This window comes from Camellia sinensis, chromosome 10 (genome assembly GCF_055761805.1).
Source record: "Camellia sinensis isolate YWXY chromosome 10, ASM5576180v1, whole genome shotgun sequence".
NCBI classification, from domain to species: domain Eukaryota; kingdom Viridiplantae; phylum Streptophyta; class Magnoliopsida; order Ericales; family Theaceae; genus Camellia; species Camellia sinensis.
Genome location: NC_138970.1, coordinates 181,106,146 through 181,178,234, shown reverse-complemented (window position 1 = coordinate 181,178,234; position 72,089 = coordinate 181,106,146). Strand labels below are relative to the sequence as shown.

General features: G+C 36.4%; 2 protein-coding genes and 1 pseudogene across 4 annotated transcripts in view; 2 read left to right on the top strand and 1 right to left on the bottom strand.

The window, feature by feature from the left end:
• LOC114278784 (photosynthetic NDH subunit of lumenal location 5, chloroplastic) overlaps positions 1–314 on the top strand; it is a 5,653-nt gene extending 5,339 nt beyond the window's left edge. The window contains exon 7 of the mRNA XM_028220915.2: positions 1–314. This exon is cut by the window's left edge and continues 86 nt beyond it. Coding sequence (XP_028076716.2) covers positions 1–67 — 67 coding nt within the window. The 3' untranslated portion in view covers positions 68–314.
• A 40,790-nt stretch (positions 315–41,104) lies between these two features.
• LOC114278783 (ACT domain-containing protein ACR4) lies at positions 41,105–45,177 on the bottom strand. 3 transcript variants are annotated; one of them, XM_028220912.2, is made up of 8 exons: positions 44,542–44,996; positions 44,306–44,351; positions 44,153–44,223; positions 43,906–44,020; positions 43,742–43,809; positions 42,340–42,939; positions 41,741–41,845; positions 41,105–41,651 (listed from the first exon to the last, which is right to left on the bottom strand). In XM_028220912.2, exons 4-8 carry the CDS (start codon positions 43,961–43,963, stop codon positions 41,307–41,309), a joined length of 1,176 nt encoding a protein of 391 aa, XP_028076713.2. In that variant the 5' UTR covers positions 43,964–44,020; positions 44,153–44,223; positions 44,306–44,351; positions 44,542–44,996; the 3' UTR covers positions 41,105–41,306. The 3 variants fall into 3 exon arrangements, with proteins under 3 accessions (XP_028076713.2, XP_082749186.1, XP_028076712.2); XM_082893060.1 differs by having other exon boundaries at positions 44,153–44,204; positions 44,542–44,928; XM_028220911.2 differs by lacking the exon at positions 44,153–44,223 and having other exon boundaries at positions 44,542–45,177.
• Positions 45,178–56,218: 11,041 nt separating this feature from the next.
• Positions 56,219–61,921, top strand: LOC114278769 (uncharacterized; annotated as a pseudogene).
• Positions 61,922–72,089: the final 10,168 nt, after the last annotated feature.

Here is a 72,089-nt window from a genome sequence, read left to right as displayed (position 1 = left end):
TGATAGAGGTGATCGGCCCAGAAAGAAGGTGATCATCAGCGAATGTGGTGAGCTTCCTGTGGTCTGAGGTGGAATCTCATCAGTTCTCGGTTTTCATTATTCCCCTTCTTTTATCTGGGGCCGGTTCTCCCAATTTAGAGAGCTTTTTATGAGGCTTTATTGAACCCCCAACAGTTTCTTGTTTGATTTTTGTATTAGTTTTGAGGTTAGAGAAATTGAGAAGTTTGAACCGTGTTGGTGTGTTGAACAATGAACAATTCTATACCAGAGGGATGAAAGGATGTATTTTTAATAAAATGAAAGTTCCATGAAAAGATGGCATTACTAGAATTTTTTGAAGTCATTGTTGGTTATTAATAAGTGATCCATTCTGTATGGTTAAATATGAGAGTAATGAGTGCATTGTGAAATGGATGTACTTATTTGAGCTTGAGCTGTGTTTGGGATGAGGCTTTACTTGGCCTGCAATAGGAGAGGAAATGAAATTACAGGTGCCACGTACATGGATTTGTTGTTGAGGGGAAGGAAAAGGAAATGGAAATGAAATTACTTGTCCATTTATTTTCTTAGTGCAACCGAACAAAAGTGAATATTTTTAGCTTTTCTTGTATTTTTTTATTTTCATCAACAAATGTAGATCCACACAACGGGTAAGAGTTGTAGCTGCACGATTAGAGGCCAAAATTTTGTCCTTGTCCTTCTCTTTATTTGAGCTTGTGTTTTGAGAATTCTTTCCTATTGCAAGATTAAGGTGTATTAGGAATAGCGATTTTAGAGACTGAAAATCCTAAATGCTTTGAGCTGGATCTCCCTGGCTTCCTATACTAATTTTGTTGTTAATGCCAGGTTACCAGCCCATCTTGTGGTCTAGAGTGAGAATGAGCTCAATTAATATGATGATAACAAAATTATCTTGTGGTCTAGATCAAGGATGGGCTCAACTAAAATGATGATATTAGAAAATTACAGAATTGAACGCAATTCTCTAACATAGTTGGTGTAACTTGAGTGAGGTCTAAAGTGAAACCTTGAATGATAGATTTTTTTATTTTTAAATATAAATTCAAATAATATTATTAGTATTGGAGTTCATTTAAAGTTTTTTAACAAGGGTTATTAAATTACAAAATGAAAATTGTCACAAACTATTCAATAAGTGGAGCTTACAAATTTAAAGTGAAAAGTATGCTAGATTAACAAATAAATAAAAATAAAGACTCAATCTATATAAACCTATTCTAAATAGGTGAAATGCTTCTTCAAACCAAGTTATACTACAATATCGAATTAGATATTTTTTTAAAATACATAGAGCTCTTTTGTAATATAAACCTTTTAAGATAGAAAAAGTGTCTTCGATAAATGTAAAGACAAGAAAATAGTAAATAAATTATAAAATATCATTCAAAAACACTCAAATCGGGATGCTCGTTTTAATCTGATTTACGGGCTCGCCTATGCTCACCTGAATGTAACGTATTTTAGTTGACCTAATACTTGTGTAGGGTGGGGGTAGATTATATTTTGGTCACCCACAATGGAGGTGCGGTGCGAGTATCATCTTTCCCAATCCAAACCTAACCCGACATAATTAATAATATAAATAAATAATATATATGTATATATAAAATATAAAATATAATTAGATATAAAAAAAGAAATACTAAAAGTCTGTGGTGCTGTTTAAATATAAATAAATAATAATATTAAAAGTCTTACTGTTTATATATATAGAAATAAAAAAAAATTGTTTAGTATATTAAAGATTTAAATAGTTTTTAATTTTTTTGATAATTTAAAATGTGGTTAGGTATCTGTGGATACCGAGTATCTACGGGGGCAGAGATGAGGTTAAATATTTTTACCCATAGCAGGGTTGAGGCAGGGGCGGGAGTGGAATTTAAAAGCGAAGGCAGGGACGGAAAAAGGCATACCCGCTCTGTGTGGCCATCTATACACTCAGACCTGTAATGTTTTGTAGCTACTAAATAATTTCTAATGTTAATTAGAGAGTGAATAAAGGGGTAGGGGTCCCCACATGATACAAACTCAAAATGTGGTCCAATATGAGACAACGCCACATTGATGGGGAGATGTGTGTCTCTTCTTCTTATGTGACTGTTTTAATTCAGCCCAAACTATATGATATGGGGTTGGATTATTTCAAATTGGTCATTTAACTTGAAAGAATATTTAGATTTAGTATATCAATTTTGAGGTAATCTCGATAATCTGAACTATTCATTTTTTAGAATTTATTGTATAGAATATTCATGAAAAATAGGATGATTGAACATCAATCACTAAAGATGTTTGAATCACATTTATATTATAAATAATGAATGATTATTCTTAAAATTACAGTTATCGTTTATTTTTTTAAAACAAATATGATTTAAACATCTAGTGACCGATATTCAATCCTATTAATTTTTTACAAAAATGTTTTACTTAACAAATATTAAAAAGTAAACAATTTAAATTTTCGAAATCAGCCGATCAAACCCAAATAATCAATTTGAGAGATTCAAAATATGATAAGACTAAGTTATTTTAGGGCTTGGCCCAAACTTTTTTTTGCACGTGCTTCAAGGAGGATTCTTCTGATTTAGTTAGGGTTGAGCAAGAAATCCTTATAATCTATAATTCGATCCGGTCCAGTCTAATCAGGTAAGTTTAGATTGGTTTTTTGAATTTGTGTTTCGGTTTCGGATTGAAAATTTAAAAATTTGTAGGTAACGGATCAGTTCCGGATTGAACCCCACAGTTCCGGATTGGAATCGATCCGGATCATATACAAATAGTTTATATTTATACTATAGTCTATATTTCTTGCACTTCTTCTAATAAACTTGAATCCCCATAGATTTCTCACATTTTCTCGTTTAGATTTTTAGTTTTCTTGATGTGTTTTTTTTTTTTTGCCCCGCACCATGATGCTTGGCCATGTATCAAGTTGCTCATTAGGTTGTTTCTCGAACTTGAATCCCCATAGTTTTCAGTAAAGGGAGTTTTCTGGCCATGGAGCTTTCAGCCATGGGAGGTGTGTTGGTGTTGTCTCAGAAATGAAGAGTGCAACATTGGGTGCAGTTGTTTTGGAAGTGCAGCACTTGGGAATTTGTTTTGATTAGTGTAGATTGTTTTGTGGGTTTGTTGGCTATATATTTTGTATGGGCCAGTCACAGTTCGATGCGTGGCAAAATAAGGGCAATACGGGAAGACAATTTAAACATTCGATCGTGATCGTACACGTGGCAGTTAGTATTGGTTTTCATGAGATCTGCGTAGTACTGGATCAGTAAGGAGATGCAAAGTGATGTGGCCTCAACGGTTACTCACATTTAAATTCAAAATCAAGAGGGAAGCCTAACTGTAGGTATTGGCATAATGGAGCTAATTATAAGGCAACATGATCAGCGATCATGAGGAGCAGTTTGACGGTTAGAAGTGCAGTTCGACGGCTATCCTTGAGAAGTATAAATAGCAGAGAAGGCCCTAGAAAAAGGCCCAGACTCAGATCCAAAAAACTAGTTTTATCTACTTTATTTCATTTCCAGTTTTACATTTCCTGTTCTTTGTATTTCTGTACTTTAAAATTCTTGCACTGCACTTCGTTCATAGGAATAGTTCCAAGTAAATTGTTGCTGTAAACCTCTACGAGGCTGAATTGGATCATTATAAGTCTTTCGTTTTACTTAATGAAGTACTACAATTGTTCTTCATTTAATCATTGTTAGTTTATTCCTCTTAAGTAAAGCCACCAGTAAAGGTCCTCTTTATTGAGGCTGAAAGAACTAAAACGCAATCGTCTGATGATTGGTTGGCAATTAAATTTCTGTAAGGACTGATTGATCCTTGCCGGAACGCTCATAATTACAAAAATAACTTTCGAAAGCCAAAAAGCCAACATATATTGGCACGCCCAGTGGGACTAATTGAAATGGCTAGACGTAGGAGACAAGGAGAAAATGAACGCTTGGAAGAAGGCGTGGAAGGAGAGGTAAAAATACCTAATCCAGAGGATAATGTGATAACATATCCTGTGGAAACACCCATTTTGTTAGAATATATGGTCGAATAGACCAGCACTTCGGAACAAATACCACATGTTCATAATATTGGACGAGGCCAAGGAATTGGACCATTCACTGTTCCGTCTACTCAGCCAATGAATCTATGGGGTGGCCTAGTAGATGCCATGAGACAGCAGTTAATGAACACATTGGAAAGGTGAGCAACATCATTTTTGGATCGAATGAATACCCACCAACCAACAAACACAAGACACATGGAGGAAATTCCAAATGTCCCTCAGCCAAAGATTGGCTAGAGATAAACAGCCTATGCAAATTAATGGACATTCTAATGGTCAAACTAGTAATCAAAACTATGAAAGACCATCACATCAGTCTTGGTATGAACCTATTTCGAGGCCTATGGCAAGTCAAAATGCCTCATTACTTAACAGTGAAGCCATGCAAATTGGTAGATCTAGTCCAGTACAAGAAAATGGCATAAGGATAATTCCGAATCCCATATTCGAAGCCATACCTAGCACAAGGGGCTTCATTAACCCTTTATTCGAATTTGTACCCGAGGGGTTGGAAGGTTTTCCTACAAACGGAAGAGACACAACATCTGTTCCAGCACCTTTCGCAAGTCCTTTTGCAGGACAGGCTCAGAGAGGTCATCCATACCCTCAACAGCAGCCAACACCACAGGGACAACCAGTCCCAAACATACCACCCTATGGACCATAAGGACCCCAGGCATAAGGTTGTCCACCAAATCCTATGTTTGTTCCTCCGGTAGTGGTTCAACAAGCACAAAATATGGTCCATAGGGATCAAATTGTTGATATTATTAGAGAAATGTGTGGACCAATGGCTCAGGGGGTTCAAACTCCTGTGTACATGAAGCCATATCCAGAATGGGTAGATAGGGTACATGAATACCCAATGGGGTTTAGAATACCCGACTTCGCTCTTTTTTATGGGAATGGAAACCAGTCAACGGTTGAACATATTGCTAGGTTCGCTGCTCAGTGTGGTGAATTTACTAACAATGACTATATGAAGTTAAGATTGTTCCCAAATTCTCTAACTGAGGCAGCCTGTGTATGGCATATTAACCTTACACCTGGCTCCATCCAAACTTGGCAACAAATGGAAGAGGCATTTCATGCCCAATTCTTCCAAACAGAGCTAGAGGTTTCCATGGCAGACTTGACAAGATTGAGTCAAAGGCCTGATGAGAAGGCTACTCAGTTTATCGCCAGATTTAAAAGAGCACGAAATAAATGTAGGATCATCTTACCAGAGCCTAAATTCGTGAGATGGGCTCAGAATGGTTTAGAGTTTAGGCTTCGAAAGAAGTTTGACTCAACTGAGTTTAGAGACTTAGTGGAATTAACCTATAAGGTGTCTAGGTATGAAGCATTACTAAAAGAAGAACAAGATACAAGACGTATTATAGAGATCCTAATTATGAGATTGATGCAGCAGAGATTGTAGGAAAAGAACCTGTGATCTGTGAAACATTAATTCATAAAGACACAATAATTGACCAACAGTTTAAAAAGAAAGACGTTCATAGGAAATACTCTTTCGATTTAACAAAGGCAGATGACATTTTTGATCGTTTGCTTGTTGCGAATTTTCTGAAGTTACCAAAATGAGTTAAAATTCCATCTCCAGAGGAACTTAAAGGAAAAGTGTATTATAAATGGCATAATTCTTGGTCTCACTCAACTAAAAACTGCACTGTTTTTCGAGACAAGATTCAAGAGCAGATTCGAAAAGGGAGTTTAAAATTCTCAACTAAAGCAGAAATTACCATGGGGATTAATACTAATCCACTCCTAGAAATTGGAGAGGTGGCAGCCAATGTTATTATGCCAGACTTCCAGAACTTGTCCTTGAAAGAATTGAAAGAAGTCAATGTATAGATGCATGTTGTCAGCCAGACAACTGCCAAGAAAGACACTGGAAATCTACCAGCTATTGGACAAGATTTCTCAAACCAGAGGGAAGACTCTGATGAAGAAACACTGGATGACGATTCTTTAGAAGCAGCTGTCATGCAAAGAATGTGTCCCAGATGCAGGTTGAGTTATAAGTGGTTGAAAGGGCTTCCAATTGATGGGAAGCAATATTACAAGGATGTGCAGAAGCGCCCTAAACCAACCAGTGCTTATAACAAAAGGCCATATCCAATTGGTACGAAGCAGTAGCCATTAATGGTTGAGCCAACAGTCACTAGGATGCACTTCAAAGGCAAGAGACCTTTGCATGAATCTAGGCCACCTAACTATTACAGAATGGAGGGCAATCATCTTGAAAGAAGATCTGAAAGGGGTTCGGTTTATGGGATCAAAGCCAGAGATTGGCCTCTTAGACCAGCCTCACGCAGGACGGAAAGTGGCCACCCTCATCAAAGGCCTGAGTTAGGCCCAAAACAAGGAGTCAGGGCCAAGCAGTGGCCTTCACAGCCAGCTTCGAAGATGGCTTCGAAGGAAGAAAGAAATAGTTCAACAGCTGGGTCAGTAGGTTCGTGGGTACCTGGAGTTCCAGATTGGTTTGTCATGCAGAACAAACCTAAGGAGATGTCTATCCAAAGAAATGTTGTTAGAAACCTAGGTAGGATGGTCAAACCTCCTTTGGTGGCTCCAAACAATTGGGTATTGCTTAAGCACCCGAAAATAAAAGAACCAAATATGGTCCCAGTGATTTCTAGGTCCCAAAGAAGGAAGATCCAACGAAGGTAAACTCAGTACCAGAAGGATCTGAAAGAAGGTGGAGAAAGTTCTTCATTGGTTCAGCTAAAGAGCCAGGCAGAAGGAGAAGAAGATTCAAAGTTAGACCATAGTTTGAAATCGGCTCTTCCAGACAAAAAGTGTTGTAGCAGGGAGCAGTTGGCCAAAGTTCATTCCGAACTAAAGGCCAAGGAAAGATCCAGCTTGGTGGGATTGGAAAAAGCTTTGATGGAAAGTGATAGTGAGATAGAAGATGAAATCACCCTAGGCCAAAAGAAGGGAATGGTTGAGGAAGAAATGTTTGAAGCCTTCATTGCTGAACAGACATTTTTGGTCAGAAAACTACTAGAAACAGACCATTCGAAGGGAGTTACTAATATAGAAGTGCCATAATGCATCATGGAGGACGCTTCTGAAGTAATTGAACAAGTTGACTAAGAGGGAAAGCAGGCACAACCAGTCGTTCAATTTGGCTCGTTTCCTCCGGTGCCAGTGAATATGGTGCTTATATTGCCACAGGAGTTTCAAGATGAAGATGAAAACCAAGGTCAGGAGGTTAACCCAATTCCAGTCTCCAGTGAAGACTCACAAGTAAGTATGGTGCAAGACGAGTCCGAAGTAGCCACACCAATGGAAACTGAAGACGAGAGTGAGGAAGAGATAAGTATTAACCTCTCATACCCTTTTGAGTATCCCACGACGTCCATGACACAACATGTCAAACCCTTGTATATCAAGGCTTTCTTCGATGGAATACAGATGAATCGGGTGCTGGTGGATAACGGGGCAGTAGTAAACCTGCTTCCAAAATCTTCGTTGAAGAAACTAGGAAAGAAGAACCCCAGGCTAATCCTAACCAGTACAACCATTGCTGGTTTCGTTGGAGACAAACAGAAGGCCCAAGGTATTTTGCCTATCAACCTGAGTGTGGGAACCAGGGACTGCATGACAGCATTTTTCATTATCGACAGCAATGCTAAGTATAATGCTTTACTTGGAAGAGATTGGATTCACACTAACAAATGTATGCCTTCTTCTTTACATCAGAAAATCATGATGGCTTTGTGCAATGGAGAGATGGAGGAGATCAATGCAGATCCTCAACCCTTCGTAGCTTGTGCAGATTTCACAGAGGCCAAATTATATACTGAAGGAGTGGCACCACTCAGTATACTCAGGAAACCTGATGGATCAGCCGATATGACGGCTGATGAAGAATTTGCGCACCTAAAGCACTTGGTCCAATAGAGTGCTGATGAAGAGTTTGTCGTTAAGAATGACAATGATGCCTGGTTGTAGGCAAAGAGATGAAACTCAAGAAGCTAGGTCTTTGGATTTAATTAAGTTCTCAGTATTGGATGTAAAATCAATAATCCAAAAAGTGCAAGAACAAGAGAAAGAAGCCAAAACGATTAGTTGTAAGAAGAAACAGCAGCAGGTCAGATTTTTGGCCTTAGATAAACATTGTGCTTTGGATATTGAAACAAAAGTCCAGGAGATACAGGAGGAAGAAGCCTTGTGGACAGACTTTGTCTATGAGGAGGAGGGTACAAATGTTGAATCAAAGAAGCTAGGAACAGAACGAAGCTAGGAACAGAACAAAGCAAGAAGATTGCTTCGAAGTCAGAAGGAATCAAAGAAGGAGCATCAGTAAGTTCTCAGATATAAGACCCCTTGGAAGAAGTAAATTTATGGGAAGGTTCTATACAATAGCCCACCTATATAAGTGCTTGGTTGAATGCTTTTGATAGGGACCAATTGTTGGTTATTTTGAAAAAATATAAAGATTGTTTTGCATGGTCTTATAATGAACTACCAGGATTGGATAGGTCATTAGTGGAACATAGGCTCCCTATGAAGCCTAATTTCAAGCCATACAAGCAAAAACCAAGAAGAATGAGTCCAGAAGTGATTCAGAAAGTTAAGGAAAAAATTCTTAGACTTCTCAAGGCAAGCTTTATTAGGACAGCCAGGTATGTTGAATGGCTATCTAATATTGTGTCTGTAGTTAAGAAGAATGGTAAAATGAGGGTATGCATCGATTTCAGAAACTTGAATCTAGCAACTCCAAAAGATGGGTATCCTATGCCTATAGTAGATTTGTTGGTAGATAGTTCAGCAGGGCATCAAATTTTATCAATGATGGATAGGCACTCTGGTTATAACCAAATCTGCATTGCAGAGGAGGATGTCCATAAGACAACATTCAGATGTCCTGGGAATATTGGCACATTCGAATGGGTTAAAATACCATTTGGCCTGAAGGATGCTGGGGCTACATATCAAAGGGCTATGAACACTATCTTTCATGACCTCATTGGAGGGTATTTAGAATGTTATATTGATGACATTGTAGTGAAATTCCAATCCATGGAGGAACATTTGTTTCACTTAGAAGCAGCCTTTGAAAAAATGAGAAAGTTTAAGTTGAAACTCAATCCTCTTAAGTGTGTTTTTGGCGTATCATCTGGAAACTTCTTGGGCTATGTAGTACATAAGAAAGGAATACAGATTGACCAGAATAAAGTCAAAGCCATCATTGAAGCCAGACCTCCATCAAGTAAGAAAGAATTACAAAAGTTCCTTGGGTAGGTTAATTTTCTTCGAAGATTCATTTCTAATATTGTAGGGAAAACTAAAGTATTTTTTTCCTTGTTAAGGCTAAAAGATAAAGAGGAGTTTGTGTGGACAGCAGAGCATCAAACTGCTTTCGAAGGAATCAAAGCGTACTTGGCTAATCCTCTAGTGCTGATGCCACCAAAGGGTGATAAGCCCTTGAAGTTGTACATAGCTGCAACAGAGGATTCATTGGGAGTTTTCTTAGCCCAAGACAATGAGGAAGGCAAGGAGCAAACTGTTTATTACCTTAATAGGTTTTTAAATTCTTGTGAATGTAAATATTCAGCTGTAGAAAAGCTGTGCCTTGCATTGTATTTTGCTGCAATGAAATCAATATACTATCTTTTGCCTACAACTGTCTTGGTAATTGCAACTACAGATTTGGTCAAGTATATGTTATCTAGACCTATGTTGAGAGGAAGAATTGGCAAATGGATACTAGCCTTATCAGAATTTCATTTGGAATATGTTCCCCAAAAGGCAGTAAAAGGGCAAGTTTTAGCTAATTTTTTGGCAGGCCATCCATCTCAAACAAAAAGCCAAGAGATAATGGAACTTGGTATGACTACTGTTGAACCATGGCAAATGTGGTTCGATGGATCAAAAGCCACTGGTTTAACTGGAATTAGTATAATAATTAAGTCACCACAAGGAGTAGAAACCACACATGGTTTCAGAGTGGATGAAATTACTTGTTCCAATAATTAAGCTGAATATGAAGCCTTAATAATGAGACTGGAAATACTCATTGGATTACAAGCTCATGCAGTTGATATATTTGGGGATTCTCAATTGGTAGTTAACCAGGTGAAAGGGGTTTTCAAATGTCAAAGTATAAGCATGTTCCCATACTATATTGTTGCATTACATCTGCTTTCTCAATTTCAGATAGCAAATGTAACTCATGTTCCAAGATTCTTGAATAATAAAGCTAATGATGTGGCTCAGAAAGTTTCGAATTTCAAGAGAAGGGATAATACTCAAGGGAACATAAATCAAACAACATATCAGAAAGTAATACCACCCTTGAATAAAAAGAATGTGGTCCTGGAAGTCAATCATAATGACTTACGAGAAAAAGATTGGAGGCATCCAATAATGCAGTATCTGGCTGGCCCATCTTCGAAAGCCAGCAGAAAGATTAAATTACAGTCCATACAATACATAGTGTATGGTAATGCTCTCTACAAAAAGGGGGAGGAGGAGTGTCATGACCCAAACCCGCCCCTATAGGTTTAGCATCGTAACCGGCCAGTAATCCTTGGATCACTGAAGGCCTCTGAACAGATTAGCAAATAATAGGGGCTAGCGGAAGCAAATATATAAATATAGTTGTCCAATGAGCTGTGCTGACTTATATGAAACAGAATATTTAAAACTTTATATACAATAACCAAAAGTCATCCATGCATTATACCCACACACATTACAGTATTTTAAGTACAGCTAGCAGAATTAAATCAAGTCATACATATACATAAAACCAACAGAACTTGAACACAAGACACTTCGGGAACCTCCACGTGAGGCACATCGGTTGGCTGACAACGGATCACAAATCCAGACAAAAGCCTTCGGGCTTGAACTCCAGAATGCTCACCTATACATATATATATATATATATATATAAACAGTGAGTTAAAGCCCAGTGAATAACATTAAGGTAAAGAGGTTAGTGAACAAAATCCAAACATATCATAAGCGGAAAACAGATCATAACATGATCATCCTCATATCAGAACATAATAATGGTACATCCCATAGAACACATCACAGAACGTCTTCCGACTAGAGTAACCGGTTCCGGATACCGATTAAACACATATCACCACAATGAAGTGGCTAACGAGATCTCTCATGGACCCGCATTTTCATGCCGTCCCCCATGACTTGGGATTATCTAAGGATGCCATAATAGATTTCAAACTTGGAATGTTCGTTCAAGTAAACAGATAACATTTCAGAAATCATAGCTTATCATATTTCATTTCGAACATAATTGCATATAAACGCATCTTTACGATAACGTTACTCACAGTGGTTCCAGTAAGCTGTCAATCAATTCTCAAGTCTGACCTACAATCACAAAATACATAACACAAACATGTCTTATCATTACACATTCATGTGGCCAACACGGCTTAGCTTACTTTACATAGGTTTCTTGCTTAACACATTGCTCAAAACACACTCTTGAATCTTATAACTTAGTACATTCTTTACTTAGTGTGTTTCTAATCCATAACCTCATTATCAAAGCTTAATTAGGTCTTAGGAATGCCTAAGATGCAATGAGGATGTCAAAACATGAGTTGGAACACTTAGGCAAAATTTCTGAAAATAATGTCCCCGCTCGAGCGTAGCTTTCCTCGCTCTAGCGGACATGCAAAATGAGAGGGGTCGCTCAAGCGAGACTTCCTTCGCTCGAGCGATCTGCAAACTTGGAAAAAAGTACTGGTTGGTCTCAATCTACGCTGGAGCTACAACTTCCACGCTCGGGCGGACATGCAAAATCAGAATGGTCGCTCGAGCGCACATTCCTTCGCTCGAGCGATCTGTAAACGACATGAAACTTTTGGGAGCTTGCAATTCACGCTCGAGCGGACTTTTGATCGCTCGAGTGGAGTGCACGCACTCAAAGTGGTCGCTCGAGCTTGAACTCCCACGCTCGAGCGTGGATGCAAATTCTGGAATTTCCAGATTTGATCACCAAGCTCAAAACTCGAATTCAACCATCCAAAACACATCTCTTGGGCCCCAAAACTTGAGATAACATAGCAAACTTGCAAAACATGAAGAATTTAGGATCATTTCATAAAACCATGGCCCAAGGTTTTGCCAAAAACTCACATTCCATCTTGAAATTTAAGAAACAAAGCATGCATGTAAAATCTTTCAAACTCTTTTCTTCCAACTTCACGAAACTAGTAAATTGAGCTCAAAGGCTCCATGCATGAGGGAAATCCTTTTCAAAACATGGATTTAAGCTTTAAAGTATGATGAATTACACATGCATGTGCCAAATAACTCATGATAACAACATAGATATCCAATATCAAGTACTTGTCGGGGTCGTAGATTCACACTGTTTCCATTTTCATAAGTAATTTCCCCTGTTTAGTTACAGATATTTGATTATTCATCCCGAGTCATTCTTCCGGTCTTTGTTCAACTTGGTTTTCAATTCGGTAATCCATTACAGTTAGTCCAAGTCACCCAAAGTATAGCAGAAATACAAGGTAATTTTGTACATTAACCCCATAGCAGTAAACGAAATTCTGAGGCAATCATTCATACACTATTCATTGGCCTCAGTTTCTACAGACTCAATCGTATTATGTGTCAACACAGAAGCAGCCATATTGATTACATATACCCCAGGTAGTCAGAGTTTATAATCAACCAGTCTATTGCCACAAATCCCATCAGTTTGAAGTGCAGTATCACCAAAACAATCATGCTCTAGTCAACCAAGTTCATGGTAGTAACGGTAATACCGGAGTAACTAACCACGTGTCATGTATACAGTATTCCCATATTCCCCAAGCACAAGTTACCAAATCTCGTAATCTCATTCACGTGTTTTCCCCAATCGGTTACTGGCATATAGTAAGAAACTATTCGTAATCACATAGTCTGCTATTGACGGTTCACATTCTTCCTAAGGGTTCAAGATTGATTCTAATTCTCATTCGGTTAGTTCCCTTAGTAACACGACCCTGTTATTCGATCATAAGCAATTCACAATCTCACATAATGTAATCAAATCAAATAGTAGCTCTCAATAAGGGTCTCTTCAGGTCAAATCAATAAAAGTTCTACCCAGTCATATCAAATAAAAGTTCAAAGCGTGAGTCATCAAACAGAAGTTCCATCAGTTAAACAAAGGTCTCTTCAACCACGGTTCTATCAGGTTAGATCAGGTGAAAGTTCTATCCTTATTATTTCCAAGCGAAGCACATTTGGTTCTATAGTTCATACTCCATTCGTTTAGGTGCATAGTCAGTAGTTCTACAGTTGTTCTAAGTTCTTCGGTTCTCAAATCACATCAGAGTTATGTATCACAATAGTTCATATCGAAGAGTTTAGGTCATACACAATGTTACATTCTCCAAGTGAGTTCACATGTGGGTGCACAGGTATGTAATTGTTCATATCAAGAAGTAAGCATAACAGTCAATCTACCAATTTCCCAGAGTCATAGTCCTAACGGTCAGGTTATCAACAAATATTCATATCAATAAATCTGAGCAAATGTATAATCATATATGTACATGTCCAGAGTCTAATAACATTCTCAAGCAAAGGTATGCATATCTATACAAGTCCAAACATTTTCTATAGCATAGGTAATTGTTAAACATAGAGTTTCGCAGTGTCACGCATATAGTCCGCATCAAACAGTAGATCTCAAAGGATTCATTAACCACAGTTCAACCCCATTAATTCTAATAGTATTGCAAGCATGGAAACATATATACATGTACGAGTCTAAAATCATTTATCATTTAGGCATTCGTTCACAATTTATGAGCAAAAGTTCGTTCTTCCAAACTGACATAGGTTCTCAATTCCAGAAATTCCCCACGTGATTGATTCATGTATACAATTTGAGATCACAAGTCTAATCATTCGATGATGTCAGTCAATATATAACGGTTCAGTTCAAGTCATGGTCATACAGATTTCCCAAATTATAGTCAATCATAATGTGTTCCCATGCCCAATAATTCTAGCATAGTTCAAAGGGTCATACATAATAGTTCATATTAAATTTTCGCAATACGGTACAAGGATTTAACCCAGCAAATTCTCATTGTCCATAAGTCTCAACAATTCCTAAGGCTCAAGTGATTCGTTATAGGGTTTTGAGCATTTCACATAAAATTTAAATTAAATAGTAAGTCTTCAAGACAGTCAATAACTAGCGTTCATAATTCTAATAATTCAATTGGTCCAATTAACGTGTCCACAATCTATATCAAGTTAAGGAATGTATACTTTCCACACAAATTCTCATATAAACAATTGCACATAATTAAGGTAATACCTGCGTCAGTTGTTTCAGTGTCCCGAGCATTTTCTGGAACTAGGATGTAGGAACAGAACCAGTCGTACTAGCATTAGGCCTAGTGTTGTTCGGATGAGTTCGTGGGCAAGATTTGGCCAAGTGCCCTCTCTGACCACATCTAAAACAAGCCCCTGATAGGCAGCGACAAATGCCCCAATGTTGTTTCCCACATTCTTTACAAATAGGTACACCATTGTTCACATTGCTTCCCCAACTCTCCTCGTTCACAGTTATGGCCCTAGATTTTTCATTCGCAGAAGTTATCGAATTACTAGTCATTTCAACCTTCTGTTTCTTCTGTTTCGCTCTTTCTAATTTAGTTGATGATGTTGATTTTGATATTTTCAAGGCTGCTATGTTTGCCTCAGACATTAAGGCCCTCTCAAGAACATCCACGTATTTTGGCAATTTTAAGACTCCCACTCGATCAAAAACATCTAAGTCAAGCCCACCTTCAAATTTTCTAGCCTTTTTGTAGTCAGTGTTTATCATGTGGGGTGCATATCGGGCTAACTCGGTAAATTTTGTTTCATATTCAACCACAGTCATTTTGCCTTGTTTTAGTTGTTCAAATTCGAATACCTTCCTATCCCGGATGCATTGGGAAGAGTATTTTTTGAAGAAAATTTCTTTAAATTTATCCCATGTCACACCCTCATTATCAGTTCGTACTAACATCCACCATCTCCTAGCCTCCTCTTTGAGCATGAATGTTGCCAACAAAACTTTCTGTGCCTCAGTACATGAAAATACCTTAAATATTTTCTTAGTTTCTAAGACCCAGCCTCGGCTTTCAACGGTTCAATACCCCCCTGAAATTCCGGTGGTTTCATCTTATTGTATTTCTGTGTCAGTGTTATCATATCATAATTAGCTGACTCTTTATGCCCTTGTTGCTGTTGTTTCAGATTTTCGGTTAGGGCTTCAACCATTCTTTCTAACCGGCTAATTTTAGCGTCAGAAGATTCAGATTCGTCTGTATTCCTTGTCATTTCCATGGGCTACACACAAACAGGGTGCTTATTAATATAAGGAAAGTTTTCACTGTTCTCACATTTCATTTCATATCAGACGCATTTATACTTTTATCTCAATTCAGATATAGTCACATGATCCTTACTTTCATACGTTCACGTTCACAAGATTCCATATTCGATATTGACATTAACATTACATGCTATTTCACTTAACTTCTTCGATCATGCACAAAGTTTCATTTCAACTCATTTTCAATAGGGATGTGTTCATAATAGTTCATACACTTAAACATGGTAATGCAATGTCCCTATTTCATTTCTAGGACATCTTATAGCTCATATGGACACGTGTGTGCGGTATAACTCGTGCTCTGATATCACTCTGTCACGACCCAAACCCGCCCTTATAGGTTTAGCATCATAACCGGCCAGTAATCCTTGGATCACCGAAGGCCTCTGAACAGATTAGCAAATAATAGGGGCTAGTGGAAGCAAATACATAAATATAGTTGTCCAATGAGCTGTGCTGACTTATATGAAACAGAATATTAAAAACTTTATATACAATAACCAAAAGTCAACCATGCATTATACCCACACACATTACAGTATTTTAAGTACAACCAGTAGAATTAAATCAAGTCATACATATACATAAAACCAACAGAACTTGAACACAGGACACTTCGGGAACCTCCACGTGAGGCACATCGGTTGGCTGACAACGGATTATATGTCACGACCCGAACCCGCCCCCATGGCTTAAGGATGTAACCGGCCAGTAATCCTAAGATTACCTACGGCCTCAAACCAAAACAGACTTAACACATCAGAGTAAAGGGGGCCAAAAGGGAAGCAAAATTTAAAACTTTGTCCATAGAGCTGTGCTTACATGGCACATCAAAACAAACCATACATATGTACGTTAATAACTCACAACAGAAACATAGCGACATAGGTTCTGTACAGACAGGATCATCCAAAACTAAGTCAACCCATAAAACTGTAAGCAGACATATACAAAACTTCGCTAACCTGACAAAATGTAAATATATAACAAAAGGGTGAAGACGGGTCTCGTGCGTGAGACACAAGGGCTGACTCTCTCAAAACCTTAGTTGCTCCCTACAGACTTCACTGAGGCTGGGTCTGGACTTCTCTTGGCTCACCTACAAACACATGAATGAGCGTGAGTGATAGCCCAGTGAATAATATCAAATATGACAGTTACATAGCAATATGTAGAACAACATGCTCCAAACGGCCTTGGGCCCAATTCATACTTCTAATTAGCAAATATATACGACTATACGAAATGCAAATCAAGTAACTGTAGTTCCAACATTCTGGCCTTTGGCCCATTTGGGTTCCCATTCATGGCAAAACGGCCTTCGGCCCATTCACTTATGTCGAAACGGCCTTCGGCCCATTCATTTTTGTCAAAATGGCCTTCGGCCCATTCATTGATGTCAAAACGGCCTTTGGCCCACTCGTTCATGTCAAAACGGCCTTCGGCCCACTCATTCATGTCAAAACGGCCTTCGGCCCACTCACATGTGTCAAAACGACCTTTGGTCCATTCATTTACATCAGGACGACCTTTGGTCCATTCATTCACATCAAAACGACCTTCGGTCCATTCATTTATATCAAAACGACCTTTGGTCCATTCATTTATATCAGGACGACCTTTGGTCCATTCATTCACATCAAAACGACCTTCGGTCCATTCATTCACATCAAAACGACCTTCGGTCCATTCATTTATATCAAAACGACCTTCGGTCAATTCATTCACATCAAAACGACCTTCGGTCCATTCATTCACATCAAAACGACCTTTGGTCCATTCATTCATTCCTGTCAGGTTTTGTCCACAATCTCAATTAACAACTCATAAAGTTTATAAGGGAACAACAATTGGACATTGACAAGCTTTCGAATATTGATATTACTCACAGTGATCGGCTTGTGGATTCGCCCTGGAGCTTGACCCTAGACATTCCATGCACACAAAAGGGTCATTAAAAATTCAATCCGTCCCTTAATTCACATATTCCTCTTTAGGCTTTATTCTTATCTCATTAACTCATTTATAATGTTTAACATACGCCTAAGAGTGATTACAAGTGAAAGAGAACGGAAAACGAAACACAGAACGCATGAACAAAATTCCAGAAATTAGGGTCCCCGCTCGAGCGTCAATTTACCCGCTCAAGCGGACCCTCAAGGCCTGCAAAAGTACTGGTTGCATGAAAAATACGCTCGAGCGTTAAATAGGGCGCTCGAGCGGAAGGCCTGTCAAAATAGCTCCCACGCTCGAGCGTCGAATTCCACGCTCGAGCGGGAACCATGTCTGCAGAAAATGCTGGGAGCTCGATTTCTTCGCTCGAGCGTCACTTAACCCGTTCGAGCGGACATCAAAAATCTGGGTTTTCCAGATTGAGTTCTTGAGCTTCATCTCGACATCCAAAGGCTCTAAATGCATGATTTTGGCCCAAACTTCACATAATCATATACTAACATGGTACAAACATAGAATTACAACATATTGAAGCTCAATTTCATCATTTATTTACATGCATGGCTCATTTTCCACCAACTCATTACCAATGTAACCATTTCATGCATTCAAAGCTCATATCTTCAATTATTCAGACATGCATGCCCATTTTGACTTCATTTTCATTTCAAATAATGCAATTAGTGCTCATTCCCATAAGACTCAACAAAGACATGCTTGCATGTGGGATTACACTACCAATCTTTCACAATTTCACAAATTACATGCTAGATTTTGTGATTCCATGGGAGTTCATTACATGCATGCACATATCAAGCCTCAATTTCAACAAAATGATCTCAAATCATGCTCTTGATCACAACAACCCTTGAACACACAAGATTACACATTAAACTCATGAATTCAAGAATCAATGCTTACCTAGAGGCCCAATCTTCACAATTATGGCCAAGTCTTGCACCTAGTCTTCCCAATTCACAATTTTGAATCAAAATGCCCAAAGGTGCCTCCCCTCTCTCTCAAAGTCGACTCTCTCTCTTTTCTAGAGAGTTAAACTTCAGCCAAAATGATATAAGGGTGAGGAATTGATCATAATAAGGCCCCTATTAGCCCCACTCAACACATTATTTCATTATAAAATATTTGGGCACTTAATTCATCAATTTAATCGATTTAATCTGACCCAAATCAGTTTTCAATTAAACTCCACCGTAGGCTCTAAAAATTACGCCAATCACAATGGCGCGATCAATTTCGGGTTTTGTGGCCGATAGGGCCCTCAATTTAATTCCAAAGCAGATTATTCAAACAGATATTCCTACGGTGGACAGATAGAATTCTAGAATCACATATATTCACATAATGGAACACAAAATCATATCAAGACACATAATCACATCATATTAAGGACCAATTAACATATTACGGAACAGGGGTATTACAGTCTTCCCCCCTTTAGAAAGTTTGGTCCTCCAAACTTAATTTACCTTTAGTCAGGCACACTTCGGAACACGTTCCATTCAATGGTTCCAATCCTTCCATACAAAGCCTGCAAAGTTAAATAAAACTCGGTCCTCAACCAGTCAGAGACTTATTTTTTCTTCCATACAAAGCCTGCATGGTGCCATATTGAAGCTAGAGCGTAAGCTTTTGTTGTAAGCAGAGTCTGCCAACAATGGACAGATTTTTTTCCTGACTTCTCGAAGATCTAAAGTACACATTCGGAGCATTTATCCCAGAGTCTAAATAGTTCCTTCTGACTATACATCAATTTATGGATGAAAAGTAGTGCTGAATCCGAATTCAGTTCTCATTGCCTCTTGAAGGCTTGTCAAAATTCAAACACATTTTAAAATTTCTGTCTAAAACAATAGATACTGGGACCTCATGCAAACAAGCAATCTTATTGGCATAACAGTGACTAGTCTACAAGCATCTTACAAAAATTTCACAGGGAGGAGATAGGCAACTCAGTAATCCCATATTCAAAAACTCAAACGGGACTTATATCTTGGGTGCCCAAGGTAGCCCCACAACAAAATTCGTAGTCACACATTCCCATTTCCATTCCAAAATAGAGAGATTAAAGTAGTTCCGCCACCATCTGGTATTCGGCTTCGACCTGTTGGTCCCGAAAAAAAAAAAAAATACTTAGACACACATTCACCAATTACCCTCTTCAAAGCAGGTCACTAACATATTTATTTCAAATGTCAGCTAACTTGTCACAGGAGTTCGGTCTACTCCCTTGTCACAAAAGTTCAATTCATTCTTCAATAGTTCCACAATTCATAATCCGATTCGGTATTTAGTCCAGTGACTCATCACAGTTATCCAAGGTCAATCAAAAGTCTTCAGAAATTCAAAGTGGATCTAGACACTGATTCCCTAACCAACAAAGGTAGTATCGAGGCAATTACCCATACAACGTATATAGTCCGTATATCCTCATAGTACCAATTGTAAAATACAACAACACTGAGGCAGTCGACTTCTAATAGAATACACGTATTCTCAGTTCACTCCACAGTTTACAGTTTGCAATTCACAATTCAGTTCAGTATTCAATCCTCTGTTCCATCGAGTCTTTCTACTTTATCTGACAGTCGTCAAAAGCATAAGACAATTCATATACGTAAATCCCCATGATGTCAAATGCATTATCAAAGGAGTCAATCGCATGTCAAACACAATTCACACATTCTCAGGGTTCCAATCACAGAATATAATGACACTGGGCGGGTATATACAAAGCGTACTAAATTCACGCACTTTTCGGACAATCAGGGTTTTTCAAAGTTTCCTGGATGTTAAAACATTTACATAATACCAAAGGATGACATTCCGAACAAAACAATGGAATAATCGTCTCGGAATCGAAGCACACCCGTTCGTGACCGTCGGTGGCCGATTCCAGATCGATTAGTCAAACCCACCCGTACGAAACCGTCGGTGGCAAAAGGTATCTCAATCAAAGGTGCTACATGGGCTTAACGTCCCCTAGCACGAAGGGACACTCTAAGAATGTCATCAAAGCAACACAACACCATTCACTATAACCTGATTTCCCCAAAATCTGATAACACTGAAGCAACCACTCTCCCTTACAAAACATGTTCTGATCGGTCAAAGACAAATGTTCAGTACTGCTCAAAATCAAATCAATCTACCGTCATCGGTTCCCGTAGCGTCAAACAAACAAAATGGAACAACACTCCTTACGACACCCCATCACGGGGTTTGTACAATTCGGTTCATTTTTAACACATATGTCCTCAATAGTTGGGGATTGGTTCTCAACGGTGTTCATAGTTAGATCAATCTGTTGACAGGCCACAAAAGGCCTTTCAAATAAGTCAAGTATTCCAGACGAATTCAAGTTTTGGGTCTATCAGTTTTTCTGCCAAGAATAATCTGGCTATTTATTCACAAGCAATTCTTAATCCCCTTTTTACACAATCAAATTAGATAGAGGGTCTTATCGGTCGATCCAAGCAAAGGTCTTGTCAGATTAGATCGAACAAAGGTTCCATCGGAACAATATCAGGCAAAGGTTCTATCGGATCGGATCAGATAAAAGTTTTCTCAAATGGGGTACATTCGGTGCTGTGAGGCTCACTTCGTTTGTTTAGGCACACGGCTGATAGTTTCACAACTGTCCTAAGTTTATCAGTTCTCCAAGTCATATCAGAATTATTCATCACAACTGTTCATATCAAAGCATTTCAAGTCATGTACAATATGGCATTGACTACATAAATTCGGGGGTAGTTGCATAAACATGCAGTTATTCGGGTCAGGAAGTATGTACCATAATCAATGCAGCAATTCCCAAACAAGTCTTATGTACAAGCACATGGTGCACAGTAACACATTAAACAGAGTTCCTCGGTTGTACATAAGATAGGGTCTGTTACACAAAAGTTCCAAATTAGTCACAAAATGTAGGTTTATGAGTCGAGCCCAGTATAGTCACATAATCCAGTCAATTTTCTACCCATCAAAATGCATGGTCTCACAATTATAGAGTTCATCATTTAGGGTGCTCAACTCAGTCACGCGATCACATAATCATACTTCCAGTGGTTTAGTCATCGAAACAGTAATATAACAAATCACCCTAAGCATTGGTTCAGATGTACATGTGCGTGTGCAGAGCTAATCGATACCCCAATACGCATTTCACAATTTCCCTAAATGAAGCATACACATTCAATGAATACGGCCTCTATCTGATAGGTCTAACCAATCTAGATACACATGCAGCAGATATGAAGGAATATGCCGATCCGAATCAAATAATATCCCAAGCAAAAATGTACACATGTACTAATTCAGAACCAATCAACACATAGGCATTCATTTGTAAACAGTATAGATACCTGGGATAATGGTTACAACATTCTGAGTGCTTTCTGGGATGAGTGTGATTACTCCATCCTGAGTAGCAATTCCTACCACTGGTACGGATTTAGCCAAGGCAGAGGATTCATTCACATTTCGTTCAATCCGGGGACAGTTCCTTGCCGTATGGTCCATTTTACCATATCTATAACGAGCCCCAGAAGTCTGGTAACAAACTCCTCGGTGTTTCTCACACTGGTGGTGGCAAAGGTTCTTGCCGTAGCGGCAACTAACGCTGTTGTCTCAAGGTCTCTGCCAATTCTTGTACTACTCTTTCCGGACTATCAAGTCGGGCTGTGGAAGAACTTTCCAACCTGTATGCCCTTAATTTGCCCATACTCTACACAAATTCTTATCAAACTTCACCAAATACTGGGATGCCCAATACGAAATTAAACACAAAATCGCATGAGTACATTCGCACATAGGCACGTTTTTATATTCTCATTTCACATATCGTACGTAATTAATCATATACGTAACAGATAATTTCATACTTATCAAATATTACATGCTGAACATTTACTAAGTAATTATGTACTCAAATCATGTTCATATTTCAAATAGACACCCCTGTAGGCAGAATTGAATGCACGTAAACAACTTTTCATGGTTCATTTGTTCATGTATGTGCATTATAACAAAACAAACTTGTTGTACACATTAGTGTAACAATTCATATCTCATATTCAAATCATATGTGGTATTTCCTTTAGCGTAACATATCATACTGGTCAAGCATATCAAGTTCCATAATGGAACCTTCGGTACCGGCAACATGTCTCATACATAGGCCACGGTATTATTTCCCCCGGGCTAGGGCCTCATGACCATAAGCCACAGTATTATGTCCCCTGGGCGAGGGCCTCTGCTAAGGATACCACAATTACGTTCCAGGAAATTTGGACAATCATTCATTCGTTTCATATCATCATAACATAATTAAGGCTAAACACAACCTTATAGAGTTCTTATTCACTATCTGATTAAACTTGCATTACACTTAATACAAAAATTCACGAGTATGCATATACCGGAAAGCATACCTATTCCAGTGGTTCACAATGCAAGCAATTTACAAATTATAGCACATGACCGTTCACATTAAACATTTAAGCGTATTTCTGATGCTTTCAAATTCATACTTATCACATGAATGCATCCTAGATCTTTTCTAGACGCTTATTGCTCTTTTGGACAAGTGTGTGAGTTATTAACTCGTGCTCTGATACCACTCTGTCACGACCCGAACCCGCCCCCATGGCTTAAGGACGTAACCGGCCAGTAATCCTAAGATTACCTACGGCCTCAAACCAAAACAGACTTAACACATCAGAGTAAAGGGGGCCAAAAGGGAAGCAAAATTTAAAACTTTGTCCATAGAGCTGTGCTTACATGGCACATCAAAACAAACCATACATATGTACGTTAATAACTCATAACAGAAACATAGCGACATAGGTTCTGTACAGACAGGATCATCCAAAACTAAGTCAACCCATAAAACTGTAAGCAGACATATACAAAACTTCGCTAACCTGACAAAATGTAAATATATAACAAAAGGGTGAAGACGGGTCTCGTGCGTGAGACACAAGGGCTGACTCTCTCAAAACCTTAGTTGCTCCCTACAGACTTCACTGAGGTTGGGTCTAGACTTCTCTTGGCTCACCTACAAACACATGAATGAGCGTGAGCGATAGCCCAGTGAATAATATCAAATATGACAGTTACATAGCAATATGTAGAACAACATGCTCCAAACGGCCTTGGGCCCAATTCATACTTCTAATTAGCAAATATATACGACTATACGAAATGCAAATCAAGTAACTGTAGTTCCAACATTCTGGCCTTTGGCCCATTTGGGTTCCCATTCATGGCAAAACGGCCTTCGGCCCATTCACTTATGTCGAAACGGCCTTCGGCCCATTCATTTTTGTCAAAATGGCCTTTGGCCCATTCATTGATGTCAAAACGGCCTTTGGCCCACTCGTTCATGTCAAAACGGCCTTCGGCCCACTCATTCATGTCAAAACGGCCTTCGGCCCACTCACATGTGTCAAAACGACCTTTGGTCCATTCATTTACATCAGGACGACCTTTGGTCCATTCATTTATGTCAGGACGACCTTTGGTCCATTCATTCACATCAAAACGACCTTCGGTCCATTCATTTATATCAAAACGACCTTTGGTCCATTCATTTATATCAGGACGACCTTTGGTCCATTCATTCACATCAAAACGACCTTCGGTCCATTCATTCACATCAAAACGACCTTCGGTCCATTCATTTATATCAAAACGACCTTCGGTCAATTCATTCACATCAAAACGACCTTCGGTCCATTCATTCACATCAAAACGACCTTTGGTCCATTCATTCATTCCTGTCAGGTTTTGTCCACAATCTCAATTAACAACTCATAAAGTTTATAAGGGAACAACAATTGGACATTGACAAGCTTTCGAATATTGATATTACTCACAGTGATCGGCTTGTGGATTCGCCCTGGAGCTTGACCCTAGACATTCCATGCACACAAAAGGGTCATTAAAAATTCAATCCGTCCCTTAATTCACATATTCCTCTTTAGGCTTTATTCTTATCTCATTAACTCATTTATAATGTTTAACATACGCCTAAGAGTGATTACAAGTGAAAGAGAACGGAAAACGAAACACAGAACGCATGAACAAAATTCCAGAAATTAGGGTCCCCGCTCGAGCGTCAATTTACCCGCTCGAGCGGACCCTCAAGGCCTGCAAAAGTACTGGTTGCATGAAAAATACGCTCGAGCGTTAAATAGGGCGCTCGAGCGGAAGGCCTGTCAAAATAGCTCCCACGCTCGAGCGTCGAATTCCACGCTCGAGCGGGAACCATGTCTGCAGAAAATGCTGGGAGCTCGATTTCTTCGCTCGAGCGTCACTTAACCCGTTCGAGCGGACATCAAAAATCTGGGTTTTCCAGATTGAGTTCTTGAGCTTCATCTCGACATCCAAAGGCTCTAAATGCATGATTTTGGCCCAAACTTCACATAATCATATACTAACATGGTACAAACATAGAATTACAATATATTGAAGCTCAATTTCATCATTTATTTACATGCATGGCTCATTTTCCACCAACTCATTACCAATGTAACCATTTCATGCATTCAAAGCTCATATCTTCAATTATTCAGACATGCATGCCCATTTTGACTTCATTTTCATTTCAAATAATGCAATTAGTGCTCATTCCCATAAGACTCAACAAAGACATGTTTGCATGTGGGATTACACTACCAATCTTTCACAATTTCACAAATTACATGCTAGATTTTGTGATTCCATGGGAGTTCATTACATGCATGCACATATCAAGCCTCAATTTCAACAAAATGATCTCAAATCATGCTCTTGATCACAACAACCCTTGAACACACAAGATTACACATTAAACTCATGAATTCAAGAATCAATGCTTACCTAGAGGCCCAATCTTCACAATTATGGCCAAGTCTTGCACCTAGTCTTCCCAATTCACAATTTTGAATCAAAATGCCCAAAGGTGCCTCCCCTCTCTCTCAAAGTCAACTCTCTCTCTTTTCTAGAGAGTTAAACTTCAGCCAAAATGATATAAGGGTGAGGAATTGATCATAATAAGGCCCCTATTAGCCCCACTCAACACATTATTTCATTATAAAATATTTGGGCACTTAATTCATCAATTTAATCGATTTAATCTGACCCAAATCAGTTTTCAATTAAACTCCACCGTAGGCTCTAAAAATTACGCCAATCACAATGGCACGATCAATTTCGGGTTTTGTGGCCGATAGGGCCCTCAATTTAATTCCAAAGCAGATTATTCAAACAGATATTCCTACGGTGGACAGATAGAATTCTAGAATCACATATATTCACATAATGGAACACAAAATCATATCAAGACACATAATCACATCATATTAAGGACCAATTAACATATTACGGAACAGGGGTATTACATTATAGATCCAGACAAAAGCCTTTGGGCTTGAACTCCAGAATGCTCACCTATACATATATATATACAAACAGTGAGCTGAAACCCAATGAATAACATTAAGGTAAAGAGGTTAGTGAACGAAATCCAAACATATCATAAGCGGAAAATAGATCATAGCATAATCATCCTCATATCAGAACATAATAATGGTACATCCCATAGAACACATCACAGAACGTCTTCCGACTAGAGTAACCGGTTCCGGATACCGATTAAACACATATCACCACAATGAAGTGGCTAACGAGATCTCTCATGGACCCGCATTTTCATGCTGTCCCCCATGACTTGGGACTATCTAAGGATGCCATAATAGATTTCAAACTTGGAATGTTCGTTCACGTAAATAGATAACATTTCAGAAATCATAGCTTATCATATTTCATTTCGAACATAATTGCATATAAACGTATCTTTACGATAACGTTACTCACAGTGGTTCCAGTGAGCTGTCAATCAATCCTCGAGTCTGACCTACAATCACAAAATACATAACACAAGCATGTCTTATCATTACACATTCATGTGGCCAACACGACTTAGCTTACTTTACATAGGTTTCTTGCTTAACACATTGCTCAAAACACACTCTTGAATCTTATAACTTAGTACACTCTTCACTTAGTGTGTTTTTAATCCATAACCTCATTATCAAAGCTTAATTAGGTCTTAGGAATACCTAAGATGCAATGAGGATGTCAAAACATGAGTTGGAACACTTAGGCAAAATTTCTGAAAATAAGGTCCCCGCTCGAGCGAACATGCAAAATGAGAGGGGTCACTCGAACGAGACTTTCTTCGCTCGAGCGATCTGCAAACTTGGGAAAAAGTACTAGTTGGTCTCAATCTACGCTGGAGCTACAACTTCCACGCTCGGGTGGACATGCAAAATCAGAATGGTCGCTCGAGCGCACATTCCTTCGCTCGAGCGATCTGTAAACGACATGAAACTTCTGAGAGCTTGTAATTCACGCTCGAGCGGACTTTTGGTCGCTTAAGCGGAGTGCACGCACTCAGAGTGGTCGCTCGAGCGTGAACTCCCACGCTCGAGCGTGGATGCAAATTCTTGAATTTCCAGATTTGATCACCAAGCTCAAAACTCGAATTCAACCATCCAAAACTTGAGATAACATTGCAAACTTGCAAAACATGAAGAATTTAGGATCATTTCATAAAACCATGGCCCAAGGTTTTGCCAAAAACTCACATTCCATCTTGAAATTTAAGAAACAAAGCATGCATGTAAAATCTTTCAAACTCTTTTCTTCCAACTTCATGAAACTAGTAAATTGAGCTCAAAGGCTCCATGCATGAGGGAAATCCTTTTCAAAACATTGATCTAAGCTTTAAAGTATGATGAATTACACATGCATGTGCCAAATAACTTATGATAACAACATAGATGCCCAAAATCAAACTTAACATGTCAAAACTCCATGTATTCATGCATGTATGTATGAATGGTAACTCAAATCTTCATCCTAGGCTCAATATTCACAATTAAACTCATAATCTTCATGTTGGTGACTTAGATTCATAAATTAGGGGTTGAATTCTTACCTAGAGTCTTGGTCTTGCTAAGAACTTGCACAATTTAGATGAGCACCTACAAATCTTTGAGTTCTCTCTTCAATCTCCTCCTCTCTCTCTCTCTAAAATGTTTTCTCAGATTTGCACTTAGTTATGAGGGAAAATGAGCTCAAATGAGCTTAAAGGCTCACATATATAGCTAGGGTGCTAAAAATACATTAATTAGACATAAGGCTTGCCAAACGCAACCTAACGAATCAGACTGAATCAATTTTTAATAAAACTCGCCATAAGGTTCTAAAAATTCTAAATAACATATTGGTGTAATCAATTTCGGTTTCGGACGCTGATAAGGCTTTCAATCTTTATATTAAAGTAGATTTCTAGACAGATATTTCCACCAGTAACAGATAGGAAGCCAAAGGTCATGCAAATTACATAACAAACCCATAATTTATTTAATCCGCTTAACTAACATCCTTAATTACTAATTAGTAGCTAACTACGGGTCAGGGTTTTTACAGGGAGATGAGTTATTGCTAGAATGTTTAGGCCCAAAGGAAGCATTGACAGCTATGGCTGAGGTTCATGAAGGCATCTGTGGCGCTCATCAGCCTGGTGTGAAGATTAGATGGCTGCTTCGAAGGCATTCCTACTATTGGCCAACTATCCTTAAAGACTGCATAGAATATGCAAGAGGTTACCAGGCATGCCAAAAGCATGGCACAATAAGGCACGTTCCCATAACTGACCTGCATACAGTTGTGAGGTCTTGGCCATTTACAGGATCGACCATGGATATGATGGGGAAAATACACCCACCTTCTTCGAAGCATCATTGTTTCATCTTAGTGGCCACTGATTACTTCACTAAGTGGATTGAAGCTAAGCCATACAAAGCTGTAGACCAGACTGAAGTCATTGAATTCATTAAGGATTTAATCCATAGATTTGGTATCCCACAGACTATAACTGTTGATAATGGGACTGTATTTGATGGGAAAATGGTAAAGTCTTTTGTGGCAGAGTTTGGAATTAGCCTTGTTAATTCCACTCCCTATTATGCACAAGCTAATGGTCAAGCTGAATCATCCAATAAGTCTTTGAAAAAAGGAATATAGAAAGTTATGGAAGACAATCCTAGAGATTAGCATAACTTATTATTGGATGTATTGTGGGCTTATAGGACTTCTCCAAGATCAAGTACATGAATCACTCCATATGCCTTAGTGTATGGGCATGATGCAGTGGTACTTGTGAAAATTAATGTTAAATCCTTGAGGGTGAGATGCCAAGACCAGTTAGATCTTGAGCAATACCATCAGAGTATGTGCTTGGAATTAGAAAGTATAGATGGAATTAGGATTTTGGCATTAAATAGCATTCTTTTCCAAAAGAAGAAAGCTACCAAAAACTATAATAAGAAAGTCAAGCACATTGGCTTTGATGAAGGTGATTTGGTATGGAAGACAATACTCCCAATAGGGATTAAAAGCCATAAGTTTAGCAAATGGTCACCTAATTGGGAATGACCATATCAAGTTCATAGAGTTCTGTCTTTTAGAGCATACCATTTGAGAAATTTGAATGGATATGTACATCCCAAAAAGATTAATGACAGATACTTGAAGCCTTATTTTCTAACCATATGGGATACACAAGGAATATAATAAATGTTAAGTAAAAGAACATAAGAATATTCAAATGATAAATAAGAATTTACTTTTTATAAAGAGTTGAATACATTCTGCCATAAATTGGCCAAAAAGTCAGTACAATGTCTCAGTTGTTCTTTTACAATGGATGTTCTTCTTAAATGATGAGAACAACTAGATGGCTGTGGTCATTTCCTGCTTTCGGTCAGCTAGTCCTTGATTGGTAATCTGCAATTTGGAGACAATTCAATCTAAGGCCTGGTTAACTGCGGATAGCTCCTTTTCAAGTTGAGCTTTCTTCTCCAATAGTTGAGTTCGAAATTAGGAGACGGTGAATGTTGTTCCTTTAACTTTGATACTTCAGTATGTATTTTGGAAACAAAACTCTGGTCTTTCACCAATTTCTCCTTTGCAGCCTTGGCAGCATAGCAAATGTTGATGTAAAAATCACTGGTGGCTGCTGCTTGAGACAAATGACCTGAGACAATCATGCCGGATTGTTCAACAATCTTGCAGCACTGGAGGAAGCCATTTCTTATTATAGGCCTCTGTAAGGCTTTAAAAGGGATCCTCGAAAAGGATGTCAGCAGCCCCAGACAGCTGTCCAAGTCTATTGAAGGTAAGGAAGTCTTACTGTTGGTGGAAGAGCTCTCAAAAATTTTTAGCAGAGAATCAGCTAAAACTAATGGCTCAGTCTCATCGCTAGCCATTGGAGAGGTGGAAGGTATGTCGAAGAGACTAGCTAGTCTAGCTTCGAAGATGTCTACCTCATCCGTGGACATGAAAGGTGCAAAAAGAGCTTTGATAGAAGGAAGAAAAGACTGCATATGAATAGGAGAAGTGAGTGGAGCATCTTCAGCAGTCTTTATAGTTCTAGCCACCAATAGGTCGAGGGAAGAGGGGCTGGAACTAGGCAGAGATAATAGACCATGAGTTGGAGAGCTACCGGTTCCCTCTATAGGTGAATTAGCTACCATCAAAGATGAAGTAGCAGCTGGAATTTCTTTAGGAAAAGGAGGAGAAACAAGGCTCGAGGAAGAATCAAATTGAGTAAAATCAAAGGATAAGTGAGGGAGGTATGGAGTTAAACCAAAGGGAAAAGGAGTAGGAATACTTGGCCTCAAGAAGGGTATGGAAAATATAGGGCCAGGAAGTGGAAGAATTATTTTAATGGGCTCTACATCTTGAGGTTGTTCAACTTCGACAGAAACTGATGGAGTCTTTATTGGAAGAATTGACAAAGTAGTTGTGGCTGCAAAAGAAGAAATACAAAACAATGTTAAACCTCAGCATTGAGAATTTGAGAAAGATGAATAGAAGTAAAAGGAGCTTACTGGTTTTAGATGCAATGGCCATGATTGGGAAGCTGCGAAGAGTATAGTGTCCAGCAGCTTGTTGTTTCCTTGCAACCTCTTTCTAGAGTGCATCAATGGCAGCAACTTCATCCCTAAGCATTTGTTGTTCCTTCCTCTTCTCAGCCCTTTGGAATACAATAAGCCCTTTAGAATACAATAAGCTCTTTGGAATGCTCTGCTTGCACTGCTTTAGTAAATGCTTCATGGATAGGATCTCCAGTAAAGTCAGCAAGGGAGACAGTCATCTTCTTTTTTCTTTTTAAGGGTGTCTCTTGCTCTTGATCTGTTTCTTCTTCTTCTGCTACCTGAACCCCAGGTGCTTCCTCTTCAGGATCAAGTAAAAGCTTCCTTTTCTTTTGTTGTTGTTTGCTCCTGAGAAGATTTAAAGCTTGGATCTTCTAAGGAAAATCTCCCTATGAGGCATCCGCACCACCTTCACAAAAAGAAGAACTAGAGATAAGGCTAAAAGCATTATAAAGAAGGAGAAAAGAAAAGAAACAAGGGTATATACCTTTCTTCGAGGTAGCTCGAGTAACTCTAAGAGGAGTTGAGGCAGTAAGAATAGACTGTGTGGTGGCAGGCACAGGAATGGAAGTGGTAGGAGCAGTGGGAGAGGTGACAACTCCAGCTCTTTTGGGTCTTGGCTTGGGGCACATCCAACACCATTAATAGGTCTTGGGGAGGAATGGCCAAGTATACCTCCATATTGGTCACCTACCAGTTTTGGCACCTTTTCAATAAGTTACTTTGAGGAATGAAAGGGAGATATTCAAACTCAATCAAGTCCTGGATAAATTTAGAAGTTGCTTCTTTTAATCTGGATCTTCGAACCTTTAAGTCCCTGCTGGTAAGACTTAAATTGGTCTGGCTGCAGAAAGGTATTGGAACCCCTTGTGTGAGGCCAAATTTCCTAGCAAATTGAGCAGGGCAGCAATGCACTTGTAAGCTCTGGGATTCATAGTCCTAATGAATAACTCTTTTGGGATCAGAATAGAGGCCCATATGTTCTTGTGTTGGGGGGAAGAGCAGAACCTATCACTTAGAAAGGTTTTCAACCAAGATGGGCCAATGGTAGTAGGTTTGAAGGGACGAAAGTTATGGAAAGGAAATGAAGCTGGAAGTTGGTGGAAGAAAGAAAAGTAAAAGGTAAAGGTAGAAGGATAGAGTGAAGCATTGGCTAGCTTCATGCCATGAATAGTATGGTTTGGCTAAAAAAATTTAAGGCATTTAGATTGTAGCTCAGTGAAATAGGCAAAAAGCCAAGGCTGAAGTATCCAAAATGGACCTCCTTGATTGGCATCCAAAGGTTTCTCACAAAAAAGAGAACAAGCTCTGTACACGTGACCTAGAACGTATGGAGCTAAGGCCACATTTTTCTATAAAACAAGGGCTTTGGCAAGAGAGGGGAATTCAGGCATAATTCTTTGAGAAGAGGTGTAGAAAAAGAATTTGCAAAGCCAATACAATATAAAACAAAAGAATTCCTTATCAGTCACAGGGCCCTCCTTTTTATTCTTAGCCTTGACAAAGTCACTATAGGATGAGTTAAGAGAGGAGAGGGAAAAAAAGGTTGGTAGGTCAGGATAATCTGGTCCAAAGGGGGTTCCAATGGAGGACAATGCTAATAGATGACAAATATCAAGAACAGTAGGGGCCATCATCCCACATCTGAATTGAAAGAAATTAAAGGCAGAATTCCAAAAGCAAAGGGCAGCAGGTATTAAGAAAGGGTCTTCTGAGATAGTGAACCTGGATAATTGGAGGGCATCGAAAAGGCAGAGCTCTTGAAGGTCCAGAGTCCTATTAGGGACAACCCAATCGTACAATTCTTGCCACTCTGGTTTCACCGTGGGCTAGCAGCGATGGAGGCGGTTTATCCTCCAGTTTCCCTAGTCAAGACCACCTTCGTAAAGGAGACAACGGTTTTCTAGATGTGGATATAAAGCTGGAAGCTCAATAGGAATCTCTTTGAAGATAGGCCCAAGCACATACTCTTGCTGTTCATGACGGCGGGGAATGAAGATGCGTCCGTCAATGGCGCTTTTCTCACCGGCCTTATACTTCTCACACTCTTCAGCAATAATCCTTTTCAAGGTCACAGACGGACTTGCACGCTTCATAACCGGTATTTTCAGAGAAGAAGAAGCCATTGATGCAAAGTCGGGAGAGAGTAGAAGGAAAAGGAAAGTCAGTAGAGACGAAGGATTTATGTGATAGGCAAATAGGTGAATTCAAAGCACAAAATAAAAGGGTTTTAAAACCTTTGTGTCTGAAAATATATCGTGGAATTCGTAAAGAAGTATTAAAAGTACGGATGCGAAGAGTTTCCCTCAATATTGATAATTTCTGAAGAGAAACACATCTCAAATACTAATGTCAGCTTCGAAATAGAATATTTGGCTTCGAAGCCAATTTTTGGCGCCAAAATGAAATGACAAACGACTTCGAATATCGAAAGCTTACTTCGAAACACATTCCATGCCTCGCGGTGAAAGAATGTTTGGATATTTGTTTGCTTCAAAAGGATTAAGAACTTGTTTTATGGTTTCTTAATGAGAATAAATCCTTCGAAGCAATACTTGAGATCCCTTAAGGATGGAAATTGTTGTTCGAAGTATCAAAACCAATAGTTGGTTTGGTAATATACATAAGAGATTGCTTTTTCGAAATAAAATAGTGCAACCCTTGAGAGGGGCTTCCATATTTTTGAAAGTATGGACTGTTGTTTGAAGCAAAAATGATCAATTTAAAATTGATTGATCGTACTAACCATATGACCATATGTTGGACAAGATTAACACAAGCTTTAAAGGCCAAAATTGTTAAATTCGAAGCACTGATTCTAAATAGAAATGAACAAAAGTTGTCAACTGTATTCCATGAATTGGAATAGTTTATGTTGGTTTTTCAGTGTTTCATTTGAGATGATTGAATTCAAATTCGAAGGATGAGATTGTTGAGTTCGAAGCTCTAAATTTGCTTATAAAGACAAACAGAGATAAAGTCAAACCATGCCAAACAAAGAGAAAAGTCTTAGCTGTATTGAAACAAAAGCAATTACATCAAAAGGCCGTCTTTGGGTACAAATTCGAGTTCATAAAAGTAAGGAATATAATAAATAAAAAGATCATGGAATTTAGTCCAACTATGGTCAATAAATTTCTGTTCTTTTTTTATTTTATCCTCTATTTTCTCCAGGCTTGGTTGCTGAAGTTGATGTGCTCTCACTTGATAAAAGAGTTCTTCAGCCTTTATTTCGAACGTTGTTTCTTTTAACCCTTGTTCCAGCTCGTCCATATCCAAGTCATCCCAGTACGCAGCGTCTTTATTCTTGAAGTCATTGTATTCTTTGATGAGGTTCTCTGCTTCGTACTGGGTATGAACTCGAAGGGATGAAAGTTGGTTCAAAGATTAGGTGGTGACTAAAGAAGTCTGGTGCCAATGGAGAAGCAACGAGAGTTGGTCCAAAAACATGTGGAGTTCTGCTTGGGCGATGGGGTTGAGGACATGACCCCGAGTCATAATATCACAAGCCCATCGAAGGTTCTTGAGAGGAACATCGTCTTCAAGAACATTGAAAGACAAGTCAGAAAAGGCCGCAAGCAGAAGTTGGGCTTGCTTTCGCTGAACTGGAGTAGGAGGAAGTAGAGGCTTATAAGGAGGAAAAACCTTGTCCTCAGAGAGGATAAGCCTCAGTCCCTCTGTCCAGCGAGGATTTTGCGGAAGAAGAGGTATAGAAGCTTCTATTTTGAAAGAAGGACGAAACTGAGGGGCATTAACACAATCAAGCCATTCAAAAGAGCAAAGCTTCGCCTTCTGGGCTAAGAACGATGGGTTATACCCTTGTGCCTCTTCTGGGTATCGGGTAGCTTGTACTATCTTTGTAGGCATGAAGGATGTGTACCATGCTACAAGCAGATTGTCTTCTAAACTACGTCGGCGGTCGATGGGCACGTAAGGATAAACCACCGAACTTTGAGCATCAGAAGGGAATTCTAGAGGATCGGTGAACTCGACAAAGTGATGATTAACTCGCTCCCTTAATTCACATGCCTCAGGTTCTAACCAGCTTCTTCAACCAGAAGCCCCAGAGGAAGAAGAAGCCACAACCTCATCCCATGTAGAAGATTGTGGGTTAGAAGAAGAGCTTCCAATGTCCATTTTTGCAAAATTTTGGTTTAGAAAGTTATGAGTAGCGAGTGCGTAATCCAAAGGTTGATAGTTTGTAAAAGCTTCCATGACTTGAATATAGGAAGGTGGGTGAAGGTAGCTAATCAATATATGAAGGTTCTTTCGAGGAAGAACAACATCATCAAATGACTCCTCGTATACTCGATCAATAGAAGAGAGAGTTGGTTTGGCCGTGGAAAATGTATCAGTCTGTTCAAATACTAAGATGGTGGGGATGTTCAAAGAATTAAAAGAGAATTTAATGCAAAATGATGAATGACAGTTACATTTCTGGAAGAATACAAAGCCCATGCACGTTCTAAGACGTGGATAAAAGACCTTGATCCACTAATAATACCAAGTATTGGATATATTAGTGCGAGAGGTAATGTTGGCTATATATATTGTACGGGCCAGTCACAGTTCGACATGTGGCAAAATAAGGGCAATACGGGAAAACAATTCAAACCTTCGATTGTGATCGTACACGTGGCAGTTAGTATTGGTTTTCATAAGATCTGCGTAGTATTGGATCAGTAAGGAGATGCAAAGTGATGTGGCCTCAACAGTTACTCACATTTAAATTCAAAATCAAGAGGGAAGCCTAACTGTAGGTATTGACATAGTGGAGCTAACTATAAGGCAACATGATCAGCGATCATGAAGGAGCAGTTCGACGATTAGAAGTGCAGTTCGATGGCTATCTTTGAGAATATAAATAGCAGAGAAAGCCCCAGAAAAGGCCCAGATTCAGATCCAAAAAACTAGTTTTATTTACTTTATTTCCTTTCCAGTTTTACATTTCCTGTTCTTTGTATTTCTGTACTTTAAAATTCCTGCACTGCACTTCGTTCATAGGAGTAGTTTCAAGTAAATTGTTGCTGTAAACCTCTACGAGGCTGATTTGGATCATTGTAAGTCTTTCGTTTTACTTAATGAAATACCGCAATTGTTCTTCATTTAATCATTGTCAGCTTATTCCTCCTAAGTAAAGTTACTAGTAAAAGTCATCTTCATTGAAGTTGAAAGAACTAAAACACAATCGTCTGATAATTGGTTGACAATTAAATTTCTGTAAGGACTGATTGATCATTACTGGCACGCTCATAATTACAAAAATAACCTTCGAAAGTCAATAAGGTTTCAATTATTTTTTATTTTTCAAGTTAAGTGCTGTAGCTTTTGGTGGAAAAGAATAGTGTGAGTTTGTGGGAAAAAAAAAATTATTTGGGTCCATGATGTTTATATTTTTATAAAATTAAAATGTTTTATATTTTTTTATTATTTAATTATATAAATTAGAGGTCCTAAATCAATCTAATTCATGTTTAAACGGGTTAGTTTAGATTGATTTGACGATTTAAACGAATTAAATTGATCCTACTTTTTAAAAAATATAAATAACGAATTGGCCTTGATTTAACTCAATCGGAACTATACTAAGGCCAAGTTTGGGAAGACTAAATAAGTGTACTTTTTGACTTTTTTTGTATTATACGTAGAAAAAATAGAGAGAAGATGTTGATTGATGTGACCCAAAAAAAATAAAAGGATAAAATAAGTGCACTTTTTTTTATTAGCCAAACTTAGCCTAAAAATCCTAAATTTAGTAGGATAAGAGGCACGTGCCTGTGTGTGAACCGGTGGACCCAAAAATTGTGGCCCAACTTGTGCTTTTGTGTTCAGACGAAGAGAGTGAAATGTGGGGCCCATGAAAAGCCACAGGACATTGCCACTTGTACTGGCGGGTTTGTCTTCGTGTGGTTGCGATCGTGCCACGTGGATAAATGTAACTATCCATCACACGAAAAACGAGGTGGGAAGAGACAGAACGTGGCACATGTGGATTGGAGGGTGCGTGGGAACATATGATGGGAGGTTGAGATTCTGTGTCGATTTATGGCCTTTTCATGTTTTCCAAAAGTCAAAATTACAGAATCATGATTGTTATCATCATCACCACTAATTGGTTTGCTATCTCCTTAGCCGTAGTCAGAATCCACAGATTTTTTTGGATTACGTCTCACATCATAACATCATCATGTGTGAAGATTGCCGCAATCAACAATGTAATATTTTTGCCGCAATCAACAATGTAATATTTTTCCTAACAATATAAACCACTAAAACATCACCACTAACATCACCATTAAGATATGACAAGTCTAAAAAAAAAAAAAAAAAAAAAAATTAGGACACAAAACACATGTGGCAGTGGGTGGGACCCATTGCCACATCCCTAATGCAACCACTAATTAGTGGTCTCTATCATTTTTCTTTTCCTAAAGATAAATTTGGGATTTCAAAACTATTCAGAGAGGTCATCACGTGTTCGTTTGAAAAGTATGGGTTTGAGATTTTTTAGCCTTCGTTTGGAAAGGGCATTGATTTTTTTGATTATTTTAATTTAGGTTAAAAAATTTAATTTAGAAATTTTTTTTTGATTTTTTTAATTTTTTTGTGAAAAAATAGTGTAATGATTATAAATTGGATGTGATATTTTATTTGTTATGAGTAAAATAGCCCATTTTATTTTTTGTGGCGATTTTAGCTCCAAAACCACTTACCAAACACCATCTTAGTTAAAATAATTATAAAAAATAAAATAATTTTTTTAATTTAATAAAATAAAATATTACATTTAACTCATAATTATTATATTTTTTCTTTAAAAAAAATTTAAAAAGTCAAAAAATTCTTTTCAAACGAGACTTTTTAACCTCAAGTTAAAATAGCTAAAAAGTCAACTCACTTCTCAAACAAAACTTCGATAACATCATAAATAAGTTAATTTATTGTCATTGACTCATTTGGTTTATATTATCTTTTCTTAATAAGTAAAAAATTTAATTTATAAATCATATCTAAAACAATAAATATATGAGTTGAACATTTGAACTTTAACATGAGTAATATATTCATTGACTTAGGCCTAGTTTGGGAAGACTAAATAAGTGCACTTTTTGACTTTTTATGAAATATGGGTTGGGTTTGGGTTGGGTTTGAAGTGATGTATTAGAGAGGTGATGTGACTTAAATAAGATGAGGTGACTTAAATAGGATAGTGACTTTTTGACTTTTTGTCTTTTTTCAATCATGCCAAACTTGGCCTTATTTCGATGGCCTCTTAATAGATAATTGTTGAGATGTTGCCTTCATTCATAAATAGTTGAAATATAAACAAAGGATTTTTTTACAAATTGATTTTTTTAGTATTTTTAAAATTTATTTTTTTGATGAAAACACATACAAAAAGAAAAAGAAAAAATTGAGAGAAAAGTTGACTTTTTGTTGGCTTGTATATTTTTGGCTAAAATAACGAGCTTCCAAAATAAGCCTAAGCGATTGTAATATGTAAAAATTACTACGGTTGTAAAGTATGTCTAAGTTAGTTATTTGAGTCATATAATCTTTTTATTTTTTTGTAAAAAATTAAAAATAACACTTATTTAGATTATTTCAAATAAAACTTAATTCAATTGTTTAGAATTTTCACATATCACTAAGAGTTTAAGGATTCTCTCACTAATAAGTATAACTCTTCAAAATTATTTCGTAAACAAGAGAGTTGGTTTTTCCACAATGTCATTTTCTTGGTGTAACAAATTCTACAAATAATTATAAATTATTTTTGTCAATCTTGGTGGAATGGGTACCCTATTTTTATTCCTAGCGTTATTTATTTATGATTTTTTATTTAACTTCGATGAATTAAATAACTTAATTAATATAAAAAAAATCTCAAAATGGGAGAAAATTCTAAATAAATACATAAGAACAAGATTCATATTTTTGACTTCTTAATAAAATAAAATAAAAACCATTTTCATTTTGTTCCTAGTGTTTGTTTCCTCTTGGTTCATGTGACCTTCGTTATGACATTTCCTAGTATCTCAAAGAACAAGAATTCATATGATATCCTTGAGTCCCCATCGGAATGTTTTACCCTAAAAAATTCTTATTGCCAACAAGAAGTTGTCTCGTAAGCCAAACCTAATAGATAACCTTTGTAAATCTATAAATTATTTAATATCGTGTGTTGTATTGCAACATTGATTAATATACGATCTAGAAAGGGGGAAAAAAAAAAAAAATGAATGAGAGTCATGTCAATTAATTGTTGAAATCTAATATGAAATATGGCCCACAACTTCTCATATAGAATCTGCTTAACATGTAATTAAAAATAAAAGTCATCAACATAATTCCAACTATGTAGGGTCACAAAACATCTTTCTCATTAATGAAAAGTAGCAAGCAAAAGTTAATTTTGCTTCCTCAATTTTATCATTAGCTTAACCACTGACCGCACTACGCATATTGTCACTATTGAAGAAGCAAAACTTGTAAAAGTGTCTTATATAAACTGATATGACATTTATCATATGCTAACATATCACTTGAGAGGTTGTATGAAAAATTTATTTATATAATATTCTTCTAATCAATGTAAAAAAGTTATTATATGTCGGTAAAACACTACTCGGTAGAGCCGCAAAGTGAATATGGCTGATTTTTATAAGTGAGATTTTTATCGGATAAAATTCTCTTGGATTGGAGAGATTAGTTTGGCCCATTTAGCCTACTACGTAACTTGTTTTGATAATTTATTTTATTTCATTTTTTAGTTTATAATGTATAGCTTATTCATGAAAAAATTAAATTGATCCAATAAACATAGCCATATGATTTTATCATCTTTATCTTTAAAAAAATAAATAACACGTATAATTTTAAAAATAGCGTATTTATTTTTTTGAACATTGAGATAGTAAAATTTTGTCGTTACGATTATCGAATTAATCTATTTTAAAGAACGATCTATACTGACTTAAAAAATAAAAAAATAAATTATTGAAATGAGACTTGTAGCAACCTCAAAACATCACCCTAATTTTTTCCCCCCACTTATGACATGAGCCTTTTGGTTATCTTTTAACTGGTTTGACCCGTTTGGTTTTCTTTTAACTGGTTTGTCTTGTTCCTAGATAGTTTGTCTATGACTTGTGCCCTTTTTCTTTTATTTTATTTAAATGTTTTATTGTTTCATGGTAATAAATTTGTATTTTTTTTTAATGGGGATGAGTGAGGATTAAAAATGCACTTCTTAGGCCTTTTGGCTTTGCTACATCTAATTTCCAATTATCTAGTTGCATATACACAATTGAATATATATATATTTTTTTGTTCCAAAATATTAGTCTCTTATTTTATTTTTTATCATCTCAAAATATTAGTTTCTTTTAAAAAATTAAGAACTAAATTAACATAAATTTTTATTTTGTTATTCTTTTAAATTCATACATAAAAAGTATAATTATGATAATTAATATTTTTTTTAAAAAAAAGTTAAAGGATAGTTAAAAAAAGTTAAACGGATAGTTTTAAAAAATCAATATTTTAAAAGTGTAATAATTACACTAATAAAAAAAATTAAGTTCTCTAAATGAAATTAATATTTTGAGACAAGTAGAATATATTTTTACATATTTACCAACGTTAGCATTTTCCTCAACAATTTCGAATGATTTGATATGTTGCAGACTTTTGACATTAATAATTAATGGTTAAATGTAAACTAAATTTATTGTTTGTGATGTGATGGGATAGGTATAAATAATAACAATAATAATAATAATAATAATACAAAGTCACTCAAGTTGTGTCTGATGACTATCATATTGCATTAAAGATTCGGAGAATTAATTAATAATGAAATAGAAGAAAAAAATTATAAAATATAAAAAATGTAAATGATTTTGTAATGAGAGATAAGTGAAAAGTAGTGAAGGTACAAATAAAAACTTAACTCTCCATATTTATATAATTTTTTTTTTTCAACTAATAAGTAATTCCTCTTTAAAGATTTTAGAGAGAGAGAATCTGATTGTCCCACTCAATGGTCTTTCAAATCAAGTCCCCAAGTTTTTGGCGTTTTGAAACTTTGCCACAAACACCCATCATCAGATTCACCGCCAACCTAAGGGAGTAGTGGATGAACAGCCTCTGTTGTTGTTTGGTAAGTTGGTTTGTAATTAAAATAGTCACAAAAGACAAAATATACTATTTTGGTCACAACAAATAAAATATCACATCCAATCCATAATCATTACACTTTTCTCTTACAAAAAAAGTCAAAAAAGTCAAAAAAATTCTTTCCAAACTAAGCTTTTTACCCAGGTTAAAAAAACCAAAAAGCCAACTCACTCCCCAAACGGAGGCTCTATAATTTGAACATTTTATTTTGTAAAACCTATAAAACAAATTATTTCTCTTAAAAAAAAAAATCAAATATAAATAATTATATAATTGAATCATATTTTAAAAAAAATGGTTTATTCTCCAAATCACTTTAGAGAAATAGAATGTCAATATTGGAAAGGAGAGACTCATTCCACCCGAGGCAAAAATACCATAAGTAGATATGTATTTCGAGTGTGTGATCAAACAACCAAAAATCAAACAACTTTTGTCATAGAGTGATAGATTGATCAACGCCAGAAGCAGTAGAGCAATGATCCACATTATGTATTGACAAGTCTCTCTTTTTAAGGCAAAAAAGAGCAATTTTACATGGATAGCTTTACAAAGTTGAAACAGAATTCAAATTTGACAATGCAGTCCCTAAAAGCCTATGATTAATCCTTCTAGACTAGTATTTACAGGCAATTTTAACAGTTCCTAGTTCACCAAAGAAAAGTTCTCAGGTTCACGATGACCTCGTCAGACCGAGATTATAGAGAAATTTCTCTGATCTAGAACGAAAGAGATTACCAAACGAGAATCTCCCAGTTTGCTGGGGTGGTGAATTTGAGCATCCATCGTCGTCCTTCACGCTAATTATTGGCAGGCCAATCTCTTTTCGAACTGCCTCAATCGTTTCGCTCTTAACTGGATATCCCGATGTGTCGGTCACATAGAAAACATTCATAGCTTGTGATCCCCTAGTTGTGACCTCTGCCCGGGTGACTGATAGACCGTACTCTCTAAATATGCGAGTTACATCAGATAGAAGCCCAACCCTGTCTTTGCCACAAAGTTGTAGTCTTATGCCCTGAATTATAGACATTGCAATTATTACGTATAAATCTCATTTGAAAATTTTGTGGAAATCTACATAAATCAATCTCCTTCATGTCTTACCGCAGAAGTTCGCCTCTTAATTGCAGCCTCCAAACAGTGAATTACCCGTTGCCTCTCTGCTTCGGAACTAATTGGGTACCCATCCATATGCCTGATATAGTACTCCTATTGAACAAAGAATAAACACAGCCAACACAATGAGATGATATATACTTCGATTTTGAAAACATTTGCTTCGTCACTAATGTTTTCTCAATAAAGGGGAAAAAGCAAATAGGTCTATAATCTGTTACTGTTTGATTTCGTTTTCAGAATCTGTTTTCCAAAATTTTTCCAAAAAACTCATCATTTTAATATGGCTTTTCTCTTTTTTGGGGAAGTATCTTTTTGTGGTTTATTTTAGCCCCAAAAAGAGAAAACCAATATGAAAAAATCAAAAGAATTTCAAAAAACAGATTCTAAAAACAAAACAAAACAAAACAGAATGGATGCATTCGACCAGAATATAATATCCACATTACTCATTTTAAGTACTCAATTTGCAGTAAACTGAGGCATTTTCTTTTCCTAGAAAGCCAAAATTTCCTTTCACATTGATGTACATAACAACAATAGAAAAAAATTTATGCAACTTCAAGGGCATGGGAATTAGGAAGTACCTGATATGCCTCAGGTCCTTCTTCAGCAATGACAGTGCCATGGAACACCAGGTACTGCATATCTGTCAACGTACACACCGTGTCAAAGAGTAGCTTGGGCCGGTCAGGACACCTCAAGTTCACGACAGTGTACCCTTTTTCATCACAGTTTTCAACAGTTACAAGGGGCTTGCTTGGATCATTTGTGGACCCACTAAAATCATCAGTATCGTAGTCGCGATCAGCATACATCATTTGATGCAACCTTCTCTCAGTGTGAGTGGAACCCACAGAAACAGCAGTGTTGGCACCTCGCTTATCTCTATCCCCTTTTAGCACGTAAAGAAGAAGTTGCTTGATCTTGGCTAGTCGATCAGGATCATCGATTGGCGATCCATTCAATTCATCCGTGATGTAAACAACTGAAGCCATCCTTGAATTGTGGGTCCAGACTTCTGCAGCTACCACATTACATTTTAGGTCAGTGAGGACTGCGAAAACCTCTGAAAGCAAGCCGGGTCGGTCTCTTCCAGTCAATTCAATGGTGGTGTGTTCCATGGCAGCTTGGACACCAACAGACCTTTTCAAAGACCGGAAGCTTCGTCCCCTTGGTCCCAGTGACTGAAATACAAGTAATGATCAATGTAGCTCCAAAATCACACGGTTCCACAAAGAAGGTTGCAACTTGCAACAACAAAAAACACATTGTTTTTCAGGGCAAAATTAAAAAACACTAGTCATTTCATAGTGTACTATTTATTTGTGCAAAAATAGTTTTTGCAAATTCAAAAAATTCTTTTTAGTGTCTATTTTCACCAAGAAAAATGCTTAGTAGCTCGAATTTGTGTGGCCTAAATAGCTCGAATCAAAATGACGTCATTTTACCTCCAAAACGACGTTGTTTTGAGACATTCGAGCCATTCAGGCTATGAAAATTCGAGCTATCAAGCATTGTTGTTTCACCAAACTAGTTTCTAGTATTTAGAAAACAACTTCTGAAAACGAAACCAAATAGAGAAATTATTTCCTTCTAAACATGCTAGAGTCTTCTTCAATTCACATTATAGAGCCTTCTTCAATTCACATTATAGAGCCTTTATTCTTTTCTTTTCTTTTTTTTATTTTTTTTGGTTTTAAATTACTACTTTACTAGGTCAATTTACAATAAACTTAAAATTCAAGCAGGGATAAAACATAAAAAGCCATTCAAGAATTCACTAGAGCAGCGACGAGAATAACTATAAAAGCTGTAGATTTGATAGTTTCACAGGAATTAAATGAGCATATAACAGAAACAACTAAATCTCTATTAAGGATTGTCTCAGTAACGCAAAATCTCGAGACTGAGGTTTAAGATCAGTTTTTTTACCTCGTTAATCGAAATTAATGTGGCAAATAAATGAGCTTAATTTTGGAGATGTACCTGCTGAATGCGTTCAGTGACATTATCTTCAGAGAGCTTATTCCCATGTTGATCAATAACATGAAACACTGAGATTTAGATCAAAAATAAAAATCAATCTCAATGATACTATAAAAACCAGAGAAAACTTAATGAAAAAATCATTGAAGCAATCAAAGTCTAACCATCCATAAACCACCCTCCATCTGAAGAAATGTAAGCCCTTCTAATTATCAGATTCATATCAGTCAGAACTTGAACAACCTCTAACAAGCTCCCTCTCTTATTTGCACTATCAACCTGTGAAAAATCCCCCCAAAAAAACACATGTTAATACAAAACAATTCTTAGACCATGTTTGTTTGGCGGACATGACCTTTGGAGTACATAATCACACATTTGGCTAAAAAAATTAAGATCTGGACTCTGTACCGATTAAATCTCTTGTCAATTCTTTCTAGTAATCCTGAACAAGCCAAAGCGTCTAGAAGCCATAATCAAATCTAATTCAGTCCACCAAACAAACACGGCCTTAAAACAATCAATTCAAGAAAAACCCAATTGACCAAACAAAAATTCAATTACCTTGATAAGAGTGGCTTTTCTGTCCGAGTCATTATCAACAGTAACCCTACAAGTTTCAAATCAAGAACATCACTCAATTCAGCAGACCCAATTGTCAAAACCACGACAATTTTTTTCAATCTTTAACAAGCAAGAAAACAAAAAGAATTTGCAAAACAGCACAACCCGTTTCGATTTCAACAACAGAGAACAACCCAATTGAAGAAAGACAAGGAAGGTGAGAATTGAAGTAGTACCTTGGTGGGTTCATACGAAGAACAAGTTTCTCAAATTCATCATCGACGGTGAGAGAAGAAGACCAGTAATCCATTTGCAAAACAAACAAGAAATTCGCCACAAAAACAGAGAGAGAGAGAGAGAGAGAGAGAGAGAGAGAGAGGTGTGGTATGTGAATCCTCTCTTCTTCTCTCTCTTGTTTTTGGGTCTCTACCAAATGGGTTACAGGTGGTTAACTCGCAAAGTATTTGCTGGCTATAGAGTCGGACCAAGAGTCGTTTTGGAGGGACATAAAAATGAAAACGAAGGGCAGGCCTCGTGGGGTACTATTCAGGCTTGTTGTCGCTGCCGCTCATGTGGACCCCACAAGCCTCTCTCCCTCTCTCCACACTCCCCTACGCCCCCCAAAAACAAATGCCCCACCATTTGGTCTTCCCTTTCTAGGGTTTTCTTTTGTTTTGTGCCATTATGAGTTACGGCGGCTCATAATCATTGCTCTTCTCATAACACTTTTGGTTTAGGAGAAGTTATTTGATAAGCACATAGTTACGTGGTGCTTAGAATGTAAGGTTTATAATTTCATATTAAGTGATTGAAAATAAAAATATAACATATAGTAATTAGTAATAAGTATAAACACGTAACATCACCAGAACGCTAAAATTTTTTTCTTGGTTTGGAGTCTATTATGAAAAAAATTATTTTATATAACCAACACATCATGTGATTTAATTGACATGATGTATTTTTCACTAATAACAATAAATTTATTGACACAAAATCAATCACGTAACCATTCTTCTAAAATATCTGGAGTTTGGATCTTTTAGCTTGATTTTTTCTAGAATTATCTTAGAGAAATTTTTTGATTGATTGATTGAAATTAAATTCTACAAAAGTTGAAAGGGTACAAAAGACATACAAAATTTCGATAGTGGATTAGACTTAATATATAAGCGCAATTGTATATTTTATGATGAGTCTTATCATATAATATGTATGGTTGAAATTATTTTACATGATTGGTATTCTATTTGTAGTTTTGTTAATGCTTTAAATGTGAAATTGAGAACGTCATTTTGTGTTTGTTTGGAAATTTTGAGTGTTCGGCCACATTAAATTTTAATACTAACTTTTAACATATGATATATAATAGGGAAAGATTATATCACGTCAATTCGACCATATGTATGCCTTATTAGAGCCTATTATTATAAATGTTAATGGAAGTTTTAGGAAAAGATGGGTGTTTATGTATTGGTTCAATGTCATTTCATAATTTATTTATATTATTTACCGAATATATGTGCACGTGCGGCTTTATAAGAGGAATTTTAAAATTAATAATTTAAAACTCACAGACTATGATTAATGTAATTTATGGCAAGAGACTATGATTATTGTAATTTAGAAATTTTTAAGTGATTTTTGGTGAGAGGTAGATTATTGTGATTTGAAGATTTTTAATACTCCGTTTGGCAAGAGCTAAACGGGATTTTTTTTAGCTATTTTAGTTACAAAAAGACAAAATAGACTTTTTAGTCACAAAAGACAAAATAGACTATTTTAGTCACAAAAAATAAAATATCACATCCAATCTATAATCATTACATTCTTCTCTCACAAAAAAAGTCAAAAAAGTCAAAAAGTCAAAAAGCCCTTCCCAAACCAAACTTGTTTGTAGCCCAGGCTAAAATAGTCAAAAAAATCAAAAAGCCAAAAAACCAACTCACTTCCCAAACGGAGGCTAAGTAGCTTTTGGTGAGAGATTATAATTACCATTACAAAAAATTAATGTTTTAGATATTAAAATTTAGAGATAAAATTATTTTTTCAAAACTAAATAAAATTTTTTGCGAAAAGTGCCATTATTATATTTTTAGTAACAAAAATTAGACATTAGTAATGAATTATTATTCTTTTGGGACCAAATTTTGTCTCAAAAAATAAATCATTTGCGACCAAATTATTTTGTCCCTAAAAATTTATTTATTAGTGACATCTTCAAAATTTGATCGCTAAAAGTATTGTTTTTTACTTTTCAGAACGATTTTTCAGCGACTATCTTCATGACGATAAAAATTGGTCTCTAAATATCTTTTGTAACAAAATTTTCATTTTTAGAGACAAAAACATTTATTTGAAGACTCTTTTATGTTATAGGGGTGTTTTGGAAAGATGATAAAAAGTGATTTTTTTACTTTTAGGCTTTTGACTTTTTTAGACAAGTGATTTGAGAAGTTGGTAAAAAGTTACTTTTTGATTTTTTTTATTAATATTTATTTATGATGTCAAATCACAATAAAATGATCAAACCATCCTTATTTAATTTAAAATATTTACAACTTCACCTATGCAGCACATTTTAATCAATAAAAAGTAAAATTGTAATTTCACTAATGACTAAAAACAAACTTTTCAAATATTTTTAAAATAAAAAAAAATTAACTTTTGAGTTTTTCTTTAAACTCAAAAAAATAATTAGAGGCTAAGTCCCTAAACCAGACCATAATGTACTGTAATGTAAAATTTTTAAGTGATTTTTAGTGAGAGGCTAGTTGGTGTCGGTCATGGTCAACTGGATCCTTGACTAGCCTGGCTTAATAAAAACAACAATGATAGAGACCACTAATTTTTGAGCTCTAAAAAGATCACTAATGACATGGCACTCAATAAAAAAGGAAAAAAAATACAACACCAAGGCTAAAACATCAAATCATTCCTGGTGGGACCCACTGCCACATCATTAGTGATAGCACTAATTAGTGCTCTCACTCATTTTCCTAATAAAAATGGACACCTTTATACTGTGTTTAGTTAGGAAATTTAGAGAGGGATTTGAAAAGAGAAAGGGAAATGGAAAGAAAAAAAGTATGTGAAAGTAAATGAAATATAGGTATGTTTTATTCATATTTTACTTACTTTTTTCATTTTCATTTTCATTTTCATTTTCATTTCTAAATCTCTGCTCAAATCCTCCAACCAAACACAGTATTAGGATCTCTCAAAGAATTATTTTAAAAAGATAGTTATAATCAGATTTTTTATTAAAAATTAATTATAAACGAATTATAATTGACTTTTATGAGAAAAAAATAAATTATAATCTAAAAGGTAAATTATAATTCACTTGCAAAAAGACTCCAAAATCTCAAGGTTAGATTTCTTGCTAAGCTTTCGGGAGACCTATTGGATTTTAAGGGCACATACAATTCTTAACCTATTCTACTACTACCTATCTTTGCTTTTTAGAAGCATTGCAATGTCTCAAAATCTAAGATTTTGCTTAGCTTCCTTTAGGCATCTTCATGGATTAAGGGCACCTACCCTACTCTGCATGTGTGAAGTGGGTCTTACCTATAACATATTATCTTCGGCAATTGCTTTCTTTGAGTCAGAACCTTTTTTTTTTTTTTTTTTTTTTAAAATTAATTTAATAAAATAAACACACCAAAAAATATTTTTTTGTTTTAAAAAATTATTTATGCCCAAACCAAAGAGAAAAAATTATATGAAAATATTGAATATTTTTTATTTTAAATTTTTTCACTAAATTAGTTTTAGAAATTAAAAAAAAATTATGAAAATTTGACCAAATAGTGTTTAGTTTTTTAATTTTTTTAATGAATTTTTAGAATAGATAAGGTGAGTTTTTTTACCCAAAAAAATATTTATAAAATAAGTTACAACTTTTTTTAGCAAAATAAATTTTTTTAGTGAATAAATAAATTGACTTTTAAGTCATAACATAACGGAGTGTTTTAATAATAAGAAGACATATGATCATTTTATCTCCTATTTTTCAAATGAACATACCCCTCTATTGTTGAGTGGAGATAAGGGACTCTCTCTATCACATATTAGAGTTTATGTAATCTTTCTAGAACACCAAGTGATTATAAACTGATAATGTTTTGTCATTTTCTTAAAAATTCTTATTTTTTTGAGTAATGTAAATACATATCAATGGATAAACTGTGGAATATATATATAAAAGTTGTAACTAGTTACTATTTACAAATTATTCTTAAGTTATAAATAATATTTTTGTGACCATATTAAAAACAATGGTAAAATTTCTAAAAATCGTAAGTTTCAACTGAATTAAATTCCGTTTTAGGTTTTGATTTGATTTTTAATTCCAAATTTCATAAAACAATAATGATTTGGTCATTGCATTAATTTATACTGCTGAATATGCTTTACCAAATCTTGCAGGATTCTGGTTAAAGCTGAAATGATAGCATTGTCTCTCTATTCGCTTGCATAAGCTTTAAAGGCCAATCTCCAAATTTTGAAATGTAATGCCCATTTTGAGGAATAGGGAATCTCACGCGCTCTAATCTTCAGCCCTATCCATGCATTTTCTTTCAATGAGAAAATGATATACTACTATTTATTACTCTGTTTTCTATTTTCTTTCATGCGTGTATGAAGGAATCAATTAAGGCAATTTAACTATATGCCAAAACTGAGACTCTCATTGGACCAAATCTCTAACTGGGTCATCATCATCATTAGCATCTTATCATTCCATTTCATCACAGTTGGTGCTTGTTTCTTGCATCATTTGCAAGAAATGAGTGGAGGTAATTGATTTCATGGATAACATTGCTTCTTTCTTATTTTTTTGAGTTAATTTTATTCTTACATCTTAAGTTATTATTATTATTTTTAAATAAATTATACTTTTAATCCATGAATTTGATTTAATTATAATTTTTAATAATTTCATATAGTTTAATTAGATGTTCAAATTATTAAAAAATAATAGAAACCTAACCTAGTGAACAAAAAGAATAATTTTATAATTTAGACAATTTAAATCATACAAACCATTCATCCTTTTACTCAAACTATCTATCAGACAACTTATAACCCACAATCAAACACTTATATATTTTTCTCTACTCCTTTCAAAATAAGAAGCAAAAAGAAAAATGAATGATTAGTTATATGATTTGAGTTCTTCAAACTTTGCCTCTCTTGTACACTCTCAATTGAGAGGTCAAGGGGTCAATATTTGTTTAGTTTGTTTATTTTTTATTGTGGGCTATTGGACTTTAATGATACTAAGATCTCGTTTGGGAACCAGCTCATTTAGTCAAAAGTTAAAAAGTTATTAAAAAAATCAAAAAATCAACAACACATATCAAAAAGTCAAAGATTATTTTTTCTTTTTACTTTTTGCACATCTTTTCGTAAAAAGTCAAAAAGTCATCCCAAACATACTAATTTTTTTAAGCTCATATTTTAACCAAATAGCTAAAAAATTACTAAACTAGCATGTTTCCAAACAAGGCCTAATTTGGATAACCATCGCTAATAAGACTATACAATTATCCTTGAGCATAACTAACATATGTAGGAATTCACGTACACAAAATTCACAAACAAGCCATATGTCTTGACCTAGTTACACCAAGCAAAAGTCAAGTCAATTCTATTTAAGGTCTAAGGTAGAAAACTCAATTGGGACCCATTATAATTTTTTAACTGAATTTTTTTAATACTATAATTTTTTGTTTAAAATTCATAACATTCACAATCAAAATAATATTATGTATTCTAATTTTATTTTTTTTTGGTCTGCCAATCACCCAATATCCCTAATCTTCACACTCAAAATAATATTAATAATTAATAAATTAAATTATGTAAAATTTCATATTTTTATGAAAAACAAAAACACACAATTTATTTTTTAAAATTTAATAAATAGCACCTTCCTCCTCTTGAGACCCTAAACCAGCACGTAGCATTAGCATGCTTATCTTTGGAGCCGCCATTTCCACAAGAACTTCATATGTCTAAAAACTTATCCTATAAACAGTTAGAATATATAGGTAAGATCTCAAAATATTTATTTACTATTATTTGTTAAAAGATTGGTCACATTTCCACACTTGTGTATATTATATTACTTGAATGTGGAGATCCCTCTCACACCCACTATTCAATGTGTGGAATCTATGTATTAAAATAAATATACAAAGAGTGGGTATGTTGTTGTTGTTGTTGTTGTTGTTTCATTATTATATCTTACATTACACACAAACAAAATAAGATATGTAAGATGGGCTCGGAGAGACAAAAGACATGAAGGTACTAGGGTCCCATAATCTAACTGGATAAAAAGGACTGCATGTTTTGCTTCTGTCAATTTGTTTATACCGTTGGATCAATTCTCACTTCTAAGCAACCAAGCAATCTCAAGTTCATTGGAGGCCCATCCCTCCTTGATTTTATTAGAATTATTTATGTCTTTAATAAAATATTTTTCGCACCAAGTCAATGCCTAGATTGATTCCATGATCTTAAATACCCAACATCAAACTTATCTTGCCCACCACCATATTTTAAGTACGCTTAGATTTTTAGTGTCAATATTTTATGAGTAAAAAATTTTAATAATTGAAAGTTAAATATAAATAGATTTGTTAATGATTGATGAAAGTTTTTATTACTATGTGTGATCCTATATAAAAGGCTCATAAAAACAACTTATTTCAAAGTTATAAAAAAAAGATTATATTTTCAGTTATTTATGTTAATTAAATTTATCAAAAATTATGAATTCCACTTATATAAAAATATTTTTTTCTGCAAAAAAATAAAAATATCGGAAAATTTTGAAATATACAAATAATGACTTGGTTATAACTCAGTGTATTATTATAGTTATTAATGGAAAGGTCTTTACTAATTTCTTATTTTTTGATTATGTCTAAATATATGTTTTTTTTTTTAATACAAATGTTTTCCATTTTCTCAAAAAAAAAAAAAAAAAAAATATTGTATCGGGTCTTTAATTATGTTTCAAGTGGTGTTTGATTATAATTTATTATAATATTTTTATATAACAATATTTAAGTATTTTATTACACAAAAAAGTACTTAAGGTGGGTGGACTCAAAGGTAGGATTTATACTTATATCAGTAAGATCGTAAAAATTATTCACATTGATGCATAAAAAATTACAAATTCAAATCATAAACATTGTCTTCCAAGGAAATCAGATACAAAATCTCTATAACCTTAATAATTTCAATTCTCAAAAGGATTTTGATTAATTATGTGACACATCATAATAAACGTAAATTTTTTATTCCAGCCAAATTATTTTTACATATTTTTTCTTGCAGAACTCATGAAAGTGCATTATCAATAATATTATAAATTCAAAATTTTTATTTAAAACTATTCAAGAAACATTAATATGTGCTTTAAATATGTACAATCATTTTGGATGAATTATTATTCTTTAAAATAATACTCAACACTATTTATCATTTAACATTTGTCAATTTATCTTTTAAAAACTTAATAATTAAAAAAGTATTGAGTTCCATTATTTTAATAAATTAATATCAAATTGGACGCTACATGTGTATATAAATTACTTCAAAAAATATGATGTATGACATAAAATCACAATGGAGTTAACTTTAATCAATGTAATAATATTTTATAGGGCAAATTACAATAGTTTCTATAGTTTGGAGTGTGTGTCATTTTGATCATTAATTTTTCAATTGTGATACATTTGATCCTGAATTTTGAGTCTTGTTTCAAATAACAACAATCAAAGATGTTTCTTTTGCAAATCGTCAATTTCAAGGGCAAAGTTATCACGCCCCCAAAATAATACGAAGAACTAACTCATAAGAGAAATGAATATGATAAAATTAGTCTATTTCCATTCATTTGAGTTTGTATTACAAAAGACATTACATGCATTATACATTCATAAATGTTCATCCTGAATCTATAACATGTAACACTAGTTAAAAACAACAAAATAAATACCCTACAAGTTTATATCTTTCCAAGATATTACTTGGTTTCAACAAAAGGAGAGTCATAAGCTCAGTACATATAAAGCCCTTGGCTTAAATAAACATTTAAGAAAAAAAATAACAAAATAGAGCTTCTAACTTTTAGGTCTTCCCAAGTTACGTCATTGGAGAAAGCATGTCACCTGTACCTGAAAAGGATTTCCCAAGTAGGGTGAGTCAAAACCCAGTAGAGACAGTCTATCACAATATATGGAGTTTAACTACGATATAAGTGTCAGATATATTCAATATTTATGACAAACGCACATTCTTCACATGATCACACAATATCGACATTCACATCTAGATCCATTCCCATTTACCCATTTCAACTTAGTTCATTTCATTTCAACTCAAAGATCACGCTTATAATTATCCAAATAACCTAACTGAGACTATAACTTAGTGGTTTTCAATCAATATAACTATCATATAAACACTTCAATCATGTCATTTTACGAAAATTTCGTCTGCGAAATCGGCACCCGTGTATACATAAGATTTCGGGACTTTCACCTTAGATACTTCGGCCAACTTAATTTTTAATGGAGTCCATCCCCTATCTCGTCCCAAAACATTGAGAACATCTCCTTTCTCCTCCCAAACATTATACATATACAATGTATTTAAAGATACTGTTATATTAAATGACATTCAATATACATATTCGATGTTTTAACATACCGTCACATTCAATGACATAATTAAATGATTAGTTTCAATTCACCTAATCATCATGCAATTGCTACAACAATCATAACTATTCTCTACCGATAGCCCAATACAGTTATTTCTAAACAGATATACAATCTTTATAACAGATAATTCATCAAATTTTCAAAGTGAGTGATTTAACAAATCCGACTACACCATTCATTTATACATCCTCCAAATTTCACCTTTCTCATACCAATTCTATTATTTATACAAAATAGTTATTTAACCCATATTAGGGCAAATTTCTTCATTTTTCCAAATATCAATCCAAAAGTTAAAATCTACCATTCTAACCCAAGATAACCTCATATTCAAAACCCTAAATTCATTTATAGAACACAACATGAAAATTCTTCTTTTTAATTTGAATCCAAACCCTAGGTTTTCTCCAAACATTCCAAAACTCACCATTTATACATAACAACAAATGACTAGGTTAAAGCTCATAACAAAGTGTAGAATATCTCTACCTTAAGTGTAGAAGCTCAAAGGAGAAGTGGAGAAACTTCAAAAGTGACGCAATCAAACTCTATTCGGATGTAATGGTAGCCCTTGAGGTGTTCCACATTTTTCTCAAAATGAGTAGGGTAGAGAGACCCTTAGATCCTAGGGAATTTTTAGAGAGAAGTCAGTTTTTAGAGAGAGGAAGAGCTGATCTAGGGTTTTTGAGTAAAAAGGTGTCAAAAAAGTAAAGAAGAAAGTGCTGCTACAAACTGAAATACGCGAGAGGAAGTCAGTTTTTAGAGAGAGGAAGAGCCGATCTAGGGTTTTTGAGTAAAAATGTGTCAAAAAAGTAAAGAAGAAAGTGCTGCTACGAACTGATATACGCGAGGCTCGCTCAAGTGATGAAGTTGTCGCTTGAGTGACCAGACACAATAAGTGACCTCGCTCGAGCGCAGAATACATACCTTTAGAAGTTTTACCGATACACATCGTCGCTCGAGCGCAGAAAGCTTCGCTCGAGCGAAGAACATCACCCTCCTAGAATCTCTGCAAGCCGGCAAAAATGCTGGGAGCTCAAAAAGCTCGCTCGAGTACAAGAAGTCTCGCTCGAGCGAAGAAGCAAATTTCTGTATAGCAATAACTTGAACAACTAGCAGCCAACCTATCCTGAACATGCCCAAGGCACTCCAAAACTCCAATTCAAAAGACAAATGAGAGAAAACAAGACATGGATAACAATATTAAACCATAAAACCCGAGTCCAAAATATAACAAAGGTCGGGTCAAAACTGGGATCGCTATAACCTCCCCCCTTAAAGAATTTCGTCCTCGAAATTTCAATACAAGTGCGAAACCATTCAAACTATTCCCAACTATGATAGTCTATCAATTTCAATCATCGAGACTCATTCTCCGATCATCCATTCTCATTAATTCGATGCACAAGTTTCAACAGTGAATTATAATTCATATATTTCCAAAACATTTACAATGTTTATGATAAACTCAAGTTCCCAAAATTTATATAACATATGCAATGTTTCCAAAGATGATACAACACCTATAATATTCCATATTTTCAAGACATATGCAAGTTCCCAAGGCATCCATAACATATGCAATGTTCATATTATCCTGTGTTTCCAAAACATATTTAACTTATACAATGTTCTCATACTTTAACACATATACAATGTTTTTACATTTCATTAGCGAAACTAAAGTCTCAACATATGCTTAAACATCAACAAATAAGTCTAGATATTTCTCACGGACTTCCAATTCACACTCTCAAGTTGCTTCCTCAGTCCCATGATATTCCCACAATACTTTGACCAAGGGAATGGTCTTGCCTCGCAAGACTTGGTCCCGTCTATTCAAGACTCTCATCGGTCTCTCCTCATACGAGGCATCCTCATTTACCTCTAAGTCAGTCAAATCCAACACGTGCGATGGATCCGGCTCATACTTCCGAAGCATACTAATACGAAACACGTCATGCACTCCGAAAAGTTGTGGCGGCAACGCCAAACGGTAGACAACCTCCATAATCCGCTCAAGGATCTCAAAAGACCCAATAAATCGAGGGGACAACTTCCCACTCTTCCCAAATTTCATCAAATCCCGCCTAGGTAATATTTTCAAAAAAACATGATCACCTTCCTCAACAGACAAATATCTCCTCCTATGGTCGGCATAACTTTTTTGGTGATTCTGGGTTGTAACCAACCTCTTATGGATAAGTGCAACATTCTCCGTCGTTTCCCAAACCAACTCTAGGCCCAATAAAGTTGCATCATCCACTTCGGCCTAACACACAGGCGATCTACACAGTCGGCCATACACAGGGCCAGCCCTGACCTGAGGCAGGTAAGGCTTGTGCCTTAGGCCCCAAATTTTGGCCCAAAAATAGGGCCCCCAAATTTAATAAATTGTTATAGGCCCAATCCTTTTTTTTTTTGTTTTTTTTGTTTTAAGATCAATTTAAAGGGCCCCAAAATTTTTGATTGGGCCCATATAAAATTTAGCCCATATTTATTTATAAATGTGTTTGGCCCATATTTATTAAAATGAAAAAAAAAAAAAAAACCGAAGAAGTGTTTGGGCCCAACCCAAACCATACATACACTATATACAACATCACTACACTTTCATTTCAATGCATTGGCTGGGTTTGCTTTCAATCTCTCTCTTTAACGAAGTAAAGAAATAAAGATGGCAATATGTACCAAGTTCAAGGCAAGGCAGACGCAGAGCACATGAGCGACTCACTCTCTCTTTTTCACACACTCCTCCTCCGGCGACTCTCTCTCTCTCTCACACACACACACTCTCTCTCATGGTAAGTCCTCTCTCTCACTATCAGATTTTATTAAATAAAGTTGCTCTAATTTTTTTTTCTACATTCTTTCTCTATCAGTTAGTGGAATAATAAATTTGCCCTAATTTTTTTTTTTACCTTCTTTATCCATTAGATTTTAGTGGAATAAATAATTTAGCCCTAATTTTTTTACCTAGGTATTTATCAGTTTTAATTGAATAAATTTTTTGTCCTAATTTTGTTTCATTAAATTATTTTTTTATAATTTATTTGCTATCAGATTAGTGGATTGTGATTTGTGGATTGAAGTATTTGTGATTTGTAGATTAATTTGCAGTGTTTGTGATTTGTGGATTGAAGTATTTGTGCTTATAGCCATGTTTCCTAGGAAGTATAGTTCTAGAAATGAAAAGAGAAAGAAGAGAATGAAAGTAGAACAATTAATTCAATCTCAATCGGGAGCACTTGATAAATATTTTGGTACCAAGAAACAAATAGATATTTCGGGTTCAAATGACAATGATGATAAAGATTTGGTAATTGAAGAACCTACTCATTGTGTGAATAATAATGAGAATGATGATTTGGTGATTGAACAACCTAGTGAACATATGAATGAGAATGAGAATGAAGATTTGAGGAATGTAGAATCTAGTGAAAGTGAAGATGTCAATGTTGGATGTGGACCTCTAAACATTTATGACCCTAGTAATTGGGACAAGATTGATCAAAATTTAAGAGATTTATTAGTTGAAAGAGGTCCTATAAGAGGTAATGGTGTGAATTTTCCCTAGATGACAAAGATAGGCATTTTTCTTCTACATTTTACATGCGACAGTTACAAAATGGAGAGAAACAGGATAAGAAGTAGCTAGTATATTCAGATGCTTTAGACAAAGTGTTTTGCTTTTGTTGCAAGTTGTTTAAGCAAGATGGGAACAATATTCATTTGGCTACTGATGGATTGAAAGATTGGAGGAATATAGGCAACAGGCTTAGAAGTCATGAAACTAGTAATGAGCACTTTATTTGCATGAGCAAATGGATTGAATTGGAAAGTAGATTGAAGAAGAATGAAACAATTGATAGAAGTGTTCAAGAACAAATGAACAAAAAGAGGGAACACTGGGGACAAGCGTTACTAATGATAATTGCTATTGTGATCACTTTTGCTAAAAATAATTTAGCTTTTCGTGGAGACAATGAGAAGATTTATCAAGAAAGAAATGGAATCTTTTTAAGCTTAATTGAAATGCTTGCTAAATTTGATCCAGTAATGCAAGAGCACATTCAACGTATTCAAAGGAGTGAAATTCATTATCATTATCTTGGCCACAAAATCCAAAATGAATTGATACAGATGTTAGCGAGTGAGATCAAGAGTACGATTGTGGCAAGAATCAAAGAAACGCAATATTTTTCAATTATTCTTGATTGTACTCCAGATGTTAGTCATGAAGAACAAATGTCTCTTGTGATAAGATGTGTAGATGTTTCAACTAGTCTGGTAAAGGTAGAAGAATTCTTTTTAGAATTTTTTAAAGTGGATGATAAATCGGGGTTGAGACTTTTTAATGTACTTAGGGAGGCATTGTACACACTCCAGCTTGATATTGGTGATATAAGAGGGCAAGGATATGATAATGGCTCTAATATGAAAGGGAGACACAAAGGTATACAAAAAAGAGTACTTGAAATAAATCCAAGAGCATTCTACATGCCATGTGGGTGTCATAGTCTTAATTAGGGGTGTGCATAATACCGCCGAAACCGTCAAAACCGCACCGAACCGCACTGCCAAGGCAAATTCGTTATTATTTGTCAATCGAACCGCCGATTTTTGGTAAGAAAAATGGCAAATTCTAGTGACACTTTCATCAATCCGCCGGTTTCTATTTTTCTTCCAAACCGCACCGACCCGCACCGCTATTAAATCATGTTTTATAGGATTCTAAAAATTCTTTTTTACTTAAGTTTGCTTGTTGTTCTATACCTTAGAATATAGTATTACATTACTACTCGAGGGGAATTTTATGTATTGTATTTGATTATTGTAGCTTCCACAGATGCTTGTAATGAACTGATGGCATAGTCGTTGATATTATCATGTTGTTGCTACACTTGCTGCATCAGAAGAAACCTTCGCAAGATGCTTAACATCATGATATCTCTCGTCTTTTTTTTACTCTTTTATTTAAGTTTTGTAATTTGAATTATATTTTTTATAAACCGCCAATCCGCCCGAACCGCCAAGGCAAATCCGCCATTATTTGCCAACTGAACCGCCGGTTTTTGATAAGGAAAATGGCAAATTCTAATGACACTTTTATCAATCCGCCACCTGCCATACGGTTTCTATTTTTCTCTCAAACCGCACCGACCCGCACCGCGCACACCCCTAGTCTTAATCTTGTCCTTTGTGATATGGCTACCTCTTGTTCCAAAGCTATCTATTTCTTTAGAGTGGTACAATGCATATCTGTGTTGTTTTCATCTTCTACAAAGAGGTGGGAAATTTTCAAAGACAATGTGGAAGGTCTCACACTTAAGCCATTATCACAAACTCGTTGGGAAAGTCGAATTGAAAGTGTTAAAGCTATACGGTACCAAGCTCCACAAATTAGAGATGCTTTAATTCAGTTGGAAAAAGAAGTTGATGAGCCCAATACAAAGTGTGAAGCTGAATCCTTAGTTACATCTGAAATTGAGAACTTTGAGTTTTTGCTTGGCATGATTATTTGGCACAATCTGTTGTTTGCTGTTAATTCTGTTAGCAAGACATTTCAAGCTGAAGACATGCATATTGATGCTGCTATACATCAATTAAAAGGACTCATTACATTTCTTGAAAAGTATAGAGAAACTGGATTTTTGGAGGCCATGATTGAAGCTAAAGAAGTTGCAATTGAAATGGAGATTGAACCTACATTTCGTGAAAGAGGTGTCATTCATAGAAAGAAACATTTTGATGAGAATGTTAGTGAAGAGGTTGCACAATCAGCTGAAGAATCCTTTAGAGTTAATTATTTCATATATATAATTGTCACAATCCAAACCCGCCCCTATAGATTTAGCACCGTAACCGGCCAGTAATCCGTGGATTACCAAAGGCCTCTGAACAGGTTAGCAAATAATAAGGGGCTACGGAAGTAATAAGACAAAATAGACAAGGTCCAATGAGCTGTGATAACGTACATGGGACAGAACATTTCAAAACTTATTTATATATACATAAACATGCCAGTCCAGATACACAATATTTACAAGGTATTTACAGAATGTACTTCCCAAGACCTGACTTTACAGAGCATACACAAAGACTAGCATGATTACAAAAACAGCCATGGCTTTAGGCTTTATTCGGAACCTCCTCGGGAGGCACAACAGTTGGATGACAAAAACAAAACAGAAGGTCGTCAAGTCTGGCCCTGGTCACATGCCGGCTCACCTACATACATAATATAAACTGTGAGCGAAGCCCAGCGAATAATAATAGAGTAAAGGGTTTCAATGAATGAGTTTGTATAGATTCAGAAATCATAATTCAGATTTGTATCAAATTCATCATTTGTCCAGATCTTATACAGACAGAAATCATAAGTCATGATTAAGTTTACGTGATACATCCATTAGTATTAACAGAACAGAACAGAACAGAACGTATACACGTGAGGTTACGAATAAACAGTTCCATAAAGGAACTTCTGGATCCGGGTAATAGAACAGAACAGAAGCTGAGCCCCCGTGACAGGGCCTCTGGTACGGGTAACAGAGTGCAGACAGAAATAAGTTCCATAAAGGAACCTCCGATACTGGGTAACAGCTAACAGATATCACATGATGCTAAGGATGTCACGAATACATATCAGAAATTGAACAATCATTCATTGTACAAAACATATCATTTCTGAAAACAGATCTTATTTTATCACACAGAAAATAGATACAGTTTGAACATAACTTTACTAAATTATTACTCACAGTTGGCCTTGAAGCAGACAGACGAAGCAGATTGATCACACGATACGCGGCACGTGACCTACATAACACATAACGGACAGACACTTGAAAAACATATTCTAATTGCACAAAACTTACGTCGATGGTTCTTAGTGTGTTTCTAACCTTAAATCCTCACTATAGAGTCTTAAACATGGCCTAGGAATGCCTAGGATGGAATGAGGATGCAAAGATGCCTTGGAAAACATTTTTCAAAATTTGCTGAAAACAGGGGTCTCGCTCGAGCGTGGCTTCCTTCACTCGAGCGAGCTTGTCAAAACAGGGGGGTCGCTCGAGCGTAGACTCCTTCGCTCGAGCGGTCTGTAAAAATGCAAAAGTACTGGTTGTTGAAATTTTACGCTCGATGCCCGCTCGATGCTCGCTCGAGCGTGAGACCCAGCTCTTCGCTCAAGCGTAGGTCTCGTCGCTCAAGCGTGCGTCTGCGTGCACCAAAAACCTGAGAGCTTGCAATTTACACTCAAGCGGAGCTCTGAACAAACGATGGTCGCTCGAGCGTGGAATCCTTCGCTTGAGCAAGTAAGCCAAATTTTGAAATTTCCAGATTTGCCTTCCAAGCTCAAACCAAGCATTCAACTCCTCAAATCTCAACCCTTAGGCCCATTTTCTGTAAAACACTTGTAAACTCATAGTATAAGATGTTTCAAAGATCAATTTGTAAAATCAAAGCCCAAAGGTGAGTCAATTAAGCACAATTTCAAATAAAACTTCAAGAATAGAACTTAAATGTAACATGCATGAATTCTCATGACTTCTAATGCTCCAAAACATGATCCAAAGAAAGATCAAGCTCAAGAATAGGATGAATTCATGGACTATAACAAAAATATGGACATGCATGCGAGGATTCTATGAAAACAACCTCCAATTCAAGAATGTAGGCATGCATGTATGATTTAAGCCTCAATTCAACATTTTCAATCAATTCATGACTTAGATCACTAATGTGTCATGAACCAAGCAAGAATTAATCTTAAATTCACAATTGAAAGGGGAATCTCCTACCTTAAACCTTGAATTTCAAGTCTAGGAGCTGGAATTTGCAAAGCCTCTTCAATTCTCCTAAGTTCCAAGCCAAATCTCTAGATGAATTCTATTTTCTCCTAACTCTCTCTCTCTCTAGTCGGTTTTGGCCAAGAAAATGGCTGAGGAGATATGCTTCTAAGTGTAATAAGGTGTGATAAGGTTGGTCTCAAATCAAGCCACTAAGTGGCGTAATGGTAGATAAGTCCAACTAATGTAATTTAGCTTATTTAATCCAATTGAATCACACCAAATCAAATTTCAACTAAGTTTATCATAAAATCACATTAATTCTAATTAACACAAAACACTAATCAGTTTCGGATTCGGTCGCCGATAAGACCTTCAATTTGCAGTTTAAAACATAAAACATGAACATATTATTTTATGGCAAACAGATAAAAACACAAAGATAATGCAATACATATGTAATTTAATTCTGGATTCCTTCTAAATTACTATTAGGCATAAATAATCATGGTTTAGCATTAATCGGAGGTCGGGGTTATTACAATAATAGATCAAGCTCTTTCTTCACTTAAGAGTATATTTAAACAATTTCAAATATATGAAGAAACTTTTGGATTTTTGTTTGATTTGAAGAAGTTAAATTCTGCCAATGATGAGTGCTTGAAGACTTATTGTGCTAATCTTGAAGACTTTTTGAAACAAGATGGACTTATGGATGTTGATGGGAGAGATTTATTTTTTGAGTTGAAAGTCTTCAAAAAATTTTGCCAAAAGAAATCAATAGGCCAATTGAGGTGATGAATTATTTGAAACTGATGGATGGTTGTTTTCCAAATGCCTGGATTGCGTATAGAATATTATTGACTATTCCAGTTACCGTTGCCTCTGGAGAAAAAAGTTTTTCAAAGTTAAAATTGATCAAATCCTACCTTCGATCGACAATGCCACAAGAAAGATTTAATGGATTAGCTATATTGTCTATTGAAAAGGATTTGGTAGATAAATTAGATTATACAAACTTAATTAGTGATTTTGCAGCTAAAAATGCAAGAAGAGTAATATTTAAGTGATCGTTGGGTTAATTATAAACTGGATATTGCTAAACTATAAAGCAACAAAACCAGTTTTTAATGTTTTTGAGTCATTGTACTGATTTCTTCCTATCTTAATATATGAAAGTAAATTTTAGTTTATAATTTTAATGATTATATGTTCAAGTATACTTAAATAAAAAATTTGTGGATATTTATCATTTTATGCATAAATTTTTTATTAAAAAAAATATATTAGAGGGGCCCCATTTTCATAGTTCGCCATAGGCCCCACAAATCTCAGGGTCGGCCCTGGCCATACAAGGCCTCAAATGGTGCCATGTCGATACTCGACTGGAAACTGTCGTTATAGGCAAACTCCATTAAGGGCAGGTGCCTCTCCTACGACCCCTTGAAGTCAAGGACACAGCCTCGAAGCATATCCTCAAGGATCTGGATGGTACGCTCGGATTGCCCGTCAATCTGAGGATGGTAAGTAATGTTAAAGGTCAATCTAGTGCCCACGGCATTCTGCAAACTCTGCCACAACCGAGCTGTGAAACACGGATCTTTATCCAAAACAATAATCACAGGGACCCCGTGCAATCTCACTATGTCCCTAATGTAAAGGTCGGCAAGAAAATCTACCGAGTCAATCACGCGCATAAGAATAAAATGAGCTGACTTGGTCAATCGATCAACTACCACCTAAATGGCATCGTTACCCCGTTGAGTCCTCGGAATACCCACAACAAAATCCATCGTAACATGCTCCCATTTCCACTCAGCTATAGGCAAGGGTTGCAACAATCCGCTGGCCTCTGATGTTTGGCTTTCACTTGCTGACAAGTAAAGCACTTTGATACAAACACGGCTACATCTTTCTTCATACCCCTCCACTAAAACTGGTGACTAAGGTTATGATACATCTTTGTGCCTCCCGGATGCACTGCAAGGCGTGAGTGGTGAAACTTTCGGAGTATTTCCTCTCGGCAAGACTCTGGCACGAACAAACGGTCACGGTATCTCACACTCTGGTCGGGATACACATTCAAACCCTTCTTTACCTTCCCATTGGAGATCTTCTCCTAGAGGGATTCTATCTCAAGGTCACATTTCTGCGCTTCTAACACTCGGTTCACAAGTGTAGGTTATGCAACAACTGAAAATAAGGCGGCAGACTCAACAGACTCGCCCAGATGCAAATTAAACTCCCCAAGAGTACCCAACATTTCCCATTCCTGGATGGCGATACAAGCTACACTGCTAATAGACTTTCTACTCAAAGCATTAGCTACAACGTTGGCCTTCCTCGGATGGTAATACAACTCGAAATCATAATCTTCTATGAACTTCATCCACCTTTTCTGCCTCAAGTTCAAGTCCTTCTGTGTAAACAGATACTTCAAGTTCTTATGATCAGAAAACACCTCAAATCTCTTACCATACAGATAGTGCCTCCAAATTTTCAAGGCAAAAATCACCACTGCTAACTCTAAGTCGTGGGTAGGGTAATTCCTCTCGTGGGTTTTCAACTGCCGCAAGCCATAGGCTACTACCTTCCCCTCTTGTATCAAAACACATCCCAAACCTTCCTGTGAAGCATCACAATACACTGAATAGCCCAAACCCCTCTCCGGAATAATCAAGGCTGGAGCGGTAGTAAGTCTAACCTTAAGCTCCTGAAATGATTTTTTACAAGTTTCATTCCACACAAATTTGATTCCTTTCCTCGTCAACCTAGTCAAAGGTGAGGCTAATTTGGAGAAATCCTTCACAAACCGATGGTAATACCCGGCCAATCCCAAGAAACTACGGATCTCGAAAGCATTCTTAGGCTGTGTCCAATCTTGGATGAATCTACAGTCACCCCTTCCCCAGATATCACATGGATCGTTAGTATAATTTGTCCTATTTTATATTTTGATATATGTTACAAAAGAATAATATTAATTTTAATTTAAAATAAAATTTAAATTTAAATTATTTATTTTAATAATCTTGACATTATCGTTCTACAAAAATGTTACTTGAATACTTATTTATAATAAATTTAGTTAAATTATTTGCTTATTTTTATCATTTTAGTTTTATTGTGCTTTAAAACTACAATTATCATATAATGGTTTTATATGATATATATATATATATATATTAAATTACAAGATAATAAATAAACCCTCATTTTGATATTAAAAATAATAGTTAAATTAGAAAGAGAATTGGTAATATAAAACTAAAAGTGATTCTAATTATTTATTTTTAGATTTATATTTATTTAAAAATAAAAATATGTATAAATAGAACTACAAAAAAATTATTTAAAAAATTAAATATAAATATATTGTGATTGGATTCAGAAGAAAATATATAAATTAATTATGTAGAGTATTGATTTTTTCTTTAATATTCTTTTTGAATTATTCATACATATTGTACTCCTAGGTTTATAAAATTTAAATTAAATATAAATATTTTGTAATAAATAGTTTCATATTAAATAAAAATTAAATATAAATTAATATTAAGATATCAATAAGATAGATAAAAAAATATAAAATAAAATCAATTTGATCTGTGCAATGCACGTAATTAAGCACATTTGATCTTATTTATTTATTTGTATATTGAAATATTTTTTTTTCAAATATCGTAATAATTAAATTAAAATATCAACTACATAAAAAAAAAATCTGACAACAACAAAATTAAATACACGATGAAAAATGTATAGAAAATAAGTATTTATCAAATAAAATCCATATAAAATTGGTTATTAAAAGTGAAATTGAGTTTTTGTTGAACTTTATATGTAAATGGAAAATGCATGTTGATGTAACTTTTTAACGAAAAAAAAGTAAGTATTTAGAATGTGTTACCTAAGTAAGGAAAAAATACTATATATATATATGACTTAGGAACATATAAAAAAGTAAAAAAAATAAAAAAAAATCATTAAAAAAGCTAAAATGCTAAACAATCATACAAAAAAAATTAACGATTTTTTAAAAAAAAATTTCTCTACTCTGTGCACGTTTTTTTCATAAAAAGTCAAAAAATTATTCCAAATATATTAATTTTTCTCACCTCATATTTTAGTAAAAAGGCAAAAGTTACTAAAATAACCTATTCTCAAACCAACCCTTAGACGCAAACTTTTAAAATTAAAGAAGAAGAATCATAAATTATATTTAAATTTAAATTTCATTTTGATTAATATTATTTTAATTTAATCAATATTAATTTTAGACTTTAATTTTAATTTTGATTTGATCATTTCGTTTAAATTAAAAGTTAAAATTTTATTATTTTTAACATGTATCACTCACATCAGGAGTATAGTGTTAAAAAAAAAAAATGGATGATAATTTGGATAGAAGGGCTAGATTTAAAGTTTAGAATTAATAAGCTTGTTTGGTTAGGGTTTTAAGGATTTACTTTTTAAAAAATTAAAATTTTTTGTTTTGTGTGTTTTTTTGTTTTCACCAAAATTTTTTAATATTTTAAGCAATTTTTTTTTTAAATTTTTTTGATACATCTAACATAAATACAGTTAAAAAGTAATAATATTAATTAATTTTTTTAAAAAAATTCAATAAATACCAAAAATATAAAAAATATAAAAATTCAATATATTTTCATATTCTTGCGTATTTATTGATTTTTTAAAATATTTTTTACAAATATTTTATTTTTTAGATATATCTAAGTAAGGTGCATCTAAAAAATAAAAAAATTATTTAAAATTTTAAAATTATTCACAAAAAACAAAAAATAAAAAATTCAATTTCTAAAAAATTGAATTTAGAAAATGAAAACCAAACACAGTAAATATTGTTCAAAATTAAACTAAAAAAAGACAAAAGTGAAATTTGAATTAAATAGGACTTACCCAAAAAAATGCAAGTCCAAAAAAATTTAATTTATCCCCCCCCCCCCCCAAAAAAAAAAAGTAAAACATAAGCATGACGCAAATTGATCCAGTCAATTCTAAAGGTTGGCTGAGTGGTGAAAATTTAAAATTAAAATTTAAAATTTAAGTCACCTTAAAGAGGTTACTAGAATTTTGCTCAATTATTAATTTTAAGGAAAATTACATGTACCTCCTCTGAGCTTCCTAATAAATATAAGGACCTCCTCCGTTGTTTGAATAATGATAATAATTTTTTTTACTTTACTTGACAGTGTCAAAATTCTCCCAAACTGTGACTACAGTTAGAACATCTAACAGAAAGTACTGATGTCACTCATTATAAATTATGAAATGTCAAAAATACCGATGTCACTCATTATAAATTATGAAATGTCAAAAATACCCTCACTGCGTTCTAATTCATCCAACTTCTACAATCTCACTGCCTTCTAATTCACCTTCTACTCTTATCATCACCAATACCAACCCATTCACCATTGCAGCACCTCCCACAAAATCAGAAATATACATAAAGGTATATATATGTGAGAGGGTAATTTATGTGGAAATTGGGCCAAGTTAGGTGATGGGCCGTTCTATGGGCTACAATGAGAAGGACTGAGTAAAAGGGCCTGATAGTTAGCCCGGTCCCAGAGAGCCTCGCAGTTAGCCCGGTCCCAGAGAGCCTTGCAGTTAGCCCGGTCCCAGAGAATCTTGCAGTTAGCTCGGTCACCACGGTCGGCACGGTGGCAGTTAGCTCGGTCGAACCATCTTGAGCCGAGGTATTGTTGGCTTCTGCTTAGGACCTTGCTGTTAGATAGCTCGGTCCAAGCTCATTGTGGATAGCACGGTTTCAGACAACCCAGTTGGAATATGTCAACCGAGGTACATGCGCAGTGAAAGGAAGAACCGAGCTAGTTGGAGCTCGGTCTAGTCTGCGGCTTTAGCGTTACCATGTTATCTCGGTCGTATTGATATCCAACCATGGTAAAACCATCTCACTTGGTTTAAGCAGTGAGGGGGGTGTTGAAGGATAAGCATTATCTTTCAGGAATGTGATTCCTAGGAGGACTCTACATGGAGGAGTAAGAGTCCTACTAGGATTGTGCCATACGGAACCTATAAAAGCTCATAACATTACCTATGGAGAGGTAACACAACTTTGATTCCTGAATACACAGGGCTTTTTGTCTATTTTTCTTTTTTTCTGACTTAGATATCGGAGAGGTATCCAGCACACACCCGCCGGCTAGCTCACGTTTGTGTTTTCAAGGAGTAAAGCGACGTCGTACGGAGGAGCGCAGACTTGATTAACAGGATTATACGAGAAAAAATATTTCTTGCTCGTACAATTGGCACCGTCTGTGGAAATATCAGACAAAGAACAAAACCTCTTGATCAAGTTTCCTTCACTAGTTGAATAGCGCACAATGAAGATTTGCCGCAGTCCGCCATCGACGGACAAACCCCAGAAGGGGGTGGGAGGCGTGAAGGTTTGCCCTCTATCCCTCCCATGGCAAACTTGGAGCCCCAGCGACAGAATCCTCCGAGGGATGCAAAGGGGAGGCGGAACAACAGCCCCCATCGCTCTCGCTCACAAAGTCCTGAAAGGCAAAGGCGAAGAATCGCCCCTCAAGCTTTGGAGGATCGCGTACAAGAGCAAGATGAACTAATAAGGAAGATGGCGGCGGACATGGATGCCATGAAGCGCCAGATCAAGGGAAAAAGGGTGGTGACAGGAGTGGGGCGCAAGAGCAATACGCATCCTCGCCACTCAGAAGATCCTGGTAGGCATACCACACCATCTCAAACAGAAAGTAGAAGCCTCAGGACAGTCGACACTCAATCAAGAACTTCCAGAACTCGTTACTTCAGGTTTGAGAGAACGAGATCATTGAGGTCTTACACTGAGAGAAGTACCTATCGGCCCTCACATATGCACCAGACATCATCTAGGCAAACGGAGTTGCCTAGATCGTCCGACTTACGGACTGTGCTTGAAGAAAGGGCACGACGGAAGGAGGATGCCAGGGCACGCGACCCGCACAGAATTTCAACCCTTCAACGGTTGGCTCCTCGGACGCACGGAAGTGTCGAGGTAGGAATGCCGATACTGCACCTTGCCTACGAGTCAACAGATAAAGCATTGGCAAGGCTACATAGCTCGCCGTTCGTTCCGGTAATTGAGAACGCACCCTTACCTTCAGGCTTCATCCAGCCTAACTTTTCAACTTACGAGGGGAAGACAGACCCCTACATGCACCTAAGCCACTTTCGCCAAGTCATGGCAGTATACAGGTGGAACGAGGCTTTGATGTGCATCCTATTCCCATCAAGCCTTGGTGACCTAGGTTTAACCTGGTTCGAAAGGCTACCAGAAGGTAGCATCACCTCCTGGGCACAATTGGCAGAAGCGTTCGTGACTAGGTTCAGAACGAACACCAAGACCCTAGTGGAGATCGATCAACTACTCTCCATTGACATGGGTGACAAGGAAACATTGAGATCCTACAACAGTCGCTACTGGGAGACGTTCAACCAGATAGGGGATTGTCCCACAAATCTCGCCATCACGCAATACAAAAGAGGACTTCCAGCCGGAAATAGGCTGAGGGACTCAATTACCATGACACCTCCCCTCACAATGGAAGCCTTAATGGAGAGGGTACACCAACACATTCGGGTAGGGAAGGATGGCGCGCGTGCTAAAACAAAATCTGGTATAGCCGCAATACCAGATAAAAATACTTCGGCAAAAGTCAACGCGGTAGAACGTCCAAACAAGAACGGGCGAGGTAGGTGAGACAACGGAGAAGACCAAGATAAAAGATGGTTGAGAGTCTGCACTGCCATTACCACGGTATTCAAGAAACCAATCTACCGAATTCTCAGCGAGATACGTGATGAACCTTTCGTCAGATGGCCAGCTAAGCTGGGAGAAGCACAAAAGGACTACGACGAAAGATCTCGGTGCACCTTCCATAAGGAAAAGGGGCACCGCACTGAAAATTGCACGCCGTTGAGACAGCATCTAAAGGAGTTAGTGGTAGCTGGTCACCTAGACCAGTACATAGAAGGAGGGACGCAGCCAGCCCCCCAAAACCACGATCACCTAGACGGAACACCGATTGATGTCCCACCTCAAGGCGTGATAAACGTAATACATGGGGTATTCGAGCCTAAGCGAGTATGTGAGTTCAAGGGCATGATAAAGAAGGCTGAGCACTTAAGGGAGTTATTGAGTGCACAGCCCACCATTAAAAAGGGAAAAACAGAGGCCACGAACGTCATGTCTTTTTCAGATAGAGACTTGGCTAGGATATATTGCCCTCACAATGATGCACTAGTCGTCACGCTTCGCATCAAGGATTATGACGTCAAGCGGATTTTGATTGACCAAGGGAGCTCATGTGAGATAATGTATTACGAAACTTTCAAACAGTTGAAACTAGAGGACAAAGACTTGGCACCTGCCGTATCTCCCCTGATCGGATTCAACTCAATGCCAGAGTGGCCAGTTGGCAAGATAATCCTCCTAGTCAGAGCAGGAGGCATGACGAAACAAGTGAAATTCTGGGTATTGAAAGTCCCGTCCACTTACAACATAATCTTGTAGAGGACCTGGCTGCATGCCATGCGATCGGTAGTGTCAACTTACCATCAAGTAATGCGGTTCTCCAACAAAGCCGGAGTAATTGAAGAGGTCTACGAAGACCAAATTATGTCCAAGCAATGCTTCGTCACAGTAAATGGCAACCGGGCTGCCAAAGGATTTGTTCAGATAGTAGAAGAACCCGAGAGCAATGAATTATTTGTGGATGTTAGCAAAGCCGCTGAATAGAAGGCAGTGGAAGACTTGGTACAGGTAAGAATAGATGAAAAGAACCCGGATAAGTTCTTTTTGCTTGGCTCATCTATGTCCAGCACTGAGAGAATAGAGGTCATGGAATTCTTGACCTCTAACATCGAAGTGTTTTCCTGGACACCATATGACATGCCTGGCATTGACCCAACTTCATCTGTCACCAATTGAATGTCCACCCAACTGCCAGACCAATTATACAGCGCACTCGCAGATCGGCACTCCACCATGCCGAGATAGTGGCGAAAGAAGTAGAAAACCTGTTAGAATCAGAGAGGTGCACTACCCTAGATGGATCTCCAATACAGTAGTGGTACCTAAGAAGAATGGAAAATGGTGTGTCTGTGTGGACTACAAAACGGTCAACAAGGCATGCCCAAAAGACAGCTTTCCTCTTCCACGGATAGACCAACTAGTTGATCTGATGGCAAGACACAACCGTCTTAGCTTTCTTGATGCGTATAGAGGGTACCATCAGATCGCCATGAATGAGCCAGACCAGGAGGTTACATCTTTTACGACGCCAAGAGGACTATATTGTTACAAGGTCATGCCCTTTGGCCTTAAGAACGCAGGGGCAACATTCCAACGGATGGTCACCAAGATGTTCGAACCATTGTTAGGCAGAACAATGGAAGCCTACATCGACGACATGGTGGTCAAGAGCAATGATAAGAATGACCATCTCAGGGACCTAGGTGAGATGTTTCAGATCCTAAAGAAGCACAAGCTACGCCTTAATGCATCTAAGTGTGCGTTCGGCGTAGGATCTGGCAAGTTCCTAGGCTTCCTGGTGACCAACCGAGGTATAGAGGCAGACCCTTCTCAGATCAAAGCAATTCAAGATCTAGAGAGGCCCAACTTAGTAAAAGACGTACAACATCTCACCGGTATGGTAGCCGTGCTTAACCGGTTCATCAGTCGGTCGACAGACAGATGCCTACTATTTTTTCAAGCATTAAAGGCCAAGTTTGAGTGGGATGAAGAATGTAACTGCGCCCTAGAAAGTTTAAAAGAATGCATGTCTTCTCCACCACTGCTAGTGACCCCAATACCTGGAGAAGAACTATTTTTGTACCTGGCAGTCTCACAGCCCGCAATCAGCGTAGTGTTGGTCCGAGCGAAAGGAATCCAACATCTGCCCATCTTTTATGCCAGCAAGACATTGTTGAGCGCGGAAACCGAGTACTTACCATTGGAAAAATTGGCCTTAGCCTTGATGATGGCATCAAGGAAATTGTCGCATTACTTCCATGCCTACACAATAATCGTCCTCACAGCTTTTCCATTAAAAGTTTTGTTTAAGAGGGCGAACTTTTCTGAACGAGTCTTGAAGTGGGCAGTCGAGTTGGGACAGTTCGACATCAAGTTTTAACCCAGAACCGCGATAAAAGCCCAAGCCTTGGCAGACTTTGTCGCAGAATTCACCCCAGAAAGTCATTATATCTGCCCAGTCGACCTGACTGATACAACCGAACTAGGGTTGAAAGTTGACGCCGAAATAGCGCAACCCCTGGTGCAGGATACCCAGTCAGACCCTAAGGTAGACCAGAGTAAAGTAAGAAAGGAAGAAAAAAACCATACTGCACCAAGCAAAGACCTATCAACAAATAAAGACTTGGTACAATCAGATAGCGAGGGGCAAACAGTAAGTGTGGACTTTAAAGAAAACACCAGCAACACTTAGGACCCCAAGGCATCATCCGATCCCTCTACCTGTTGGAAGCTATTCGTTGGAGAGATGTGGAAGCTCTTTGTAGATGGAGCATCCAACAGGCACGGAGTAGGACTCGGTATAGACCTCATCTCACCGGATGGCCTAGTGGTGGAACAGGCAGTCAACCTGGGCTTCCCAGCATCAAACAACGAGGCAGAGTATGAGGCACTTTTAGCAGGACTGAAATCAGCATTCTACATGAAAGCCACCGAGCTCATGGTCTACAGTGACTCACAGCTGGTGGTAAACTAAATTTCAGGCGACTACGAAGCAAAAGATGAAAGGATGGCTAAGTATCAAGAGTTAGTCAGAAAAGAGATCATGAAGTTCGAAGTAGTGCGGATAGAGCAGATTGGCAGAGAAGAAAACAGCAGAGCAGACGAACTAGCAGGCTTTGCTTCAATGGCAGATGCCTTCATCCCTCATCCATTGCTGATTGACTACTATGGCCTTTCGCAATGTGGGGCTTGGACATAGTAGGACCACTTCTGACAGCACTCAGTAACAGAAAGTTCTTCCTCTCAGCAACAGACTATTTCACAAAGTGGGTGGAAGCAGAAGCACTAGCATCAATAAAGGAGAAAGATGTGAAGAAGTTCGTCTGGCAAAATATCATCACTCGGTTCAGCATACCCAAGGCGCTAATATCAGACAACGGCACTCAGTTCGACGGCAAAATCTTTAGAGGCTTTTGTGAAGAGTACAAGATAGAATT

Excerpts from the sequence above, each read along its gene's own strand:
- LOC114278783 (XM_028220911.2), bottom strand. The coding sequence starts at position 44,615 with ATGGATTACTGGTCTTCTTCTCTCACCGTCGATGATGAATTTGAGAAA. Across the intron at positions 44,352-44,541 it reads CTTCGTATGAACCCACCAAG|GGTTACTGTTGATAATGACT; the intron begins GTACTACTTCAA and ends TGAAACTTGTAG. Across the intron at positions 42,940-43,741 it reads TCACTGAACGCATTCAGCAG|TCACTGGGACCAAGGGGACG; the intron begins GTACATCTCCAA and ends CTTGTATTTCAG.